Raw genomic sequence first — 72089 nt, 5'->3', positions numbered from 1 at the left:
TCGCTTCCCAGTAGTCTCAAATCCACACACCCTGCTAAGCCAACTTGGTCCAGAGAATCAATGGTATAGTGTAATAGATTTTAAGGATGCATTTTGGACATGCCCCCTTAAGGAAGAGTGTAGAGATTATTTTGCGTTTGAATGGGAGGACCCAGATACGTTTAGGAAGTAGCAATTGAGGTGGACTGTGCTCCCCCAGGGGTTCACAGAGTCTCCGAATTTATTCGGACAGGTTCTGGAACGAATCCTTCGAGAATATAATTTGCAGAATGGAGTAGTGTTGGTGCAGTATGTGGATGATTTGTTGTTGGCAGGGGAAAACCAAGAGGCAGTAAGAAAGGAAAGTATAAGGCTATTGAACTTTCTGAGTCTTCAAGGTCTTAAGGTGTCCAGATCAAAATTACAATTTGTAGAAGAAGAAGTGAAGTATCTCAGGACATTGGATAAACAAAGGGACTAAGAAACTAGATCCTGAAAGAATAAACGGGATTTTATCCCTAAAGACCTCAAAAAGAAAATGACAGGTCAGACAGTTACTGGGATTATTTGGATATTGTAGACAATGGATTGAAAATTTTAGTGCAAAGGTGCGATTTCTGTATCAAAAATTAACTATGGATGGGTTGCTTAAACGGACTCAGGAAGATGAAGAAAAACTGGACAGTCTTAAAGCTGATCTAGTAAATGCCCCTGTTTTAAGCTTGCCTGACATGAAGAGACCTTTTTATCTGTTTGTAGCAACTGAAGAAGGGACAGCTTATGGAGTCCTGACCCAGGAGCGGGCAGGGAAGAAGAAACCAGTAGGATATATTTCTAAGCTATTAGACCCAGTTAGCAGGGGATGGTCTACCTGTTTACAAGCAATTGTGGCTGTGGCTTTAATAGTAGAAGAAGTGAATAAGATAACATTCGGGAGTGAGTTAAAAGTATTTTCTTCCCACAACATTCGAGGAGTCCTCCATCAGAAAGCTGAGAAATGGATTACTGATGCTAGGCTCCTAAAGTATGAGGGGATATTAGTACACTCTCCTAAATTAGAAATTGAGACCACTGGGTTGCAAAATCCAGCACAATTTTTATATGGGAGTCTGGAGGCGGAATTAACCCATGATTGTCTCCAGGCGATTGAGATCCAGACGAAAATTAGACCAGACTTGGAAGAGGTAGAATTAGGGGAGGGAGAAAAACTGTTTGCTGATGGATCATCTCGAGTGGTGGAAGGGAAAAGGAAATCAGGATACACAATAGTAGATGGAAATAGTTTTAAGGTGAGAGAATCTGGACCACTTAGCCCCAGCTGGTCAGTGCAGGCTTGTGAGCTGTATGCGGTACTTAGGGCATTAGAGTTCTTAAAAGATAAAAAGGGCACAGTGTATACAGACTCAAAATATGCATATGGAGTGGTTCATACTTTCGGGAAAATTTGGGAGGAAAGAGGATTAATTAATTCCCAGGGAAAAGGCCTAATTCACAAAGAACTCATTGTAAGAACCTTACAAGCATTAAGGAGGCCTGACTGGATAGCAGTGGTACATGTCCGAGGTCATCAACGGGGAACAACCCCCGAAATTCGAGGAAACAACTTGGCAGATCAGGAAACTAAGGCAGCAGCCTTGCTACCCATGACTGTTGTTCCAACAACAACTGAAAAGACAACGAAATATTTATGTCCACAATTTAATAAGCAAGAGATGGAGAAATTAAGAGAGATGGGAGTTGTGGAGAAACAAGATAAGTGGGAATTGCCCGATGGGAGACAGGTACTACCGAAAGCCCTAGCATGGAGGATAATGAAAAGCATACATTCAAAAATGCATTGGGATGTCCAGGCATTAGTTGACCAGTTTGCAACCAAATATATGTGTATTGGAATTTATAATGTAGCCAAAGGGATTGTAAAAGGGTGTCTAATGTGTCAGAAGATTTACAAACAACACCTTAGGGAACAGGTACAGGGGGGACAAGAACTGGTGCATAGGCCCTTTACCAAGATACAAATAGACTTTACTGACCTTCCCAAGGTTGGACGCTATAAGCACCTCCTTGTATTAGTTGATCATCTTACCCATTACGTGGAGGTCTTCCCCACTGCCCGGGCGACAGCCAACACGGTGGTGAAGGTACTCCTGGAACATATCATTCCCCAGTATGGAAATGTTGAAACTATTGATTCAGATAGAGGCCCCACTTTGTATCCAAAATAGTGAAAGAGGCCCTGGTCCCTTTTGGAACAAAGTGGGAATATCACACCCCTTGGCATCCCCAGAGTTCTGGGAAAGTAGAGCGAATGAATGGAGAAATAAAGAAGTAGTTAACTAAACTAATAATTGAAACTAAAATGTCTTGGGTAAAATGCTTACCAATTGCCCTATTGAATATCCGGACTCAGCCCTGGACTGACATGGGAATCTCCCCGTTTGAAATGTTGTATGGTATGCCCTATGATATGGAATGTCTGGCAGACTATCCTACTTTAGACAAAGATAACGTTAACCCGTACATAGTTCAGTTAATGAGAAGAAGAGAGCAGTTGGGAAAGAAAGGAATGGTGGTGCAGAGACCCCCCCGGACATATCTATACATTCTGTGAAGCCAGGAGACATGGTATTAATTAAAGCCTAGAAGGAGTCTTCTCTTACCCCCAGGTGGGAAGGGCCTTTTCTTGTTTTACTTACTATGGAAACTGCTGTTCGAACTGCAGAACGGGGATGGACGCATGCCGCCCGAATCAAAGGACCTCTCCCAAGTGACCATTGGACTGCGGAGAGGACTACGGACAATCTGAAATTGATCTTGAAAAGGAAAAAGACTGGTGAATGAATAACGATTCATTCCAAATTTCTAGGGAAGCATTCCCCCGGCTGTACATGTGGTTCCAAATACCTCCTCCATATACTTTACAAATAACCCATTATATACCCTGGCATCCAAACAGAATTCCTCTCTATTCAGGGGCAATCTTTAAAATAGTAGGAACCCATATTTATCTGCCCCACTGTTGTGAATTAGAAACTGATATTCGTGTACCTCATAGAATACCTAGAGGCATACCCTGTTTAAAACATCCCCCTTTGGATCATGAGGGATGGGTAGTTTGTCAATGTACTAGATGTAATGAAAAGTGGTATTGCTCGTCTTACTACATACACCCCCATTGCCCAAGCTGTAGAAGAAAAATACAATACCCCCAAGGATTTGTACCTGAGCCAGAGTGTAACCACGTGAGAGACCCAGTGGAAACTTCACACACACCAATATGATGTTTTGGAAGCTTCATCTTTATTGGAAATTACACTTACTTTTATACAATTCAATAACTACCACATATTTGACTACTTAACCTATTATTGGTCACACACACAAAACATACACTGTTTACACGATTATTATCGGCTAGCTAACATATCTTATTTTCTAAATTCTTCTCCTTCTAAATCTAACCACAACACTTCTATTCACATGCCTCCCGGCAGGTTCAACTTAAACTCCCTTCTGCAGGTGCTGTTTTTCTTGTCCCTGCAGATGTCCAGTCTTTGTCATGTTCTCAAAACACTTAGTCCTTGAGACTCCTCAGATTCCCATCAGCTGGTTTACTCCTGCCTTAACCCAAAAGGTCTCTAATTCTCCTATACCAGAGGATATTGAAGAGCAACTGAACATTTACACAACACTTTGTGGGTGGGAACTGTTAGTCCCAAGGATATGGGAAGTGTCTGAAAAGAACTGGAAAGAAACAATAAGACACTGTGCTGTAAGGTTTGCGTGGAAAAAGGCAAAACGAGCCCTTAAATCAATACACCTGTAAGATTATTGGTGGAAGCACTTTATAAGGTGTCACCTAAGGAAAAAGATTTTATTCTACGCTTTAAGGTAGAGAGGAATAAATAATAACGATTGAAGTGCTTTGACTATAATACTTTGGGAGTGTGTTCTCATTCAGAACATCTTAACCTTGGAGGCCATATAAACCCCTGAAGAATACGACTGCTGCCGAGAAGATGGCAAAGTACCTCGCTGCTCCATGTAACGGAGTAGGCAAGGGAGGCAGAGGCGTACTAAAGTGAGTATATGGCAGGCCTCTCAGTAGGCCTGAACTGGAAGCTAACACTCCATAAAAAAAGACAAAACCAAACCAGAAAATCGGACTTTGGTTATGTTTCCTCAAGGTCTCCACCAATAATTTGGAAGTGGGCATTTCTGTATTGTTGTGTGCTCAGTATGCCAATAGCAGAAACAAACACAGGAATAGCTAATAATCATCAACCCTTTAAATGGTCACTAATACAGTTTGAGCACTCGACTGTAATACAGTCGTTACCCCTGGAGCACCCAGCTTTACAGCATCCTTGTGTAAACTAGCTCCCATCACCCTGTGTTTGAATTTACTAGGGTACTACTTCTGCCCTGGAGTAAACCAAGGGAAATCATACTATAACTACCCAGGACATTACTATTGTGCTTATTGGGGCTGTGAGACCATAGCATCAGACTGGACTCCAGGGTGAGGGAAAGATAAATTCTTAACTGTTGGGTGGGGACCAACCAGATGTCGTCCCCCGAAAAGAGATTGGATTGGGGGAATTGTAACCTCCAGGACCTGTACATATTTGTATTTAAATATTTCTCAGCCCCATGACTTGGGATGGACCCTAGGAAAGATGTGGGGTGTGAGATACTGGGAACCAGGTTCTCGTCCGGACAGAGGAGGACTGATCCTAATAAAGAAAGAGTCAGTACCCAATGAGCCTACAGTTGTTGAGCCAAATTAGGTCATAGCTGAAGAAATAGAGGAGGAGGGACATAACCTACCCATTCCCACAGGGATCACAAATAGTACTGGAAGCCACACCCAGGAAAGTCAAATGGAGCCAGAAACCTCAACCCCCTTACCAAGAGTAAGTCCTTTGTGGGACATGCTCCAAGCTAGTTATCGAGTATTAAATACCACCAACCCTAATATAACTGAGCATTGTTGGTTATGCTATGACATCCGGTCACCTTTTTATGAAGCCACTGGGGTAGAAGGTAGACTGTCCCAGTTTAAATGGGACAAGGGTCTTTTGCTGAGGATGAATTAGGAGGAAAAGACCCAAACTTCTTTTTCTAAGCAATTATAAATCCAAAATTAAGAGGCTCTGATTGAAGGAAAACAAGTTATGGAAAAGGGAAAACAAAAAAATAACAGCCCTTTATTAAAAGGTATGTGTGTATTAACAGGAACATGAAAAACTAAGTAAAACAACCAAGCAATACTCCTATACCCACCAATAATCCCCTTCAAGAACAAAACCGATGAACCGGCTGTTGTGGTTTTGTCCTGGCTCAATTTACTTTTATACCCCCCACACAATTACTATCAGTTGAGAGAAGGTTTATGCAGACAAAAAGAGACTGAATTAAAAAAAGTATGAGTATTTATTATTAAACTAAAACTAAAGAATTATATCTACAATAATTTTACTTAAGTAAAAGGTATTATGTATTTACAGAAGATACTTTTCCCCCCACCTCCCTTTATATTAGTCCAAGGAGGAGAAGCAGTCCTTTTCCATTCTCGGCATTCTGGTGCATCCACAAGCTCCTCTGTGAGCCGCATGGGGGTCTTTTCACCCCAACAAACTTCTACAGGTGGCAGGGTTTTATTTTTCAGTCTTTACCCTGCTGAAGGGAGGGAGAGCGAAAAGGAGAAAAAGCAGCTCTCCCCCCTTCGAACTTTTCTTCTCTCTCCTGCGACTGCAGCTTTGGCCTTGAAAATCCTGTTATCTCATGGCTGGAATTCTTCTGCAGCGGTTTCTCATCTAAGCAGTTCGTCTTTTAAACTTTTTTTTCTTCACTCTTTCACAAGAAAGAAGGGAGGCTTCAGTGCTGCACCTGCCCCCCCACCTCCGGCCCAAGCCGGGGAGGAAGGGGCCTGGGCCCTCCTCGGGCCCGCTACCCTTCTACATGGCTGCTGCTCCTAATTTCAACTGCGCCACAACCTTCTCTTCCGTTTTCTTAAAGATGTAATTAGCAAAGGCGTCACTGAACTTTTTGATTGGTTTTTTGTCCGGAAATCACCTGGACAAAACCATCCTCAACCCCAGGGATGGGCTGGTGGGCAAAACCACGACAGCGGCAAAAGGAAAAATTTAAATAGTTCAATTTTTTGCACCCTTTGGTGCAGTTCCAGCCACAGTCAGCAGGGGGTGCCGTCGGGTCACTGGAGATGCAAAATTTGTAATATCCTGTACCGTTCACCAGGTGGCACTGTTGGGTTACTGAAGGTGCAGAACTTGTAGTGTTCTATAGTAGTCACCAGGTGGCGCTGTTGGATCACTGGAGGAGTAGAACTTGTAATGTCCAGTGCCCGTCACCAGGTGGCGCTGTGAGATCCTTGGCTGCCACCAGGTTGGGGGAAGAAGGGGAGGGAAAAACAACAGCAATAAAACAGAAAGTTCTCCCAATGGAAGAAAACTCACAAACTTCAGCTGATTAGGGTCCGTTGTAAGCAGGGCCTGCAGCCAGCCACAGTTGAGCCGAGAGCAGCAGCAAAAACTCCCCTCCGACAGAAAAAACCCAAAGAAACCCGGTAGTGTCTGCAGCCCGCAGCAGCCTCCCCTCAGGGCAGAGAGACACTGAGCTCTCCCTCCAGCCTCCACTCCCTTCCAGTCACACACCAGCCAACTCCTCCCCCTTCGTTGTCAAGGAGACTAATCCCGGCCATTAGTGGACCAGGGTCGATTCTTTTGTTCAACTAATGGCCCATATACAGAGCACACACACACACACAGCAGGGGGAAGGGAAAGAAAAATTCCTTGCTAAAATCGGAACTATGACATAGACTCAGAAAAGCTAATGGGACAAATCCAGCTCAATGTTTATGGAGTGGAGAATCTGGATGTAAACAAGGAATGACAGTGTCTCAAATTTCAGGAAAAGGGAAATGTATAGGTAAGGCTCCTAAAGAGAAAGAGTACCTTTGTAATACAACTACCGCACAGTTAAAGGGGAAGACAGCTGATTGGCTAATTCCCGTGACAAATACTAAATGGATTTGTTCCCAAACTGGAGTTACACCTTGCATATCTCTAAAAATCTTTAATTGGACATCCGAATATTGCATACAAGTAGCTGTGATTCTGAGACTCATTTACCACCCTGAAAATTTTGTGTATGATTATCAAACAACTTAAGTCCACCATTTACAGAAACGAGAGCCCTTCACAGCCCTTACTGCAGTGACCCTCATGGCAATTGGGGCTGCTGGAGTTGGTACTGGAATAACTTCTTTGGTACAACAAAACCAACAATTCCAATCTTTGAGAGTGGCCGTAGACGAAGATTTAGCTCGGATAGAAAAAATCATGAAAACCCTAGAGCAGTCAGTCAGATCTTTATCGGAAGTGGTGCTACAAAACAGGAGAGGACTTGATTTAATGCTCTAACAGCAAGGGGGTTTATGCGCAGCTTTATGGGAAGAGTGCTGTGTATATGCGGATCATATGGGAGTAGTGGGAGACACAAAGTCTAAACTACAAGAAAGACTGGAAAAACGACAAAAGGAATGTGAAATGCAACAAAGTTGGTATGAGTCTATGTTCAATTACTCACCGTGGCTAACTACTCTATTGTCAACAATTGCAGGACCACTCATTTTATTAGTCTTAGGTTTAACCTTTGGTCCCAGTATTTTTAATAAGCTAATTGCCATTGCCAAGGGGCGATTAGAAGCTGCACACTTAATGCTACTCTGAAAAAAATATGAACAAATTGAAGATGAAGAGACTGCCCTTGTTCTCCAACGAGCAAGGGAAGTATTAAATCGATTTAACGAACAAAATCAGGATAAAATAGAAAAGGGGGGATTGTAATGAACAGGTTAACTTTGTTCATGAAATCTCATGTGGGAGTGGGGTTTAGTTTTTATCTAGTTGAAACAGGGAGTGGGGGCTTAGCTGTTATCTAGCTAAGACTGCCAGCATCTGCTTGCTGATGATTAACTATGTACTGAGATGCTTTGACAGCGCATAAGCAAACTACAGGTCACATAAGAGACACCTGAGAAAGATTCCAACCACCTTCATCCCAGTGACCACCAGAAAGCAAAATACGACCACCTAACAACTGATAACCAGGTGCAAACACAATGCAGAAGATAATAAGAAGTCACATATCCAGGAGCTAAAGACTGTATAAATAAAGGGATGTTTCCTCTTTTCGGTGCGAGCCATTGGTGGAGCGCTGACTTCCTGGGCCACCCAGCTCTGTTTTTGCTCATTTATTGCTTGCTAATAAATTTACTTATAATTAATATAGATTGACTTCTCTGATTTATTGTTACGAGCATTTATAACACTCCTACTCACTAGGAGGAGTTTCCAGAGGCTGAGAGGTTCTTGCATCTTTACAAACCCCTGGTCAATACCTGCATCTCAGGACAGAGATCCTTGGTGTCTTACTTCAGAACTGTCCAGGATGGTGCTGTCACCAGAGGTGTTCCAAATGCAGAGCAGCCAGGTCAACATGGGCTCATCTTGTCATCAAGTGAGGTCTTTTCACAGATTATGCAGCACATCTAAGGACAGGGACTCAGTGATGATTTCAGGTTCTGATTCCTCTCAGGCCCTGGTTCCCTGTCCTTGCTAACTGGGTGTACCAACTTAGTTTTAAACTTTTTCCTTTGCACGGGGGCAACTGCTGCTTGCTGTGGCTGCCCTTCTGGTTTGGCTGCATCCTGGGCAGTCATGATGTCCGTTGGTTTTCCTGCTGCACTCTTTTCCTTCCTTTCTGACTGTAGGTGGTGTTGTACAGTTAAGACCATGGTACAATAAGTATTGACCAGGGTCCAACACATTGAAATGAGTGGATCGTCTCTGGAATTGATAGAGCAATTTTCCCTCAAGTACTCTGCTATCTTACTAGGGGTCTGTGTTTGGTCAGGGGGGAGCTTCCAAAGTATTGGGGCAGAATATTCCTTTAAAACTATCTCTTCCCACCCTCCCATCCAATCAGGATGGTTCATGTCTGGAGCAGGCTGTTGGGTGGTGTCAGCAGCCCCCGGGACAGGTTTTTGGGTAGTGTCTCCAGCCCCTGGGGCAGACTTCTGGGCAGCGTCCCTAGTCTCTGGAGCAGATCTTGGGGTAGCTCTTGGGGTAGATCTTGGGATAGCTACCCAAGAAAAACTCAGTCTGTCTCTAAATACATAGTGGACCATAGTGAATAAACACGGTAGAAGCATCAGCAAGAATATGGTTCCTTCAACATCCAGAGGGAATTTAAACACTTCAAAAACTCTTGTGGTGGGCCTAAAGGTGAAATGGGTGAAGGATTGGGAAAAGCACTCCCCTGCATTTTTCCCCCCAAATAAGTGCCATTATAAGTAAACCCCCAAGGACTATAGCTTAGGTTATGATAGTATGTCATGGTTTGGTTAGTTCTGGGAGACCTTTCCAGGAATTTTTCCCCTTCCCCCCTGCCCCTGCTTCAGAGCTATCAAGTGAATACTTGAGAGATACAAAGGGCTAACCGACCTGGCTAATGGTTGAGAGATTAGTCTCCTAGGAAACGAGGCAGATGAAAAGCTAATGTTTACCTTTTTTCTCTCGTCTCCTGGGCAACAGGGGAGGAGGAGTTTTTTGGTGGACTGGAGTTGTGGGCTGTAGCACACCTGGGAGAGGCGGTGTGCTGCTCTCGGGCCCTCAGCCATTGGCCAGCTGGGAACCTGTTTGAATTCTTCATTGGATAGGAGCTGTTGTTTTTTCCCTGGGGGGTTCTCCCCTCTTTTCCTGTTCCCGTGTGGTTTTTTTCTCCTGGCACCTCGAGAGGGAGGACTGTGTCGCACGAATTACGACCAGCTGAAGATCGTGAGTTTCGTTTTTTTTCATTGGGAGAACTTTCTGTTTGTTACTGGTTTTTTTCCTTCCCCCTCTCCCTCTCCCCTTTCCTGGTGTGAGGGAAAGCCCAGTTTTTTTCTTGGTTGGATTGGTTTCTCCGGCATACCCTGGTGGCTGGTTACAAGACATTACAAGTTCTGCATCTCCAGTGATCCAACAGTGCCACCTGGTGGCTGGTACAGGACATTATAAACTCTGCATCTCCAGTGACCCAACGGTGCCCCCTATTGACTGTGGTTGGAATTGCACCAAAGGGCGCAAATTTGAACTGTTTACTTTTCCCTTTGCCTGTTTATCAGTTTGTTTTTGAAGGGGATTTTTTGTGGGTATAAGAGTATTTTTTGGTTGTTTTACTTGTTTTTTTTTTCATGTTTCTGTTAATACGCACATACCTTTTAATAAAGGGTTGTTATTTTTTCCTTTTCCATAATTTGTTTTTCCTTCAATCGGAGCCTCTTAATTTCAGATTTATAATTGCTTAGAGGGAGGAATTTGGGTCTTTTCTCCTAACTCATCCTCAGCAAAAGACCCTTGTCTCATTTAAACTGGGACATAGTAATACAGTCCTGAACACACATTCCAAAGGAGACTTATAGGCATTGAATTTACTACCCCATGGATCCAATTTATGAACTGAATAATAACCACAATTGCCAGGTAACAAGTGACAACAGGAAATTACCTCGAGTTGCACCAGGGGAGGTATAGATTAAATATTAGGAAACATTTCTTCACTGAAAGGGTTAACAGGCATTGGAACAGGTTGCCCAGGAAAGTGGTGGAGTCACCATCCCTGAAAGTGCTCAGGGGACATGGAGATGTGGCATTTGGAGATATGGTTTAGTGATAAACACAGCAGTGTTGGGTTAACAGTTGGACTTGATTGTGGGAATGCAAATTCTTCATGACACTGCAAAGATGAGATCTTAGCAAGAAGCCTTGGGACCTAAACAAAAGCAAGGAAGAACTGTTTACACTCACTCCCTGAAATTCTTGCATTATCTGTGATAAGCAAGACAAACAAAAGGACTTGTAAACTCATGTGATAAATCTCTTTATGGCTTTGCTTTGCCCCATAAATCATTGTAACTATAATGAAAAACTGATTGCTTTCCAGTTTGATGAAAAACACCTCTCTGTGTATCCCTGCCCCCTGGCCCTGGCTATGAACTAATGGAAAAGTACTAGGCATGCCTGCCCCTTCCCTAAAACCCTATATATACCAAAGGTTGTAATCAATAAACGATTCAGTTTGTCCATACAACCTGGGTCCATGAAATCAATTGCTACACTTGATGATCTTAGAGGTCCTTTCCAACCTTAACAATTCTATGGTTATATGTTTGCAGATGTGTCATCCTACTACATGCAAGGAAAGCAACAAGTAAAGCTTTCAATACTGTCTCTCACAGTATCTGAACAAAATGTCCAGCACACAGCTGGATAAGTACATCATAAGGCATTTTACCTGGATTATAGATGTCCTGGATTCAACTGCTACCTCTGCAAGGTTTTCATCATAACATAGAGCATCTCTCTTACGCTGCTCCTCTCTCTTCCCATATACACAATGAAATAATCATGCTTATTTTTAATTGCTTTTTATGGCATGAATTACAACATACGGTGTTCCTCAGGAAGGCAATAAAAATGCTCCCAAATTAGCTTGAGACAGGAGTCAACATGTAAGTAAATTCAGTAACCTGAAATGCTCAGATATTACAGAAATAGAAGTATCAAGCGACTGATGAAGATCTAAGAGGGTTTTTTTCATCTGTAATTGCCCAGGTGCCGCAACTACTTTGCTCTTACCACTACCTTTTTCCCTGACGTAGGAATTCCATCAATTCAACCACTTTGAATTTCCCATTCAGCATAACATTTTATTATAAAATGTGTAAAATTGCATGAAAAAAGCACTACCATCCAGTTTGAAAATAAACAAAGAGAAGGGAAACATCTGAGTCCAAATTTCCTGGAAAGTGAGATTTTAAATAATCTGGACAGCTCTTGAACGCTTTCATTTTTTCTAAGGCATGTGTGTTAGGATCCGATTATTAAAATATGCCTCTGCCTCAATTAAGGTGCAAATGAGACCATATGCCAAAGTCAATAGTATGGATTTTATTTAACGGTAAATATGAGGTAGAGAGAGAGGGAGAGAAATAGGAAGAATGAGACAGATGAGTAAAAAGATCACCACCACATGTATTCTGACAGCATCCTGCCAGTCCTTCTTCTGGTCCTCTCAGTGGTGAGGGTCCCAAAGTTGTGCTTCTTGGGTACCACTTTTATACAGTCCAAGTCCTGGATATTCATGGGGCATCCCAGATGTTCCCATAACTTGGGATGGCGTGGGTATAAGTAGTTATTTACTTTCCCACAGCTGACATTTTGTCCAGTATGCTAATTTCAAACCTTTACTTTCATTTAGGTCTGTAATTAACACTTTCCTTTCTCACAGTATTCCATGGTGGGAATCTTTGTTCAGGTAGGTTACCCAGATCTGCCTTATCAGGTCTGGTTCCTGTCGTTGCCATCTGCTCTTATCACAGGTTCCTGTTGTGGTGGCTTATCTCCTTCTTTGACAGTGTTTTGGGACAATTAACTACATTCTTTAAGTCCTGGTAGTGTGTCACCTTTGGCAAGATGCCAGGAGTGAACAACAGAGAAGCAAGGTCAACCATGAAATTGGTCAACAATTCAATGATGTGCAGCCCATGGTGCAGCTCCAGAAGCTCCGCATCCCCAAGATGTTTGCAGTGCTTGATAGCAAAGTTATATGGAGGGGTCCTGGAGGGATTTCCCTTCCCTTTTCCACATCTGCTCACCACTTCAGGACATGGGAACATCTCAGTTCTCCTTCCTGCACCTCCAGGACTTACTGATGACCCTTCTCTGTCCACCTGGAAGTTTTAAAGGGACTCAAAATCTTTGCTCTTCACTCTTTCTATAAGCATTTTATGGCTCACTTGATAATAAATAACTTAAAAGGAGAGGAAGGAAGGTGAGAAGTGACATATGGACACTCCAAGAATTGATATGCATGCAGGTAAACCCAGATACCAAACCACGGCTAAGGTATTAAGGATAAGTTTATTCCCAAGTTGGAAACCCTAATATGCTGCTAAAATCACACAGAAGGCAAAAGAGTAGCCCAGGAAACCCATTCTGGTGCTTTTACAACACCACCTTTCACATGTGCATAAGCATGTAAACATAAGAGAAGCAATGGATGATGGTCAACCATGACAGCTCTTCTGGGGAAGCCTGCCCTGATTTTACTTCTCCCCCAGCATTCTGGTTAAGGGTTGTTAGGACAGGTTTCACTCTGTTCTAGTGCACTGCAAGTTGTATAAATAATCCATGAAAGAACTTAAAAGGATCAGAGCAAAACAGAGATGAAATTTGGGAGCACAGGCTCAGGGGATTTTGGAAGGACTGGGAGGTGAGGTTGAATGCAAGCAACTTTCAAAATCCATTTTGTCAGTTCAAGTTTGGGGTATGGAAGGTTTTAAAAGCTAAAATATTCTTGTCTGTAACCTTAAATCTTTCAGTGCCAGAAACAGAGCAGGGCCCTGAAGGAGTTAACTCAGAATGCAAGCTCTGGGTAAAGAACTGAAGGAACCAGAATTCAAGGCTAGTGAAAGATGACACCTGGCCAAAGAATGCTAACACACTAACACAAAGAACATAAAGTAAGAACACAGAGAAATAAAGAACATCAAAAATGCTAACACGCATAAATAGACATGAGGAAGGGTTCCTTAAGAGATAAGGGGTGAAATAGGGGCATGAGTCCAAAATCTTGCAAAATTCACCATCAGGAAGACAGTCAACTAAGAAAGTTGAAAAGTTCAAAGCGAGGAAGACTTCTGGAATGAGACCCCCTGAGGATGAAGAAACAGGAACGACCCCTGAAACAGCACCCCAAAAGGACAACTCTGCCCAGACTCTGCCCAAACTCCGCCTGCTATGAATATTATAATGAAATGTCGCAATAATATGAATATGCATGTAAAAATTATGTAATCTCTCACAAAACTGTATAAATACTTGACTTTACACTGATAACTTTGGGTTAGTTTTGTCCATCTCAAGTTGGCTAGCCCCCAACGTTGCTCTCTAATAAATACCTTTTGCTGCTTAAAGACTCAAAACTGTCTCTGAGCAGTTTTCAATGCGCCTTTTTGGGCATCAATATACACAGTCCTTTAACACCTAAGCAAGACTGCAGTTCGATAATACTGATCACTCACATGCATAGTGCTCAGTCTCATTTTCTCCAGTCAATTTAACTTTTAAAGTGAACTTGAACTGTAACTCCAGGTAAAATCAATTTAATTGGTATACATTCCCAGTCAAGTTATAACAAAACTATTGTCCCAAAATGGGTTCTTTAACCTGGTGTGCAAGAGGCCAATCCCCACACAGAGTTGAGGTATTTGATTTATTTACAGTCTTGTGCAGAAAGGGGTGCTGGGTGGCAAATCCACAAAGCCAGCACAATGACTATCAAAACTTTACCATTTATACATTTTAGCAAACAAAGGCATTAATGTTCATTGGCTACAAGTTACATAGTTCTCTTAATAATTAGTATTCTATCTTCTATCGCTTAATGATTCTCTCATTTCTCATGCTAATTAGTCCACATGCTCAGTCTTTCTCTTCGAGTTGGTGGGTTTCTTGGGTCCGTGGTCTGTGAGTTGGTGGTTGCAGATCTCCCCCTGCCAGAATTATCTTTTACCCAGTCAGATCTGATTTCTGCAAAATTCCTGAGTAGACTTTATTAGCTTCTTCCTTATCTTGGGAGTTCTGCAAAATGTCCTTGTGGCCCATAAATTCTGCATTCTTTGTGCCCGCTATCAGTGGTACATCCTTCTTCCAAAGCTTTGTTAACCTCCCCTTAGGTCTGAGATCATTGAAACATGTCAATCCCTAAACCTTAACAAGGCCATTCTACCAACAAGTAATTTATCTTTCTAACACCTGGACATCAAAACCATTAACAACCTACTCAATTACAACTCTTCCTGTTTAAACATAGTTAGGGTAAGTTTTCAAGGGTTTACTCCCTAGGGTAGTTTAGCTGCCTCTTATTGACCTTGGTTACCAAAAGAGTATGGGAAATCTATTTTTCATTCCATTTCTTGTAGGCATGTTTTAATTTGCTGACAGAACATTCAGTGGATTTCATACCAAATCAATTAATAGAGTTAAATATGACCTATTAAAGGTGCGGTTTTGTACCCAGACTCTTTGGTATTCCAGTTTTAGAAGAAGAAGCCTTTTGCTTTGCTAAAGGACAAGGAAACGGTGGAAGAGCTCGCCAAGTCACTCTCCATCATTTACCAACAGTCCTGATTCACTGGGGAGGCCCCAGATGATTGGAAGTTGGCAAATGTCACGCTAATCCACAATAAGGGCCGGAAGGAGGACCTGGGAAACTACAGGCCTGTCAGCCTGACCTCAGTGCCTGGCAAGATTATGGAGTAGATCATCCTAAGTGCAATCACACAGCACCTACAGGATGGACAAGGGATCAGACATAGCCAGCAGAGGTTTAGGAAGGGCAGGTCCTGTCTGACCAACCTGATCTCCTTTTATGATCAGGTGACCTGCCTGGTAGATGAGGGGAAGGCTGTGGATGTGGTCTATTTGGACTTCAGCAAAGCCTTTGACACCGTCTCCCACAGCATACTCCTGGAAAAGCTGGTAGCCCATGGCTTTGACAGGGGCACTCTCTGCTGGGTTAAGAACTGGCTGGAGGGCTGGGCCCAGAGAGTGCTGGTGAACGGTGCTGCACCCAGTTGGTGGCCAGTCAATAGTGGTGTCCTCCAGGGATCAGTGCTGGGCCCAGTTCTGTTTAATATCTTTATTGATGATCTGGATGAGGGGATCGAGTGTACCATTAGCAAATTTGCAGATGTCACCAAGCTGGGGGGTGGTATTGATCTGCTGGAAGGCAGGAGGGCTCTGCAGAGGGACCTGGACAGACTGGAGAGTTGGGCTGATTCCAACGGGATGAGGTTCTACAAGGCCAAGTGCCAGTCCTACACTTTGGCCACATCAACCCCATGGAGCACTACAGGCTGGGGACAGAGTGGCTGGAGAGCAGCCAGGCGGAAAGGGATCTGGGGGTGCTGATTGACAGGAGTCTGAACATGAGCCAGCAGTGTGCCCAGATGGCCAAGAAGGCCAATGGCATCCTGGCCTGTATCAGAAACAGTATGGCCAACAGGACCAGGGAAGGTTGTAGCCAGGTGGGGGTTGGTCTCTTTTCCCAGGCAGCTATCAGTAAGACAAGAGGGAATGGTCTTAAGTTCTGCCAGGGGAGGTTTAGGTTAGATATTAGGAAGAAATTCTTTACAGAGAGGGTAATCAGGGATTGGAATGGGCTGCCCAGGGAAGTGGTGGATTCTCCGTCCCTGGAAGTTTTTAAGATGAGACGAGGTGGAACTTAGTGCCATAGTCTAGTAACTGTGGTGGTAGTGGATCAAGGGTTGGACTTGATGATCTCAGAGGTCCTTTCCAACCCAGATGATTCTATGATTCTATGAAACCAGGTAACAAGGTACTCCAGACCCTGTTCGTGCAAGAATTAGTCAGGTGCTCTCAGCTGTGCTTTCCCCACGAGCGATGGAACTATCTAACCCCCCTGCGTGTGGCGTCCGGGCCGTCGTGCTCGCTTCCTCTCTTATGCAGCCTCACTCTCGCAGGATCTGTAATCCAGTCCCCTGATAGCCTGGGGCGGGTAGCGCGTGTGTAAAGGGAGGCCGGGGGAGGTAGGGGCGCGGCCCCGCCCTGGTAACGACGGCCTGGCTGGCTCCTTGGAAAAGCGGAGGGAAGAGAAGGTTGGGTTTCTTTTCCCCTCCCCTCTTGCAGGGGGATCTGCAGAGTTCGGAGTCCCGTCGGCACGGAGGGAAAGCGCCCGCTCCTCCGTGAGCCCCAGTCGGCACGGGAAGAACGGCTGCCCGCCCAAAAACACCTCCAAGGAGCAGTCGAGTCCGCCGCTAGAGCGCCCGCATGCTAGGACGCTCTGGCAGGCGCCGCGCGCTTGCCTCTGTGGTCAGACCCGCCTCTCAAACTGTGTCTGGCACTGTCGTGAACGGAGCAGTCGTGCAGGCTCCGCCATGATGAGCAGCGGAGGGATCGGGGTGCCGCTAGGCTTCCCCTTGGGCCCCACGTCTGTCATCCAGGTCACGAACGTCTCCTCGACAGTGACCAGTGAGCAGATGCGGACTCTCTTCGGCTTCCTGGGAGATATCGAGGAGCTGCGCCTCTATCCCCCGGAGTAAGCAGGGTCTGCGTCGGCCTCCAGAGCAATAGAGACTTGGGATGAGGAAGAGGCTTGGAGGGGTCGAGAGGATGGAGGGAAGGAAAGAGGCAGAAGGTCCTATGTAACATTTTGAGTGTGGACACCGGTGTCCCGCAAGAGGGTGGGGGTATGTGTTTGTCACGTGGTCCCACCCCTTTGTATGGGGCAGGAGCGTAGGGGAAAGGGGCTCCGCCCGGACCTAAGATGGCGGCTCCGGTCCGGTGGAGGGGAGCAGTTGCGGTATCTCTGGAGTGGCCTGTAGAAACATGGCGAATTTTGTGTTCTCGTGGTGGCGGTCAGAGCCGCGGTTACCCGGTTGGGGCTGTCGGCACTGAGTCACAGCCTGACGAGAAGCGTGTTCGCAGGCTGCCCCGAAGTGCTTCCCAGGTGTAGGACTCGTTTCCCGTTTTCCTGAAAGCCTGTTTTCTGTGCCCTACCTTTTTATTCGCTCGGACTCATCCCAAGTGGAGGGGGGACGGGCGGGAGCGCCCCAGGCCTGACCCCTGCCCACTCGCCTACCTGTCTGGCAGCCCGCGCCACTCGGGAGATGCGTGCTGGCGAGACTAGCTCTTTTAGTTCGAACGTGAGAAGGGGCCACTCGAACAGAAGTCAGCACAGCTGTTAACAGAGGAACGGTACCAGCCCTGTGCTTAGAAATGCCTCCGATAGGACATTTGCAGTAAATCAAAGTTATTAACGAATATTACACGTTTCTCTAAATTGTAGCTGTCCTCATTATGCCAGCTGCGCGAGAGGGATCCGCTCAAATGGGAGAAAATGTTGTTATTTTGCAAACCTCAATGTTTCTTCCAAGCAGATGGAACAGGGGAGGAAAAATAATATTTTTTTTCTTACCACATCTGTTGTATTAGGAAGTGAATGACAGACATGCCCTTTCAAACCATCTTGGTTTTGGTTGGTTTTTCTTTAGTGAAAATTAAATAGGAATAGCAGGAATGACAGAAAGGGGCAGGGGAAGTCATTCACATTCAGACTTCAACTTTAATGCGAAGAAGATGGGAATAAAATTTCATTAAAAAACTTTAAAAGAAAGTATTTGGCCATTTTAATCTGTTACTGGATTATACTTGGCTAAGTTTGAATGAGGAACATTCAGAAAAATTAAGTGTTATACAATATGTATATAAAGTATGTGTAGTAGGCATCTGTTCATGTAAAGATAAAACAGCTTTACCAAGTTTTAAACACTCTTTAATAGACTTATGTATTTTTTGCACAGTTTTCTAGGTCTTTACTTTAGACTTGTTCCACAATACCCTTTATACACTTATAGAATGGCTTGGGTTGGAAGGGACCTTAAAGATCATCTAGTTCTGACCCTCCTGACATGGGCAGGGACACCTTCCACTAGACTAGGTTGCTCAAGGTGTAGTGGGTTGACCCTGGCCAGATGCCAGGTACCCACTTAAAGCCACTCTCTCACTCTTCCTCTGCAATTGGACAGAGGAGAGAGGAAAAAAAACAGCTAAGGATTCATGAGTTAACACCTGGGAGAGGTCACTCACTGATCATCACAGGCAATCAAAGTGGGCATATTAACTGAATTTATTACAAACAGGATCAGAGCAAGAGTGAGAAATAAAATAATCTTACAAACACCACAGGAGCCACAAGTCCTACCTGGGAAAAACCTACTCCAGCATGGGCTTCCCTCTCCATGGGCTGCAGGTCTCCGGCAGGACCCTGCTCCATCTTGGGCCTCCCACGGGGTCACAGCCCCCTTCGTGCATCCACCTGCTCCAGCATGGGCTCCTCCATGGGCTGCAGGTGGGTCTCTGCATCCCAACAGTCCTCCATGGGCTGCAGGAGGACAACCTGCTCCACCATGGTCTTCACCACGGGCTGCAGGGGCCTCAGCTCCAGCATCTGGAGCACTCCTCCCCCTCCTTCTGCACTGACCTTGGTGTCTACTTTGTTGTTCCCATGTTCTCACTTTGCTCTTCCCTGACTGGAATTCTTTCTGTGCAACAACTTTTCTGTTCTTAAATATGTTATCACAGAGGCTTTACTATTACTTCTGATTGGCTTGGCCTTGGCCAGTGGCAGGAAGCCCATCCTGGAGCTGGCTGGCATTGGCTCCACAGGACAGGGAAAGCTTCTAGCAACTTCTAACAGAAGCCACCCCTGTAGTGCCCCCCCGCTACCAAAACCCAGCCACAGAGACCCACTACACAGGGCCACATCCAACCGGGTCTTGAACACTTCCAGGGATGTTTCCCTTTTTCCAGTCACCTGGGACTTCCTCTGACTGCCACGACTTTTCAAATATCATGAAGACTGGCTTGACAACTACATCAGCCAATTCCCTCATGCCTCTGGGATGTATCTCATCAGGTCCCATAGACCTCCGGTGATCATGAACCTGAACTTTACTTAGACAGAATATATAGACATATATACATGTACATGTGTATATACACTTTATAAATCATAGAAAATCTCCTTTTTCTATTTCAGCATTATGATATTTTCAAATAAAAGTATAAATTTTCCTTCATCTCATCCAAATCAGTCATGTTTGTCAGCCTTATACTTTTTCCCTTAATCTGCTGAAGTCTAATCCATAAAATCTGATTTGTCAGAGCACTCCAAGAGATTTTTGGAAGTGGTGAATTTGATCAGGTGATCATTTCAACTTTATAGGAAGTTCATTTGATAACGCTGTTCCACTATAATTAATTGTGCAGCACCCTACTGCTGACTTGAATTAAAAAAAAAGGTTTATGACTTACTGGGGAGTGAGGATGATGTATCTGGCACCTATAGGCTCTTCAGTGATTGTAGAACAAAGTATAGGGCTGTGCTAGGAACTAACATTATGAGAGAGGAATTCTTTTTATATGATGGTAATTTAATATATTCCACCTATCTAATATATATTCAATGTTTACTACTCTGCTATTGGTTACTCATAAAAGGGCTGATTGCACGAGGTATTTTGTAATTCATTATTAGCTACTGCGCATACTCAGGGCTCTTTCATTTGATTCGGGGGTCAATTAGTGGTCATGATCTCCCCCTGACGGAATTACCTTTTACCCAGTCTGAGTTGATTTCAGTACAGCTGATGAGTTGGCTTTGTTAGTTTCTTCTTATCTTGGGCAAAGGTCCTTTTGGTCTCTAAATTTTGCATTCTTCAGTATCATTAACCTTCCCCTAGGTCTGCAACCCCCAAACCACGTCAAGCCCCAAACCCCAACAAGGCAATTCTACTGACAAGCAACTCATCCCAGACATCACTGTCATTAACATGTCCCTTGGTTTTATAAGGTGCAACAGAGAATTTCTTTAAAAAACTATCAGGAAGTCTCAATTGTTGAATATAATTACTTACAGTTTAAATTAAATAGAAAACATGTTAATGTTAGATTAGTTCACTTAAAGTTCTTGTAAGCATACACAATGAGGAGAGGGAGAGAAACCACCTCAGTTTTTTAATGCATTGAATAAAATGCAGGTTCTGTAAGATGACTCTTCAGTATTCCTAGTGAACTTCCTGAACCTGGTGACTTTTCCCAGCAATTAATATCTTAAGACTGTGGTTTTAAAGTAGCAGTCAAGGTCCTTTTGTTTTTATACTGAATTGATTTGGATAACTTTTAGGAATGTTGAGCTAAATCACACTATGCTCTTTGGTAGTTTGTCACTTCATGTTTTATCTTCATTCATCAAAGCCCTTCAGTTTCCTCAGTCACTGCTAATTAGACATCCCATTAAGAAGGATGGATGTCATATCTGTCATGTTCCTGAAAGCCTAGTTCTCCGTGAGGAAGTGTCTCTCTCGTGTATTAGAAGTTTTTAATCTTTATGCAGATGGCAGTAAATGCTACTTTATTATTATTGTCATTTTCTGAAGAGGCCTGTGTGAACTGTGAGTAGTCCGCTTTCAGATTCAACATTGAGGGCATTGGAAACTCTTGGTACTGAAGAAGTTGTTTCCATATGATCAACATCCTGATTTTAGCTATTTGTCAGTGAGGCTTCACTGACACTGAAAACAATATTTCTTTTTATTGATAAACTATTAATGTGTATCATATTTTAGTGGGTCATAATGCTTGTTACTGGTGGCTGTTTGTATTTACTTATTTTCCTACAAGAAAATTTTAAATTTGACTTACTTGTACAACTATATACTGTTCTGCTCTCTGGAAGACTTTCCACTGAAACTTTAATCTAAAAAATGAAAGCACCTATTTGATGAATAACATCAGTAAACAAGTTATGTGGAGGTGGGAAGAGGTTTGGGTATTTTTTAATGCACTCATTTTACTCTTAGTAATTTGTATTTGATTATCAAATCTTAAAGAGACTGAGTTTATATTTTATCATGCTGCAATTGTCTGCTGTATTGGTTTAAAATTGGTGTCAAAAACTTTCCCAAGGAACTTTGACTTCATGAGATTTTTAACCATTTCCTTGTAAGACTTGTCTCTTATAGATTGCTGTAAATAGCTTTCAGTGCTCAAAGACCCCTTTTATTCCATTTGATTACTATTGCCAAGCATTTTGGTCATCTCTTCTTCCCTGTCCCATAAACAGAGCTTTAGCCTTGAGAAGAAGGATGTTCAGAGAATTTGTGCTTTTTTTCTCTTTTCCTAACTGCTCAGAAATGAAAGTAACGGATGTTTGTAAAATCCTTTCAGAAAATAGGATTTCTATGTTGGGGCTTTTTTTAATTTACTTGTATATATAGTTTTTTTCCATTTTACATCTTTAGGAAAATAGGAGGACAGAATTGCAGGTTTCTAATTTTACCAAATGAGATCTGGTTTCTTTCTGAAGCTAAAAACGAAAATATCATAAAGAAAGCTTAAATATGCATATGAAAATTACTTGGAAAATTATTGTTAGATAGGGTGAAACAATTAACAAGAACAGAAGATAATATTACAGTCACAGCCTGTGTAAGAGAATTTATGTACTAAGAGTTGTTACTACATCAGGGCCTTGGTGTGGATTTGCCACCTGTGTGTAGAAGAGGGTGGCTTTAGTGGGGCTTCTCTGTCATCTTCGGTGTTATTTTGTCATCAAAGTCTGAGGAAAAACTAACGTTCTGAATATCTGTGTATGGTCCTGATTTAGGTAGAGATCTGAATTCTCATGTTGAGAATGGAGAATTGCTGTAATTGTTTAACAAGTGCTCCTCAGTTTGCCATTTGCAAAACCTTCAGTGCTTATAGATTTTTCTCAAGTAGGAATACACAGAGGCCATTAGGGAGGTAGGCATCCTGCAAGCCTGGGTGTGTAAAGATCTCTTAGAAGCCATGCTTGCATGGTGATGACAGGAGCATGAGAGGTGTCCTAGTTCCATCCAGGACAGGGTTAATTTTTGCAGTAGCCAGGAGGGGGCATGGCCAGGACCTCGATGTTATTCTATACCACCTCACCTCATTGCCGGTGTTGAGGGGAAGGGAGTCTCCTCTGGGGAGAAGGGGTTCTTTCTGGTCGAGTAAGCATGACAGAGGGAGCAATGGGATAATGCTGGTTCCAAGCTGGAGTGAGTGTGGGGGGGGCAATAATGTTTCTTTTCTTGTTCCCTCTGTCATTAGTATTGTTACTGTTACTTATCTCATTGCTGTTTCCAGTAAATTATTCTTATCTCAAATAAATTGTTCTTATCTTTACCTTTTGTGCCTCCAATTCTCCTCTCCAGCCAGCTTCATGGGAGGGGGAGGGAGAAAGGCGGAAGGGGGTAGCAAGTGAGTGGCAGCATGGTTTGGAGAGTCTCACTGGGAGCACTAAACTGGGGAGTACCCTTCCTAAACCATGACAAGAGGGTATATTATGTTCCCTGCTTTGTAGAATATTCTCTGAAACTTTGGTCTCTGCTGCATTTATGTGGGTTTTGTTTTTTTACCAGCCCAAAGCTACTGAAACTTACAAAATGTGTTGTCTGAGAAAGTATTAACTTGCTACCTTTCTGTTGGCTGTTTAAATAGACTTTTGTGTGAATATGAAAGCATGGCTTTATTTTCTCACAGTTCTGAACAAAGCCAAGACCAGTCTTTATAGATCACTTCCAGTTTGCAGTACAGTTGAGATCTGAAGCTGGTTAGCAGAGTGTGACAGGTCTTTTGCCTTGGGTATATACTTCCCTATGCCAACTATTTTAATAGCTTAGAATTGTTTTTCAGCACACTAGGAGACCAGTGACATCTGTAATCAGATTCTTAGTCCCAGTCATGCTTTTGTGTTAGGTTTGTCACCCAGTTGAAGTTTATGTTTCAGAGAAGCCTTCAAAATTACATTTGTAGCAATAAGCCTTCAAATGTGGCTGTAAGAGGATTTTTGATCAGTTAAATATTGAAAAGCTTTATAGAAATTGAATTTTTGCAGAATGAATTCTTTGAAAGCAGGGAGGCACAAAACACCATCAGGTTTTGGAAGCCCTGTTATAATGTTGTTCTAATGCTTCTGGATGTTCTGGAGTGGTCTTGGAAGCTAGTACACATAAGTGTTTCTTAGATATTGTTATATCCTGCAGCAACTTCAATATAGATAAGGCCTTTGATATAAAATGCACAGAGCCTTATTTAAATGTGATCTGCACAATTATTCCAGAACATCTTGTTTTGACAGGTTATTAATTTATGTTGTTGTCGTCTCCACCATCTCCACCCTGAGAAAATTTGGACCCTTTGTGATGGTTTTGGTCTAGGCCTTCCTGATAACCAGTTTGTAACCAAGGAAGTAGCCAAGTACCCAGTATTCCATACGATTTTTACATAAACCAGAGTATAAATAAGTTGGAGATTAGAGACCTCACTCTCTTCTCTTCCAGCGAGGGTCGGGAACTGTAGTTCCTTGCGTTGGTCTCGCTTATCTAAAGCTGAGGCCTGCAGCGACCGCTGGCCTGCCACATGGGGGGTTCGGAGAGTGCTGGCTGTGTCTGCCAATCCTGCTTATCTAAGGAAAGTGGTGAGATCTGTTTTGGTAGTTACTAGTATAATTCTTGAGTTTGATCAAGTATACCTGTTCGGTGTCCCTTTTGTTCCCTTTCGTCCCTTTTTTCCCCTTTCCCTATCCCTTCGGGGGTGGATCCCCTTTTACTGTGTATATAGCATCTTAACTGTATATAACTGTAATTTACGTAAATATATATATATATTTTTATATAAGTAGCTTGACTTTGGGTTCTTTAATTTTTTATAGTTTTTTTTTTCTTTGCCCCAAGAGGAGAAGGGAGGGGGGAAGGGGGCTGCTGTTGTGACTTTCGGGCATTTGGCAGGGAGCCAGGTCCAAACTATCACACCCTTTGAGGGATGTTTTGTAGCCTTTTATTTGACTTTTCACTGTAGCTTTCTGAATAGGTCATTCTTATGTTTTTGTTTTGTTGTTGTTCTATTGAGAGATGGATGTTAGTCTCCCTACAAAGGAAAACAAAAATTATAGAAACATCCGAATACTATTCAGATCTTTATTTCCTTTTTGAGTTTTCTTGCTTTCTTAAAGAAACTGTATTATAGTAACCTTAAATCATAGATGTAGGACCTGCTTTTTTGCATCGGTGCTTTGTAACCCTAGGAAGAAGACTGACTCTACCTCAATTCAGCCTTGAAAAGGATTGGCAGAAAAAAATTGAACAAAAGGAATTAAAACAGAATAGGACTTTTCTAAGAAAGGTTTCTTAAAAGGCCTATTGGGGAAGTTTAGGAGGCCCACTTAGTAAAATAAGAGGACTCAGAAACTTTTTAGAATTTTAGACCTTTTGGATTTTAATCATCTTCCTCAATGTAGATGCAGCACTGATGTGTTTATTAATTCCATACAACAACTTTGAGAGTACCTGCTTGGAATTTGAGAGACTGCAAGATGGATTGAGCTAAACTTGAACTCCTTCTGGTACTTCCAGAAATTTGACAAGTCTTATAATTGAGAGAGGGTAAGGATTAAACAGTTCATGCAGTGTATTTTCCATGATTTGCTACTTTGCTGGAAGATAGATATATTTTTTCAAATGGAACTTACTGATGTTCCAGCAATATCCTTTTGTATTCTGTCTTTGAAGGCTTCACCTGTATTTACTTCATATGAAGAAATAAACTAATTGTGTAAAGAGTATAAATTTTGACTAGGGAATACATTTTTTTAAAGCAAATTTTGTTTTTGATCAAGATTATAAAGTTTGCATATTGTGCTTTCTGATGTATCTGTTGGTGTACTTTCTAAGGGAAAAGCAAATTACCCAACATACATACTTTTAATTTCCTTCTTTATTCTAGTCTAATATTGAATTCCTCCTACCTCTTCCAGTGTTATCCTGTACCACACTATGCCAAAGTAAGGCAGATGATAAAAAGGATTTTTCTTACATTAGTGAACGAAGACCTAACAATTAAAAGAACTCTCAAGAACTGTTTTTATCTTAATATGATTTAACAAAATTTCTTTTGTGAAGGCCTAAGAAAGAGTATCAGTTAATATGGGCTAATATCCAAAAGACCCACTAAAAAATGCCTGGGCTTATTATCATAGAATACCCTGAGTTGGAAGGGACCCACAATGATCATCAAAGTCCAACTCCCGGCCCTACACAGGACACCCCAAGAATCATACCGTGTGCCTGAGAGCATTGTCCAAATGCTTCTTGAACTCAGACAGGCTTGGTGCTGTGACCACTTCCCTGGGGAGCCTGATCAATTGCCCGACCACCCTCTGGGTGAAGAACGTTTTTCTAATACCCAAACTAAACCTCCCCAGACACAGCTTCATGCTGTTCCCTCAGGTCCTGTCACTGGTCACCACAGAGAAGAGATCAGTGTCTGCCCCTCCTCTTCCCCTTGTGAGGAACTTGTAGACTGCAATGAGGTCTCCCCTCAGTCTCCTTCAGGCTGAACAGGCCAAGTGACCTCAGTCGCTCCTCATACGGCTTCCCCTCAAGGCCCTTCACCATCTTTGTAGCCCTCCATTGGACACTTTGACTTTCTTAAACAAGGTTTATTTGGAGGATAAAAGATAAACTATAAATTATTTACAAATATGTTGTGTAAAGGTGGTATTTACAATAGTAATTTTGTTTAGCAAGATTCGTAAGGAAACTCAGCCTTGGTAATTTGGGATTTTGGCTTCTGTAAGTTTCCATTAAAAAGGAGAAGGGGTTATACATAATAATAATAGTAATAATAATGGCCAGTCTTCGCGAGCAAAGATCCGGGGAAGGTCTTTACACCTTCCAGCCTGCGCATTGGATTTTTTAGGTGAGACACAGTGTGCGCGGAACTGAGCCCACCCTTTAATCCTAAGGTTCATCTGCCGGGGCCAAGCGAGCTTGGACGGTGGCAGCAAGGTCCTTAGGATGTAGATGGGTTGCCTTTAAGGCTAACGAGCTCCACCTGCCCGGGAGTGGCCCTGACCGGGAATCGAACCCGGGCCTCGGCGGTGATAGCGCCGCGCCCTTACCACTAGACCACCAGGGGCTCCAGGGGCTATACTATGCATTTTTAAGTGACAAGGTGTTACCACCCACCCCAGAAAGGGGGTGGAACCCAGGTTCTTATTAATAAATCCCTTGGGGTGGATTAGAGTGAAATGACACTGAATAATTGGTGTTTGAAAACATATATGTAGGGTTTATTTTAGAACAATTTTGTTTCAAAGGTAAACAGGTATGTTGCCATTTTGGGTGTTATCATCTATATCTATCATCTATAGCAATATGGTATAAAGAAAACCTTTAGGGAAAATGCATAAGGGAGAGAAAGGAAAAGACAGGATAAGGGTAAGGGAGAGTAAGGGAAAGATGAGAGAGGAAAAATGTATATAGTCAACATCCACAGGGTCCAGTGATGAAACTTGGTATTTGCAGCTTCCATGTCTGTCAGTTGAAGTGGTGGTCTTGTTCCATTGGGGATGAAGGAGGGAAGCCTACACACTCAAAGAAGTTATGAGTGATTATATCCATCGATAGTGTCACGGGCCATGCTGTGAGCCTCCAATGTCTCCTGGGCCTGCGCAGAGTTCCTGTGAGGGGCATGGTAAAAGGGTTTTTCCCACCTTTCAGGATTGGCAGGGGCATGGGCTTTGATGGGCCAATAGCCGCCTCTTCCCAGCCTGCAAAAGTCCCCTGGCAATCCTAGAATGCGTAAATCATTAACCATTTCAGTCTCTGACACAGGGTAATTTAGTAAATTTGTAAATTTCTAAAAAATTAGTAAATTTTTAAGTAGGCAAATTATTAAATTTCTGTACTTGTTTTTTGTGTAACTTTTCCAGGAAATCTAAAATTTTTTCAATTAAGAAATAATAGTTGAAAATATATGTATATATTTATTCAATATGGCTAATTGTTTTTTTTTCCTTTTATCTTGCAGCAATGCACCTCTTACTTTTTCCTCCAAAGTATGTTATATTAAGTTTCGTGAAGCATCAAGTGTTGGTGTGGCCCAGCATCTAACAAACACAGTTTTTATTGACAGAGCTTTGATAGTTGTACCCTGTGCAGAAGGTTGGTATTTTAGAAGTTCTTCTGTAATGTTGGTCTTTGTCCTGTCTGCTAATTGTTTTAAGCTTTTTATGTAAGGAGGCAGTGCTCTGTTGTTATTTTATTTTATTTCTGTAAAAAAAAGCCTTGAAACAAAATTGAAAATTGAACAAAGAAACACAATTGTATAGATTAAATTGAAATCCAGCATTAGAAAAAAAAGAGTTGATTTAAATTAGGATAATTCAATTTTCCACAGTTATTACATAGTTTTTGGAAAAAGAAGGTAAAATAATACCCTTCAATATGGTTTGTGTTGGCGAGCTTATTCCCACACAAAGTTCTATCTGAAGTCAATGGAGCACTGAAAAGATAAAACAGTTTCCTGGCACTGTGATAACACTGCAGTTTGGATCTTAATGTGTCGCCCTTGGTATGGTGTTTTGGGTTTTGTTTTTGTTTTTGTTTTTTTTTTAAATACTAATTATTTTTCAATTTTTTAAGACCAAATCCCAATTTTTTTTGTAGATATGTGATATATGCATTTGACCATTTTTTATTTATTTAATCTTAAATATTTTGCATTTGTGGTGATAATTGCTGTTTGCATATAAATATTTACTTGCTAATTTAATAAAAAAATATTTCAATTTTCCTTTCTTGTTCCTGTGGAAAATATTACTTTGTGTGCAATAAAAAAGGCTTTCTTATGCATACTGGTACTCTGATTTTAGATATCTTTAAAAATGCAGTCAACTGTACAGAATGGTTCTAGTGTAAAATATTTTTATAACTCTTAATAAAATAAAATACTTGGTGAATGCTAAATTTACAAGTGTTCCTTTAACTAGCTTTGCGGTCCTGCGTTTACATATGTTGAATACAAGGTATTTCTTGTTGTTAGTATACTATCCCACATTTGAATACAGTTCTATGAAGCATGGCTCTACTTACTGTAGGCAGGTCTCTGGAGTTAGGCAGAGCCCCATTGACTTCATTGTGATCATTGTGGGAATTAAGCATCTGCCCATTTGGATCTGGATTTTTTTACCTCTTTGAAGTGGAGGCATTCCAGCTGGTGGAGTGAAGGTAACTTCACGTGGTAGCTGTTTTAAAACAAACAACAATATTTAGAATGATTGTTCCATAAACTGCAGCAAGTCCAGAAATACCTCCTATTAACAGGACTTTTATAAGTGCAAGAGTCAAGTTTTGGTTCAAAAAATACTGTTGACTCCTTGGAGTTTAACAGTGGTCCCAGAGTGCCATTTTTTGTCATGTTTGCCACATCATGATCTGGATAGTATGAGATTAGTGCTGTTGTAATGATAGTCTGGGGTGTTCCTAGCAAACTCTGACAAGTCTCCAAAATTTCATAGACTTTAGGATGACCTACAATATACTGTCTATTCTTGTAGCCTTGTTACCATGGGCATATTAACAAGTCTTTTTGAAACCTAGAGTTCTAGTTGCTTTTATGCTTTGTTTTGGAGGGGGTTTGGTTTTATTTTGGGACTTGTTCTTAAGGATATTGCTGTATCCACTTGAAGCTTTGTAGAGGCTTTGGGTAGGCAAAATGTATCAGGACAGAGTCCTGGTAACAGGCAGGTAAAGCTACATTTTCCTGTGTCTCTGTGTCTCTTGATGGTAGACAATGAGTGGAAGGAGGATAAAATCTAAGTTCTGAGAAATCTTGTTCCAGACCTGTTTGTAGCTGACTTATTAGGCATTTCTCAGAAAATGTATTACATAAAAATTGTCACTGTTCTAGACCATTCTGGACCCCACAGAGATTTATACATAATTACGTGAACAAGTGATTGGGTTGTGAGGTCAAATTTTTTTTCAAGTCAGAATGCAGTCTCCATGTAACTTTCTAACAGAATCACTACTTTTAATTTGTAAAGATATGAATTCATATAGGTTTAACTTTCTGAAAACTTTATTCTCTGGGATAAGCATGGCTTTCAAGACCATAGTGCAACATTTTTTATTCACTATGTGTAGTTGTTAACGGAGTCAGTAGAGTGTATCATGGGCTTTAAAAGTAACAATGGCTATATATTCTACTGGAAGATTAAATTATATCCGTGGCCGACAGTGCCAGCACCTTTCATGTGCTGAATCAAACATATAGGAGGGGAAAAATGCAACTATGAAAACTTGGTTTTAAAAACCAATAAAATCTGAAATTTGGAGTGTATTTAAACAGTGTTAAATTCAAAGTATGAGAAAGGAATCACTACACAATGAAAACAATGTTAATCTTGTGACATTTAATAAACAATTTAACAAAAATATAATTGTAAATGCATTAACATTATCATGTTGTCAAAATATAAATTTTTTTTGTGTGTATCATTAGGTTTTTCCTTAAACAGTATACTTAGAGAACACAAAGGTTGAAAGATAAACAAAGATACCACCCTAATAATTCTAAATTTTATGTCCACATTGTCTAGTAGATGGATTTTGACTATTAATTTGGTTTTGTATGTTTTCTCTGTGTGATATTTGTGCATTATTAGATGACTAGACTGGCCAAGGCAGACCTGTTACACTTGCCTGAGTTAGGCATTGTTTGCCATGCCACTAAACCTGACGCCAAGTGAAATCTTCATGGGGGAAATGAGATCGAAGTCTGACCTGCTGAAGATGGACGCCCTGTGTCTGTTTTTATTTTATTTTGCTTTCTTTCCTTTGTTTATTTTATTTTCATTTTTTCCCTTTTGTTTTGTTCTGTTAAATCTCTTGTACTTGTGAACTGGTAATTCAGTTCTGAAAAAATTATGTTTTGTAAAGGGTTCACAGTTTCATTTTGAAGTTGACCTGAAGCTGCTTGTGGATGGTATACACAGAATTTAGGATATGATTAAGTTTTATGCTGTGAATTATGGATAAATTTGGCTAACATCTAAATTCAACAGATGAGCACATTGTTTCAGACTGGAATAGGGAAAAATATATCAGTTTTAAGATGCGTTCTTTCATATGTTATGCTTTGTGAGCTTATCTTGGAAGAGGAAAGTTGAAACTTTCTGGAGAAATTAACCTTACAAAGTAAAATCTTGATTTTTCTCTGCTATTTTTCTTCTCAGCGGAGTACTTTTAGGTTGCATGATCTGTTTAAAAGAAGGCCTTCTATTTATATCTAATATGAAGAGTTTAAAATAATTATTTATGATATTGAACTTTCATGAGTACTGAATGTTATGAAATATTTGTCTGCTTCTGATGAAACCTTCCTCCAGTGAGGTCAGTGGCAGTAAGATTTCATCCTTTTGTTTTTGTAATTTTTATAAAAAACTGTTTACCACTCATAAGTACAAATGCAGCCTGAGATTTTGGTTGGAATGTGTTGTGAGGCACATTGTCATTCAACACTGTTATTCATGGGAAGATTGAAAAGTTGTGTGTGTGTGTATGTATGTGTGTACTGCACTTTTACACGCTCATTATTTCAGTGGTCATTATTTCAAGAAGAGTTTAAAAAAAAGTATCATCTCACAATCTCAGAAGGCCTGGCAGTCCATGCTGGAGTGGTTGCGAAGGTTCTCATCCCTAAATGATGTTTGTTTTTGTGAAATGGAAACCCTGAAACAAAAGTGCTGGACCAGGTGGTGTGTCTGGTCTTCAGGTGTTGCTCTTCCCAGCCAGCTGCATTGGGACCAATTGGTTTCACTCTTGTAATGCGCCAGGCTGTGAAATGCAGCTGGGAAGAGCTTCGTGATCTCTGTTGGATTTAGCTGTGCCAGTTGAGGTAATTACCAGTAATCTCTTTAATCTCTGCTGCTAAATCCAATAAGAATCATGAATTGAATCACACATTTTATTTGTAAGTGTGCATTTTTCATTGATTTAAAATAATAGAAAAATAACGATTCCTTTTCTTTCAAGTAGATGTGAGAAGAAAGTATTTTAAAAAGAAACATACTTTGGTATTTTCAAAGCAGTTTTGAGGGGAAGGGAGGATTAACCATGTAGTTTCAGTATAAAGAGTAAGAAATTAATTTCTGAGCACATGGAGAATGATAAAAATACTGTGATTAGTACCTGCTTAACACAGGTAGTTCTGTTCAGCATTTAGCAAAATGGATTCTAGTATGAATTAGGTTGACTAGGACTCTTAAACACTTAGGAAATTTGTATATTTCTGAAGAAGCCTAAGGTATCTCTAGTTAATACAGAGCTAATCTACATTTGCTTCCAGATTCCATTGCATAAGTGAAGAATAAATAAATAAATAAATAAATAATGAACATAGAATCTGTAATTTACTAAACACTCATAAGCTTCAAAGAAATATTCCTAAGGATGTGGTATAGATGTGGCATATTTATTTTGTCTGTTTCCCTTATTAGAAAATAAATATCTTTGCCTCATTTCCATTCAGCTTTTAAATACCATGAGTTTAAAAACCAAAACAGTTATGCTTAAACTAATGTGTCCTAATTTGTTATGTCATTACCCTCATATTTTTTTGTATTTTGTGGGCTTGTATCCCTTTTATAAATAAATAAATGGAGATAACACTCCAAAACTTAAAGGCTATAACTCGTGAGGTTATTTGGCCTTACATATTAATTTGTTTTTCAAAACTGTCTAAAGAACAGGGAAGTAAATTTGCAAGATATTTCAGGTTTTCTTTTTTTTTTCCCACAACAGTTTAGTTTCTATAGAATTGTTAAAAAGTATGACCTGATCTTAAAACCTTAAAATCTAGAAGGGGGATCTTTTGAAAAGACAGCATCTCTGAAAATTCAGGCCAATTTTCAGAGCTTTGTCTGTAGAAATAGACTTTTCTTCATTTTTGAATAAAATAAATAAACAGATCTTTGTGTCATGGAACTGACCAAATAGATTTTGTATTTAAAATTAAACATTACATTCTTGAGGGACCAAAGTATTCTGGAAATAATGCTGCTAACTTCATAATTTATATATGTATGTTATTGCTTTTCTGAACTATAATAGTTTATTTAACTGAAATTGTTCAATTGATTCCTTCAGAAATGTTTGAGCAAATGAATAACTCAAATTATTTCAGTAAGATGAGCCATATACTTAGAGTTGTATTTAAGTACCTTTCTGAACTTGACTCCCTGTCTGTTTAGTTATATGCATAACTCAGTTCCTATTTAAAAGGTCTAAATGTCTTAAGCATCTCTTAGGTTTATCTGGTTAAGTGTGTATTGAATTGGCTGTTTGTAAGTGCATACTTGAATTAGGCATATGTACACTATTGATCAAGGATCTAAATTAGGATGCAGATGTACTACTTTAGGTGCCATTTCTGCCATTGAATTTATTTGAGCCATGTCTTGATCCTGTAGAAACCTATATGAGTATCCAGTTAATTGCAAGATACTGGCTCAGCAATCATTTGGAAATACTTCAGTATTTTGTTTTTCAGAAGAACTGGTATATAATTGTATGCCTAATTTGCACGTACAGTTGTTGGAACTGTATATTTGGAAGCCTGTTAGTTAGCTTCATAGTAGACAGGATACGAGGCAAGGTACCTGATTCTCATGAGCAGTCTGGCAAATCAGATACACCTCTCATTGCATGTCTGACTTCAAAATGAGACCTGTAAAGAGTACTCAACATTATGACAATGATTCAAATTTATGCATGTTTTTATAAAAGCCCTGGAAGACATAATTGCACAGTTAATTCTTAAATGTTAATAATTTTCCTATTTTTCTCCTTTATATAGCAAAACAAAGTGGTTTGTTACATCTTAAGGAGCAAGGTGCCTCAAAACTTGAATAAAATAAATCTAAATAGAAGGTGTGAGGAAAAAAAAGAAGAGTATTGTTATTTTATCTTTTCTATTCCATTCATGCTACATATAAATTAATTTTCATTTATATTTGTTTTGTCCTTTGGTCATCTCCAAATCTAACCTAGTCCTTGCTGCAGATCTATAGAACAGGTTTTCAACTTTTGTCTTTTTATTTTTTTTTCAAGTAGTATCATTCCCATGGGGTTTATTTTCACTCATATAGCTAAAATTGCAATGTTTGGAAAATATTATGTTTTGGTTTTTTATAACAACATTTATATTAATTTTTAAATCCTGAAGTTAGGGGTTTTATAGTTAAAACATATACAGTTTGAACCAAAGCAGTAAAAACCACTGGCACGGTATTTGTATATACCTTGACTTTTAAAACATTGTTTAAATAAAAGCATTTACCTTATTAAAGTACATGGGGTAATAACCAAAGGGCTCAGTTGGATAGCATATATACAGTTACTCCAGTAATTTTGAATAAATCATAGATACCTAGTATAATTAGAACTTCCTTTCTGTACTTTTTCAGTTCAATATTTAATGTTTGTACCAGTTTAAATCCCTTTGCATTTCAAATTTAAAACATACCTTTAATTGCATTTGTAATCAACTGTTACATCTTTTGATTTTTGAAGATTTTTTTATTATTTATTTAGCAGTCTAATTGTAACTAACTGAATGAAACCTGTATTTAGTACAGATTAGATATTACTTAAACTTTAGCATGACAGGGAAAATATAATATGGTTGACAAAGTAGGAAATACATATTATAGGAAAATATAGCTTACTTAACTGATCAGTTATGATTTTCTTCAATTTCAGTAAATTTAAAGCTAATTTATCAAAGTTTCAGATAAACTGAGGAGACCTAGAATGTAAGACAGTACAAATCTGAATTTTTCTGCCCTCCCTTTCTCCATTCCCAACTTCACTTGTAGTATGTCTTGTGTGGAGTCACAGTAATTTTTATTTTATTTTTATTTATTTTAACATCAAAAATAGGTAACACTAGAGGGTGAAAAAGCTCACTAATTTCAGTTAGCACATACTTTGTTCCTTTTTTTTTTTTTAAACTGATTTGGTTATTTGCCATTTTTGGGGATTAAACTTTAAAAAATGTTCTTCTTTTCTGTATCTGATGTTCTGTGTGCTATTAGTGATGCAGCCAACACGAACAGTTGTCATGTGTAAAACAACTTTCGATCACCGTGAAAACACCGCCCTGGGAAAGCGTCCATGTTTGATATCGTATGGTTCATGAACATTAAGTTTCCAGTACAGGTGACCCATAGCTCCAAGTGTTAAATAATTGTGTACATTATTCAGTTTTAAAAATAATCCATTAATAAGATTGCTAGTCTTTGAAGTTTTGCTCACTTTTGTTTTTCCTAGTAGAGCAGGGTAAAAGGAAAAACTTAAGTTTGTATTTGTTTCTTTGTAAGGATCTGGTACATAGATTCATTCTTATTTATTATTTTTTTTAATGCAAGGGTAATTGTAAAATCATAGAAAGACTAACATCTATGTAGTGTTCCAACTTTGCGTAATGCTTTCATTTGCTTCTTCAGGTAAAATTCCAGATGAAGCCAAAGCCCTTTCTCTATTGGCGCCTGCTCCTACTATGGCAAGCCTGATGCCTGGTGCAGGGTTGCTTCCTATACCTACACCAACCCCTTTGACTACAGTAAGTAAAATTCAGTCCCTATTTGATTTCTGGTTTTACTTTATGCTCGGTAGCCTTTCTGTGTTCAGAGAACAAGAACTATCTGATCTGTGGACATTGTCCTCTTATATGCTCAGTGAGGATTTAGCTGTGGTGCCTCTTTTGAGGGTAGATCACAAGATGTCCATGCACTACCTATCCTGGGTGTTTCTTTCAGATTCTTGTTTTGCAAAATAGTGGATAAATACTGGATTTGGTTGTGTTCATTTTAGTTGTTGTCCCTTCCCTACACCTATTAATTTGTTCCACTGGCAATGCTATCCACCTCCTAATAAACTGTTAAAACATCATAGTTAAATTGACAGAATTCTTCATAATATTAAAATGCTGCAATAGGATGCTTTCCTTGATATCTCTATGATGTGTTTTTTTACTGTTAGCCTATGTTTTCAGTACAAAAAACATAGGAGCTAGCTGCTGCTGCTTCTGCTCAATTCTCTTTTGTCTCTGTAAGCCTTTCTTGACATCAGCAAGCTGCTGTGCCCTAATCCGTGAGAATTCTGGAAATAGTAAATCCTACGTCAAAAAATTGGGCTTAATGTCACTAACCCCATGTTATTTGAAGATGAAAGTCCTCAGTCTTCCAAACATATTGCAGTATTGATGTTACTGGTACCATCCTGGATTTTTGACTCAAGTTAAGGGTGTCCTGCAGATTCTCAAACCTATCTGTACTTCAATGATTCCTCATCTGTCTCCATGACCAGAAACATTACTCCCACTCTCATATTCTTAGCTGATACTGATCAGCATCCTAAAAGAAATTAATATATTAGTGTCTTCCTTATTTCCTTCCTTCCATAAAAACATTGCTTTAATCAAGTTTGATTTCTTCTGCATTATTTTAAAAACCTGCACAAACATCAGTATCCCTTTTGACGCTTGTGCTCCAAGAGCTGATTTAAAGTGTGCAATTTTTATAATGAAACAGTGTACCCAAAATCACCAGTTAGAGGTTTAGACTAATTCTGTTTATGGTTCATAACCATCATTGTATGAGAGACATTGGATGACTTTAAAAATAATTTTTAGTTTATAAGAATGTTGGCCTTTTTTTGTCTTAAAATATATGATACTACTTTCATTGAGATGTGAAGTAATAGTTCAGGCATTTCATTGAAAAAATGTGCTTACTCATGTTTCCACTGCATAATTGCTGCTAATGAACCATAAATAATCAAGGAATAATTTAGGTTAGAAAAGACCTTTAAGATCATTGAGTTCAACCGTAATCCTAACACTGCCAAGTCCAGCACTAAACCACGTCCCTAAGTGCCATATCTACACGTCTTTTAAATACCTCCATGGATGGTGACTCAACCACTTCCCTGGGCAGTCTGTTCCAATGCTTGGCAACCATTTGGTGAAGAAACTTTTCCTAATATCCAGTCTAAACCTCCACTGGTGAAACTTGAGGCCATTTCCTCTCATTTTATCACTTGTTACTTGAGAGAAGGGACTGACACCCACCTGGCTACAACCTCCTTTCAGGTAGTTGTAGAGAAAGATAAGGGCTCCCCTGAACCTCCTTTTCTCCAGGCTAAACAAACCCAGCTCCCTCAGCCACTCTTCATAAGACTTGTGCTCCAGACCCTTCACCAGCTTTATTGCTCTATGGATGTACTCCAGCATCTCAGTGTCTTGTAGTGAGGGACCCAAAACTGAACACAGTATTTGAAGTGTGGCCTCACCAGTGCCGAGTACAGGGGGACAATCACTTCCCTAGTCCTATTGGCCACACTATTTCTGATACAAACCAGGATGCCATTGGCCTTCTTGGCCACCTGGGCACATTGCTGACTCAAGTTCAGCTGTCTGTCGACCAGCACACCCAGGTTCTTTCCTGCCAGGCAGCTTTCCAGCCACTCTGTGCCCAACCTGTAATGTTGCATGGGGTTGTTCTGACACGATTATAGGACCTGGTACTTAGCCTTGTTGAATCTCATACAATTGGCCTTGGCCCATTGATCCAGCCTGTCCAGATCCCTCTGTAGAGCCTTCTTGCCCTCAAACAGATCAACACTCCCACCCATCTTGGTGTTGTCTGCAAACTTGCTGAGGGTGCTATCGATCCCCTCATCCAGGGCATTGATAAAGATATTAAACAGGACTGATGTATGTATTAGGTCTGGCTGAGCTGGAGTTCATTTCTCCATAGCAGCCCTCACAGTGCTGTGCTTTGCTTTGGTAGCTAGAAGGGTGTTGATAACAGACCAGTGTTTTGGCTACTGCTGAGCATAGCATCAGCACTGTAACATTCCTTCCTCAATCAAGGGCAAGATCCTGGGAGGGGATGCAAGTAGGCCTGCTGACCCAAACTGACCAAAGGGATATTCCATACCATATGATGTCAGCTCAGAGATAAAAGCTAAGGCAAGGAGCAGGAAGGCAGGCATTCATTGTATCCAATGGCTGCTTGTTACATGTGCTGAAGCCCTGCTTCTTGTAAGTGACCAACCATCGCTTCTGATGGGAAGTAGAGAATAAACTGTGTTATCTTTTCACTTTGCTTTTGCTTTAATAAACTGCCTTATCCCAACCCACGAGTTGTTTTCCATCTTACTCTCTCCTGTCCAACTGGGAAGGGGAGTAATAGAGTGGCTGGGTGGGCACCTGGCACCCAGCCAAGGTCAACCCACCACAGTGTAATAGTGGTGTTTAGAGACCTTTGTTTCTAAATTAACCATCTAAGGTGAATTCACTTTGTTTTTATATACATATTTAATAAATATTCTGTGAATTTTAGAATATCAAAGAGGAATTCAAGCTATATAACCCTATGTTCAATAACAAAAAGATGTTTTCAAGTAAAGAGAGTAGTTTTGTTACATAAAAAAAACTATTGCTGGAAAGGCAGTTGCTTTTTTGGGTGGAGAAAATAAAATTCAAACCAGGAACTCAGAAGACCAATTTAGTAGTCATTTTTAAGTGACTTTTTATAATAGTCCCCAGGAGAAATTTCAGTTCTTCATTCTGGGACCTTACAGTTTATAATCTTACCTATATTAATTAGATTTATTTTTACAGAAATGCACAAGGTAGGCAAGTATTTAAAAGGTGAAGTGTCTCCTTCCAGTGCTTGGTTGCAAAACACATCCTATTTTTATATTTCCCAGCTTGGCGTTTCACTTGGCACTTTGGGGGCTATACCAGCAGCAGCATTGGACCCTAACATTACAACACTGGGAGAAATACCACAGCCACCTATTATGGGGAATGTGGACCCATCCAAAATTGATGAAATTAGAAGAACAGTCTATGTTGGAAACTTGAATTCACAGGTAGCTTTTTTGGGTTTTGTTGGCAATAATAATGGAAGATGCAAAATTGGAATTTGTGAATTAAAATCTTGCATTTTAAGAGTTTTCATTAGTTGATGCCAATAGAAATTTAAACAAAAATACTCTTTTTGGTTACTAGAGATATTTCAAATTCTTCAATGTCCCTTTGCCAATCATATAAGACCAGACTGTGGAATTCATTCTAGCAGGAAACCAGAGAAATCACGCTGTAGCTGCATTCAAGAAACATACTTATGATTGTGTGTGTTGATCAAATGTCCAGCTGGGTTACATTAGCTGAACAATGCCCCAGAATTTGTGAGAGCATGTCCCCCACAACACTGTGCAGTTGTTAAAGTACAGTAAGAAGAAATGATTTGACCTAGTTGAAGTTGCAAAATCAGCATAAGTACATTAAAGTTGGTCTGACAGGAAAGTTAGGTCTGTCAGAAATATGTTTTTTTCAGCAATTGATTGAATGAATTGAAAAACAGTTTGCTTTTGACTGATGGAAATAGAACTATTTAATTTTCGGGTTTTTCGACTGCCAAAGTAGCTACTAGAGTATATAAGTACACAATGAAATAAAACAAGCTTGAAACTAGTATAAAAACAGATAAAAGTGAAGTCTTGTAATACTGTTTGGATTTTTTTCAATTGATCAGTTATTATAAGTTGTCTGAAAAGTGCAAAATCCTGTGCAAGTGCTTTTTTAACCTAGATATAGGACTTCAGGGCTCATGGTTGCACTATTTTAAATTGTAGTATATTTTTTAGATTAATGGAAATAAAAAATACCTTTCTTAAAGTGTAACATTACCGAATTCATGTCACCTGTGTAATAATGATGAGATGTCTTTCCAAAATTTGTAGCGCTTAGATCATCTGATATGTTGGATAAGTGGTTTTCATTATATATTTTACTTCAACTGAGTTCTTTGACTCTTTCTAGACTACAACAGCAGATCAACTGCTTGAATTTTTTAAGCAAGTTGGAGAAGTCAAATTTGTGCGAATGGCAGGTGATGAGACACAACCAACTCGATTTGCTTTTGTGGAATTTGCAGACCAAAATTCTGTACCTCGAGCTCTTGCCTTTAATGGAGTTATGTTTGGAGACAGGCCACTGAAGTAAGAAATTAATTATCCATATGAATATCGAATGAGAGATTTCTTAGTATCCTTATACATTTATGACTCTGATGTGAAGGAAACTGCTGTGATTAATATATTTTCAATATAAACCTATTGTTAGTAAACTGGAACACTTTTATGAACTCAAATTTCAAGATTGGGCATAACTTTTTCCAAGAAGAATATGGATGGCATTGAGTAAAATCTAATCTTGAATTAGTGAAAGCCACAACAGTGAAAGAATATGCAAAGTCCTTTGTACTAATTAAACTTTATATATGATGTGTATGTAATTAGTAGGCATTAATGTAGAAATTTGATCTGAAATAGATTTCTAGACTTCTACTAAAAATAACACAGAAATATTGTACTGCAATTATTTAAAAGTCATACTATTTGAAAACAATAAAAGAGACATTTCAGATACTTAATAAAGATGAGTGTTAGGAAAAATCTGTAGTTTTGCTGAACTTTGACTTTTCTAGTCATACATGGAAGTTGAGGTGTTTTCTTATTTGTTTTTAATTTTTCCTTTTCAAGAGTTTGGAAGTTCAAGGTTTTATTTTTTCTTAATTTAGAATAAATCACTCCAATAATGCAATAGTGAAGCCTCCTGAAATGACACCACAAGCTGCTGCCAAGGAACTGGAAGAAGTGATGAAGAGAGTAAGGGAAGCCCAGTCTTTCATATCTGCTGCTATTGAGCCAGGTAGGTATATTATGTTCATTACCTAACAGACATGTTCTGTATGTACCTTGACAGATGCTTTTAAGAGCGCTTTAAAACATGAGAAAAGGGTACTCAAAGGTGAGCAACGTGTGTGTGGGAAAACAAAAGAAAATAATGTTGGTGCTTTTAAAGTTCAAAGTACTTACAAACTTAAAAAAATGCATTATATTTTGGGTTTTTTCTCTTCTAGCACCCATTAATGCCAAAGTTTCATGATCAGAGGGAGCTAGTGTGCTGCTGAAAGCAGCAGTATTATGCTTTTTTCCGACAGGTTAATTTTGCCACTGTGCTATGCTTTTTTTCATACTGCCTCAAGACTATGTGCATCCTCATAGCAAATGGGATCAGAGAATGAATCTGTGATAAAACTTAACATATTGTAACAGACTTTTTTCATTCAGATTGGTTCCTTTATCCCTCTTAACACTGAAATGTCAGGTCAAGGAGGAAGGTGTCAGTGGTTTGAGTGGTTAGACAGACATTTAAATGCTGATTTATACTGACCTTAACTGATTGCAAACCCACAATATAAAAAATTCTCAACTTGTTAAACTTGCAGTTGAAATCCTCCTTTTTCTTTTCATCCGCAAGATTTTGTCATTCTTCTTACTAAGAAACCCAGACATTGACTTACGTAGGTGAGATAATAGAGGGTCTTGAGCTTTTATTTTTTTTTTAGCGGGGAGGGGATGGAGTATTTTCTATCTTTTTTGAGGGTTGGGAGAAAAATAGTTCTAACATTTCCTCAGTGTTAAGCAGCAGAATAATAATCTTTTAGAGTCTGAACCATAGCCTGCAGAGATTGCTGGTAAGTTTTCTGTTGGCCTTTGGATCAAACTTTTTACTCCCTGCTCTCCTTTCTTTCCTCCCCCAAAACAGAGTTTGAGGAATAGAACTTCAGTATTTTTACAGTCATTGGAATATTTAAAAGTATAAAAAGTACTAATTATTATTTACCTTTTACACTTGTTTTGAAAACTCTGCCCTCTAAATTTACTCTGCTTTTCTGAGGTTATTAAAAAAAAAAGCAGTTATATTTAATAATATACCAGAGGAGAACATGTTGTAATATTGTGCATTGTGGCAGCAACATAAATCCCATTCCTAAAAGAGCTAGCTGCTGTTTAGAGTTATCTGGTTTATGTGTACTGCTGCAGGATGGCTGCACTCAATGAGTATGTGCAATGACTTTCTTGGATGTTTCTCAAGGATATTTGCAAAGAAGGATGTGCAAAGCATAGGCCCTTTGCACTATATGTGTGTGTCTCAGTTTAATGAGACACAAGTGTTTTACTGAGGATGAGTTATGAGGAAGACTCAAACTCCTCCCTCTAAGCAATTGTAAATCTGAAATTAAGAGGCTTCAATTGAGAAAGTGTGGAAAAAGGAAAAAAAATAACAGCCCTTTATTGAAAGACATATGTGTATTGGCAGAACAACGAAAGGACACAAATAAAACAGCCAAACAATAATCCTATACCCAAAAATAATCCCCTTCAAAACAAACAAACAAACAAAAAAGTTAACAGTTCACTTTGCACCCTTTGGTGCAATTCTAACCACAGTCAGCAGGGGGCGCTGTTGGATCACTGATGGTCACCACATGGGGGGGCCCCTGGGTGTGCTGGAGAAGCTGGAGGTCTTCCCTCCCCTCACCAGGAAAGGGGAGAAAGGAGGGAAAGAAAAAAAGTTCTTGCCAACAGGAACTCACTCTGTCCTGCTGGCTGAACCGTGTGATGTAGCTTCCCCTATCCATTGATGTGCACAAGAACTGCTGCCAAAAAAAACCCATGGGAACGGAAGAGGGGAAGAAGGCAACCCCCCTCCTGAACAGTTCCTCTCTGATGAAAATCCAAACAGGTCCCGGACTGGGTAGAAAAACAGGTTGCAGGTAAAACCAGGGCCAGGAGAGGAGGAAAAAAACCAAACAACAAAAAGCAAAACCAGTCGGACTGAGAACAAAGTGACCTCAGAGCTTCTACCACCCAGACGTTGTCCCAGCTCAGACAACAATGAAGTCTCCACCGTTTCCCAGGAGAGGAGAAGAAAAAGTAAAAAGTAACTCCTCACCCCTCCCCACAGACAAGATCTTCAGGGGCAACAACTTGTGTTAGTCCATTGCCCAAGGCACAGCCAACCTGCCTATTCAACATCCCATGCACACAGTGGGCAGGGGAAAGGGAAAATTCCTGCTTAGTTTCCCAGAACAAGCAAAGTCATGACATTATCCACCCCTAACTTTTTCTTTCCCATGCCACCACACTCTATCAAATTAAAATTTGTGAACTCCATACATACCTGCATTATTCTAAACTATATACACATTCACAAATATATAAGTACAGATAAAGATACAGATACAGAGTTGTGGCCTGTTCACCTGAAGATAATATCCCCTTGAGGTATGCACCATATTTCTCCATCTTCCTGCATCACCCACCATGTGCAACCGGGTCCTTGAGCAAAAACAATCCCACAAATGGATTTGCCTTTGCTTGAGGCAGGGTTAACCCAAACTGTTTTACCTAACATACCCCTCATGTGAATCACTGGGACTTTCTCTCCATCTACAGTGTGAAGGGTCTCTGTTCACGACCAGCTCGATTGATGGAGCCTCTAGTGTTGACTAACCATGTAACCTTTGCTAGGTGCTGATCCCAGTGTTTGAAAGTCCCTCCACCCAATGCCTTCAGGGTGGTTTTCAACAGTCCATTACACCATTCAACCTTCCCTGCGGCTGCAGCATGGTATGGGATGTGATACACCCACTCAATGCCATGCTCCTTTGCCCAGGTGATAACTAAACTGTTCTTGAAATGGGTCCCATTATCTGACTCAATCCGCTCTGGGGTGCCCTGTCGCCACAGGACTTGCTTTTCAAGGCCCAATATGGTATTTCTGGCAGTGGCATGGGGCACTGGATGCGTCTCCAGCCATCCAGTGGTGGCTTCCACCATGGTGAGCACATAGCGCTTACCTTGATGGGTCTGTGACAGTGTGATATAATCAACCTTCCAAGCCTCCCGGTACCTGTATTTACTCCATGGTCCACCATACCACAGGGGCTTCAGTCTCTTAACCTGTTTAATGGCAGCGCATGTCTCACAGTCATGGATAACCTGAGAGATAACGTCCATGGTTAGATCCACCCCTCGGTCTCGTGCCCATCCGTAGGTGGCATCTCTGCCCTGATGGTCAGAGGCATCATGGGTCCATCGTGCTAAGAACAACTCTCCTTTGTGCTGCCAGTCTAGGTCCATCTGGGACACCTCAACTTGTGCAGCTCGGTCTGCCTGTTCATTGTTGCGATGCTCCTCATTGGCTCGATTTTTGGGCATGTGGGCATCTAGGTGGTGGACCCTCACAGTCAGCTTCTCTACTCAGGTAGTAATGTCTTACCATATATCAGTGGCCCAGATGGGTTTTCCCCTACATTTCCAATTGGCATTCTTCCATCTGTCCAACCACCCCCACAGGGCATGGGTCACCATCCACGAATCTGTGTAGAGGTAAAGTTTTAACCACTTCTCTTGTTCAGCAATGTCCAATGCCAACTGGACAACTTTGAGCTCTGCGAATTGGCTCGATTCACCTTCTCCTTCCGTAGCTTCTGCAACTTGTCATGTGGGACTCCATACAACTGCTTTCCCTTTACGTTTCATCCCTACAGTGCGGTAGGAACCATCAGTGACGAATGCATAGCGTATTTCTTCTTCTGGTAGTTGATTGCATGCTGGGGTTTCCTCCGCCCGTACGACCTGCTCCCCTTCTTCTTCATCTGCTAGGCTAAAATTCGCACCTTCTGGCCAGTTTGTGATGATTTCTAGGATCCCAGGGTGATTTGGATTTCCAATGTAGGTGCACTGTGTGATCAGGGCAATCCACTTACTCCATGTAGCTTCACTGACATGATGCGTAGAGGGCGTCTTCCCTTTGAACATCCAACTCAACACCGATAGTTGAGGTGCCAGGAGGAGCTGTTCTTCTGTGCCAATTACCTCTGAGGCAGCTCAAGGCACAGCCAATCTGCCTATTCAACATCCCATTCACACAGTGGGCAGGGGGAAGGGAAAATTCCTGCTTAGTTTCCCAGAACAAGCAAAACCATGACAGTGTGGTACATTCCACTTGTGCCAGATTGTTAGCTGGGATCTTTAAATGTTCTGAGCTTACATTGTAATGTTGTTTTTTTCTCTCAGAGTCTAGAAAGAGCAGTGAAAGAAAAGGTGGTCGATCTCGTTCCCATTCTCGTTCAGAATCCAGGTCTAGCTCAAAATCCCAATCTAGAAGGAAAAGATCACACTCAAAACACAGGTAGGTATATTTATTTTTTTGGACTAAGAATTCATACTGGGGGTTTTTTGAGGGGTGGTGGTTACTGAGATTTCTTACTGTTTTATGAGACAAGTGTCCCTGTAGAGAAATTAGTAACTTAAACTGACCAGATCAGAGTAACTAGGAACTTTGTCTCTGAACAGATACTCTTTCCCTCTAAATGCTTCATGTTTTCAGTATTGCTTTCAGGTAAAACACACTAGAAGGTACTTTTTGTGTCATGTAGCATAATAATTTTTATGGTTTCATGGTACATTTTGTGCCATGTAGCATAATTTTATTCTGTAACCTTTGCATTTTAAAAAGAAATAGCTATCTGTGTTTTGTGGATGGAAAATTTACTGTTAATACCCTAAACAGACAGGCTGCCTGGTTTTGCTAGTAGAAAGCTGCCCTGAACTTCTAAATATCTAGTTAACAAATGCTGTATTTTTATTTACTGTACTGTAAATATAAAGCTGTATTTTTAAAAAGCCAGAAGAAAAAGGCTTTGGAGGCAGTTTTTAATTCTTCAGAGATTGCTTGTTTTGCTAATTTGTTGTGAAACAGGCTTTTGAAATATAGGAGAAATAAAATTACTATATCATCCTTAAAGTTTACCCATTAAGAAATGGTACAATGACAGGAATGTCTTTTGATCATTTACATAATCAATCTAAAGATATTTGACTCCATTAAGTATCAAGAAAAAAACAAAAAAAACCAAAAAAGAAACTTAGTGTATTTTATAGTTTACACGTTAAAAAGGTGAGTGTTTTCAGTGTTGTGGCAACAGCACTATTGCATTCTTTCATCCATTGTTTTTTAACACAGCAACTAGAATTCTTTTACATACAGAAAAGCTGTCCAGAGGGAATACACCACATCAGTTATACTACCAAACATGATCTAAGTGTGCAGGCTTCAGTTTTCATAGAATCATAGAACGGTTTGGGTTGGAAGGGACCTTAAAGATCGTTTAGTTCTAACCCACCTGCCATGGGCAGGGACACCTTCCATTAAACCAAGTTGCTCAGAGCCCCATCCAGCCTGGCCTTGAACATTTCCAGGGATGTGGCATACATAACTTCTCTAGGCAACCTGTTCCAGTGCCTCACTACCCTCACAGTAAAGAATTTCTCCCTAATACCTAATCCGAATCTACCCTCTTTCATCTTGAAGCCATTCCCCCTTGTCCTATTACTGCATACCCTTGTAAAAAATACCTCTCCAGCCTTCTTGTAGGCCCCTTTTAGGTACTGGAAGGCTGCAATAAGGTCACCCTGGAGCCTTCTCTTCTTCAGGCTGAACAGCCCTGCCCCAACTCGCTCATCCTGTTTTCATATGAGAGGTGCTCCAGCCCTCTGTTCACCTTCATGGCCCTCCTCTGGACTTGCTCCAACACGTCTATGTCTTTCTTATGTTGAGGACCCCAGAACTTTACGCAGTACTCCAGGTGGGGTCTCACAAGAGCAGAGTGGAGGGGGAGAATCACCTCCCTCCACCTGCTGGTCACGCTTCTTTTGATGTAGCCTTTGATGCAGATTATTTTTTATATGGTTGGCTTTCTGGGCTGCAAGTACACATTGCCAAGATGTGAAGCTTCTTGTCCACCAACACCTCCAAGTCCTTTTCTACAGGGCTACTCTCAATCCATTCTCCACTCAACCTGTACTTGTGCTCTGGATTGCTCCAAGCCAGGTGCAGGACCTTGCATTTAGCCTTGTTAAGCTTCATGTGGTTTGCACAGACCCACCTCTCAAGCTGTCAAGATCCCTCTGGATGGCATCCCTTCCCTCCAGCATGTTAACTGCACCACATGGCTCGGTGATGTCATCAGACTTGCTGAGGGTGCACTCAATCCCACTGTCCATGTCACCAACAAAGATATTAAACAGTACTACTCCCAATACCAACCCCTGAGGAACACCACTCATCACTACTCTCCACCTGGACATCGAGCTGTTGACTGCAACTCTTTGAATGCAATCATCCAGCCAATTCCTTATCCACCAAGTAGTCTATCTGTCTGTTGCAGGTGGAGTGGGAGCTTCAGACAAAGTTTATTAGAGAAACCCTCCTGTTGAGTCGTGAGGTGCAGAAACAACCCCCTTGCTTTCTGAACTCCTTCTCAGAGAGGAGTCTGGGTGTGGCTGTATCCGATCTTAGCCCTAGACTTTGTCAACAGTTTAAGCCTAAGGGATTATAGAGGTGCGATTGAGCCTTTGTACAACTTGACCTACAGGATTAAGGATGGCAAACCAGATATATTTAAATAAAAATGAATGATTTATTATGACAAATGATTTATTATGATAAATGATTAGACAAAAATATCCTAATCAGAATTATTTACTACAGAGTATAGAAACTAAAACTACTAGTATAGTATAGTGTACTATATCAAAGCAATTATATTAAAGCTAACAAAAAACCCCAATTATTAGGTAGAGATTGATGTTACTCACCCATACCAATGACTAGGCAAATCTCTTTCACTCAACCTCAAGGAGTAACCTTGAGGGGTGTCCCCACCCAAGGAAGGAATCTCCACACACACTCCAACAAGGGGTATGTTAGAAGAACATGCCATTTAAAAGTGGGACTGGACTTGTATAGTATAAAGTGATTGACTGTCAGTCATGTGTCCCCAGGCCAGCTGTGTCAGCTTCACATTTTTAGATAAGGATACTTTACCATATCTGCCACACCTTTACCTCACTATCAGGATGTTTAACTTTGGGGTTGATGAGTCAGACTGGTTTTAGCATAATTCAACACCAAAAGCAGCATGACACACCCTCTCAGTCCACCACAGATAGCTTTGCAAAATAGGCAGAGCAGCCTGCTACATTATCAAATCCTACTTTCCATTTTAGAGACAGGGATGTCATGCAGGACAGTGTCAAGGGACAGTGTCAAATGCTTTGTACAAGTCCAGGTAGATGACATCAATCCCTCTTCCTTCATCCACCACTGCCATAACTCCATCAATAAAAGGCCACCAAATTTGTCAGGCACAATCTGCTCTTACTGAAGCCATGTTGTCTGTCAGCAATCACCTTATTTTCTACGTGCCCGTGTTTTGTAATAGTGTTACACAGTATATGTTGTATAATGACATCAAAACATTGGGTACCTTTTTAATGCAAGAAGAATCATTTGTTCAATTCTTTATTGCTTGTTTCCCTTCTCTGAGGACATAACTGAAAAACAGTCTTTGTTTTGTGTAACACCGCAGTAATCAGTGCTATTTTGTACTGATGTGAATCAAATTGATTTTCAGAAGATAAATTTGGACTTTTTTTCTTGCAGAAAACCTGTGCTTTAAACAATTGTTGACAGTTATATATATATTTTTATTATATATAAATATTTAAATGATTTTACCACTGTTACTGTCAGTTTTGAGAACATGCTGTCTTGTGGTTTAACCCCAGCCAGGAACTAAGTACCATGCAGTCACTCACTCACTTCCCCTTGCTCCTCCCTGGTGGGATGGGGAGGAGAATCAGAAAAAGATAAAGCTCATGGACTGAGATAAAAACAGTTCAGAAATAGAAAAAAAAGTAAAATGTAATAATAATAATAACAAAACCAAAAATAATTAAAAAATGCAATGACAAGGAAAGGGACAGAAAGGAATTGAACCCAAGAAAAACAAGTGATGCATAATAAAATTGCTCACCTGTTGACCAATGCCCAGCCTGTTCCTAAGCAGTGATTGGTGGCTCATGGCCAACTCCCCCCAGTTTATATACTGAGCATGATGTTCTATGGTATTATGGAATACCCCTTTGGCCAGTTCGGGGCAGCTGTCCTGGTTATGCTCCCCCACAGTTTATTGTACACCTCCTCACTAGCAGAGCATGACACTGAGAAGGCCTTGACTTAGCAACAACCAAAACATCAGTGGGTTATCAACATTAGTCTCATACTGAATCCAAAACACAGCACTGTACCAACTACTAAGAAGAAAATTAACTATTAACTTTGTCCCACCTGAAACCAGGACTGTATCCAGCCCTTATTCCACACCATTTATATCATGCCAGGTCCCACACTTTCTAACATACCATCACCTTTCCTGCCTTTTGAGAGATATACACACACAGATATTGTTCCCTTAGTCTGTGGACCATCTCTATAAAAGTCCATCGAGTTAATTTTGTCCATGTCCTTGGGTTCCGTCTGTCATGACAGTCTTTCAGGGCAGAAAGATGGTGTGTGGTGTTGTCGCATGTAAAAGCCAGTTCAGATTCCATCACTGCTACACTTGTCCAGTTTCATCACAGTTCATTCTTCATTAATGTGGTGATCAAAGGGGAGTCAGATTCACATCCCCAAATCTGGAGTGGTGGAGACGAGCATTGAGAGATGCGTAGTGTGGTGATGAGCATATACCCATCATGGAAGTGATAATACACAGTATTATATAGCAATTAGCATAAGACAATTTTATTGATCAGTTTTTCTCACCCAAAATCAAATCCCCTTGAGGCACACACTGGACTTCCTCATCCTCCTGCATTACCCAACAAGTGCACCCGGGTCCCTGAGCAAAAGCAATCCCATGACTAGGATTACCTTTACCTGAGGAGGGAATAGCCCAGACTATTTTCCCCAGCATGTTTTTGATGTGCACTACAGAAATGTTTTCCTGTTTTACAGTATATCAAGGTTTTGATAGGGCAGAGCCAGCTCGATTGGCAGATCCCCCAGTGTTAACTAACCAGGTGGCTTATGCTAAATATATATCCCAATGTTTGAAGGTCTCACCACCCATTGCTCTCAGTGTAGTCCTTAACAGTCCATTGTATCATTTAATTTTTTGTAGGCTGGTGCATGATTGGGAATGTGATATACCTGCTTAATGCCATGTTCTTTGGCCCAAGTGTTTATGAGATTGTTCCAGAAATGAGTCCCATTGTCTACCTCAATTATTCCTGGAGTGCAAGTCTCCATAAGAGTTGCTTTTCAAGGCCCAGGATAGTATTCTGAGCAGTGGCAAGGAGCATGAAATATGTTTCTAGCCATTAGGTGGTTTCTTCAACCATTGTAATCTCATGGTTCTTGTTTTGGTGGGTTTGGGGGAATGAGATATACTCAATCTGCCAGGCCTCCCCATATTTCAGCCATGGTCCTCCATACCAGAGAGGCTTTAACCACTTGACTTGCTTAAATACAAAGTATGTTTCACATTCATGGATAACCTGGGTGATAGTGTCCATGGTTAGGCCCACTCCTCAGTCATGAGCCTCTCTATCTGTTGCATCTTTTCCTCGATGGCCTGAGGTGTCGTGGGCCCACAAAGTTACTTCACTTTTAGCAGCCTGATTCACCTGTTGGTTGTTCTGAGTTCCTTCATTGGTCTTACTCTTGGGTACATGACCATCTACATGATGTACCTTCACAACCAGGTTCTCCACCTGGACAGCAATATCTTGCCACAATAAAGCAGCCCAGATGGGATTATCTCTGCACTGCCATTTACTCTGCTTCCATTACTGCAACCACCCCCACAGAACATTTGCCACCATCCATGAGTCAGTGTAAAGTATTGGCCATTTCTTGCATTCAGCAATGTCTAAGGCCAACTGGATGGCTTTCACCTTTGCAAAGTGACTTGATTCATCTTCTTCAGCAGTTTCTGTGACTTATCATAGGGGACTCCATGCAGCCGCTTTCCATCTCCAATGCTTTCCTATAATACGACAGGACCCATCAGTAAACAAGGCATATTGTTTGTCACTTTGTGGTAATTTATTATACAGCAGGGCCTCCTCCTCTGGTGACATTCCAAAATCTTTGCCTTCTGGCCAGTCCATGATTACTTCCAAGATTCCTGTACAACTGGAGTTTCCTGTTTGAGCTCATTGTCTGATCAGTGCAACCCACTTATTCCATGTAGCATCAGTTGCATGATATATAGAAGAGACCCTCCCTTTGAACATCCAGCCCAACATGGGTAACTGGGGTGCCAGGAGGAGTTGTGCTTCAGTACCTATCACCTCCAAATCAGCTTGAACCCTTCATAAATGTCCAGTATCTCCTTTTCAGTTGGAGTATAGCAGGCTTCAGATCCTCTGTATCCCCAATTCCAAAACCCTAGGGTTTGACCTCGAGTCTCCCCTGGTGCTTTCTGCCAGAGGCTCCAGGTAGGACCATTCTCCAGTCTTTCCTTAAACACCTCCAGGGACGGTGACTCCACCACCTCCCTTGGCAGGCCATTCCAATGTTTAATCACCCTTTCTGTGAAGAAATTCTTCCTAATATCCAATCTAAACCTCCCCTGGCACAGCTAGAGACTATGTCCTCTCGTCCTGTCACTGGTTGCCTGGGAGAAGAGGCTGACTCCCACCTGGCTACAATCTCCTTTCAGGTAGTTGTAGAGAGTGATAAGGTCACCCCTGAGCCTCCTACTATCCAGGCTAAACAACCTCAGTTGGTCCTTTTCTGCTGGGCCACTTTCCAGACACTCTGCTCCCAACCTGTAGTGCTGCATGGGGTTATTGTGACCAAAGTAAGACCTGACACTTGGTTTTGTTGAACCTCAAACCATTGGTCTCAGCCCATCTATCCAGCCTCTCCAGGTCCCTCTGCAGAGCCTTCCTAACGTCTAGCAGGTCGACACTCCCACCTGAATTGGTCAGACAGGACCTGCCTTTCCTAAACCCATGCTGGCTGGGTCTGATCCCTTTGTTATCCTGTATGTGCCATGTGATCACACTCAAGATGATCTGCTCCATAACCTTGCCAGGCACCGAGGTCAGGCTGACAGGCCTGTAGTTCCCCAGATCCTCCTTCTGGCTGTTCTTGTGGATGACCTTCACATTGGTCAACTTCCAGTCATTCGGAACCTCCCTGATTAGCCAGGACTGATGATAAGTGATGGAAAGCAACTTAGGAAGCTCTTCTGCCAGCTTGTGAGTATCAAGTATCACAGCAGGTCACTAACTGCTTCCTCCTGGATTTCAGGCAGTCTCTTCTGCTCCCTATCCTTGTCTACCAGCTGAGGGGGCTGGTTGCCCTGAGGATTACTGGTCTTACTGTTGAAGACTGAGGCAAAGATGGTGTTAATTACCTCAGACTTTTCTTCATCTTTATTGCCCTCCCATGTTAAATAAAAAAATGGAGGTTTTCCTTGTTCCTCCTTTTGTTGTTAATGTTAACTTTTCATTATCCTTTACAGAAGTGGCCAGATTCAGTTCTAACTGAGCTTTCACCTCCCTAATTTTTTATTTTTTTTTTGCATGGCCTAATGACATCTTTAAACACTTCCTGAGTTGCCTCCCCCTTTTTCCAAAGGTGATACATCCTCTTTTTTTCCCCTAAATTCCTGCAAAAGCTCCTTGCTTAGGCAGGCTGGTGATGCCTAAAATCAGGTCTTTAGACAAAACCCCTAAGACTCAATTTGTGAGTTTCAGAAGGCAGCATTCCCTTTTATTACGATGTTGGATGCACAAGAATCTAATTTTTTCAGAAACATGCATGCCTGAGTTACAAAAGCCTCTTGTTTTTATTTAGTTACCTAATAACAATTCAAAGCTTTGCCTAATACTGCTACACCCAGTTCCAAAACCATCCTTCCCACAGTACAGCCCTCACCACACCCCTGACATGCCTGCTGAATTTGAGTCAGAGGTCCCAGAAGACCCCTATCTTCATCTCTTCTTCCTCTTCCTCATCTCCGTTGACACAGTATGACACCTTCTGGAAGGTTTCAAGGCTCCTGAGTAGCTTTGACTGGTTAATAAGGTGTTATGTCTCTTTCTCAGTACATTTTCACAGATAAAGAAACCCTTTACCTCATTCTGTTGAAGCTCTTAACAAAGAATTATAAACATAATTTTAGGAATTTTGTACAAAGGTACTAACAAGTTACATGAGAAACCCATACAATATAGGTTTTATGGCTACACCAGTCTTCTTCCCTGACAGTTAATCTTTCAGCACATAGGGACAGCCTGCTCCTGTGCCTTTAAGATTTCTTTCTTAAAGTATGTCCAGCATTCTTGGACCCCTTTGTTTTTAATGGCTGCTTCCCAAGGGACTTCCCGAATCAGTGTCCTGAATAGGCCAAAGTCTGCTCTCTGGTAGTCCAAGATAGAGGTTTTGTTGATCCCCTTCCTTCACCAAGAATCAAAACCTCTATCATTTAGTGGTTGCTATGCCCAAGACGGCCTTTGACCACCACATCTCCTACCACCTGTAAACAGCAGGTCTAGTGGGGCCCCACCCCTAGTAGGCTCACTTAACTTCCTGTCGTAGTTGATTTTTTCTGCACACTCCAAGAACCTCCTAGACTGCCTCCTCTCCGCTGTGTTGAGTTTCCAGCAGACATCCATCAGGTTAAATTCTCCCACAAGAACAAGGACTGACAATCATGAAACATCAGCCAGCCACTTATAGAATAGTTTTTCTACCTCTTCATCCTCATTGGGTGGTCTATAACAGACTCCCACCAGGATATCTGTCTTGTTGACCTTCGCCCTGATTCTCACCTTTAGGCACTCAACCTTATCATCACTATCCTCAAGCTCTATACAGGCAAAACACTCCCTAATATACAGAGCCACCCCACCTTCCTTGCCTGTCCCTTCTGAAGAGCTTGTAGCCATCCATTGCAACACTACAGTCCGGTGAGTCATCCCACCACGATTCCATGATGGTGACTACATCATAACTTTCCTGCTATCATTTCTTCTTGTGTATGAGTGACTGATACTGGCAAAGGTTGGTTCTCTGTTTTTGCTGCAGTGCCTGTTGCCAGGGTTGGAGTGTCTGCAGTGCCTGTTGCTGGAGTTAGAATAGCTAGTGTCATGTCATGGAGTTTGGAATATCCATACTGCCTGTCATTTTCTCATCAGATCTAGAGACCTTCTTTTCCCCCCGAGAGGACTGAATAGTTGTGGCAGAGTAGTACAGAGAAGATCCTTGGTCAGGCATGAGAAGTATGACACTGATTACATGGATGATTAGATTTAGTGCTAATACAAATACAGTATCTAAATATTGCCAATGCAGTATATCATATAAGCAGGTCTAAAGGGTTATAATATAAGCAAGTTTGGCTAGAAACATGCAGGTTTACAGTCTTTGGCCTCGGAGAATACACAATTACAAAGCAACAAAGCACCTATGGAGCTACTTTAGGATTTTATCTCCATATGTGACCAGATCTTAATGCTTTTACACTGATAGGAGAAATAGAAACATTACTCACAGCATTTCGATATGGCCAAATAAGGAACAATATAATCTTAGAGAAGTCCCTGAGAATTAGATAAGGGATGTAACTCAAGCAAACAAGATGTAAGCTGAACTCTGTGTACCTAGATAAAATAAAAAACAAACATTACAATTTTTGTGGTAAAACACATTGACACTGTGCTTGCTCAAGAACCAAAGAAGAAGAACCGGAAGGACCAAATAAGGACTTCCTATAAGGGTACAACTATGTAAAGCCAAGTAATGAATATGTATTGAGTGAGAATATCTAATGAATATATAAATAGTATGTGTAATAAAACGCCCTGTCTTTCTGTCATTTAGCATGTTCGATTAGAGGAGCTGTCTCCAAACATCCAGTGTGCTGAATAAAGAATGCCCTTTTTAACACCTACAAATTGGTGTTAAGGAGTTTGTTTCTCCTGCTTTTTTGGTATCAACACACCTGTCCAAAAGTGAGTGTTCCCTGTCTTTGGTCTGGACATACCTTGCAGGCATCCCTGCCCAGTGAGGGGGAGAGAGTATCCATCTGGAACCTGCCTGCAACTGTGGAAGACCAATTTACCCAGTTGACTCAGTCTCCAACAGCATTTTATACCCTTTTGCAGGCCAGTATGTACCAAAGTCAATCACATTCATCACAGCTCCCCCATTTCTGGAATGCATTCATTATGTAACCATCCAGAGAGTTCATCCTACCCTAATTCCTACCTGGTGTTTTTATCTTAGGATAAATCATATTGCCTATCAGGGATGGCAAGGGAGAGGAGGTGTGTGTGTGTGTGTGGAGGATGCACACGAAGACCCGACTATCTATCTTGACTATCTTTCATTGCCATCAGATTCCACCCCATATCTTTTGGTCACATTTGGCCATTTCTCATGGAGTGTCAATGTCAATGCCTCTTGCCTCCATGTGTGTAGAAAATGGCTTCCCAAAGGTGATAACAAATGCTAAAATCAAGTCAATTCTACTGCACACGATTAATATATTGACAATTTAGACTAATACTAACACAGCAATACTGAAATACCTGTGGCCTAACACTTAGCCCTTGCAATTTTATATGCACCTTTTTTCATCATACTTATTTTAGTAAAACATAAAGAGTGACATTGGATTACAACAAACACACAAACAAATGTTAATACAATTGCAAAAATCAATCCTATTATTTTCCTGAACCAACTCCCCAGGTCTGGTAACCAGGATGTAAGCCACTTCCATGCTGCAGCAAAACCCAAGGATCCATTTGTACTCCATGCAATATTTGTACTTGTTTCCAGATCTCATTTAAATAATGTGACACTCTTACACCTTGATCTACATACATACAGGTGGTGTTTATTACTGTGCACACTCCCTCTTGTAAAGCTAGTATTGTGTCCAATGGCATTCTATCTTGGATAGCAATTTTAGCCAATTGTGAAACTTCCTCTTGCAGTGCTATTATGGCATCGGCTGTTTTATTTCCCATTATTTCTATTGTTGCTGAAACATTGATTAATACCTTCTCTATTTCATTAACACCTAACCAAAGGACTGGAATGAAGTTGGTTTGTTTATCAGTGGATTGTGTGTTCTCTTTGTCCTCTTCATAAAGGTTCGGAGAAATACTCCTTCTTTATTGCTTAAGTTTTTTACCATAGTCATGTTAGGGACTACAATTACCAGAGTACAAATTCCAGACCAGTCCTGTGGTAGAACCTTTTGAGCTTTCATTCCACATATCCAATACTATCCTTTTTCTGCAGGAGCTAGCCAATGCTTAATGAAACTTTGGGAACCAATTCTCACTGTATTTGTACATCCTGAATACTTCTCTACAAATGTGTTAGTTTTGTAATCTATTTTTCCTCAACCCTTTGGAGGATTGCATCTTTGTATACATTTGATGTAAGGTGGGGTGATGTGGGAACCAATTAAGCCAGCAGCACCAGCATTCAGTTAATTAGGATCAAAAAGGAGTGTTTTGGCCTTGACTGGTGTTTTTGATAAAGAGAGTGCTGTGTTCTCAAAGCAAAAACCACTTTGAGTGGTCTGCATCATAGCATGTGTTTTTCTCTCATGGTTGATCCCAGCCACCACGTGATGCGAGGTGAATGTGTGGGATCAAGGCACTCATTTAGAACGATCCTGGGAATTCCAGTTAACTAAAAGACAAACACTAGGTGCTGTTTACAAAGGAACCATAATAAAAGGGGAACGCCAGAAAGATTGGCGGACAAATCCTGAAATCAAACTCTGTGTGGTGGCAGCCTCATTTCTTTCAGCATCCATAGGGTGGGTATAGGGGTTACAAATTCCCATTCCTGAATGTTTTTTGTGTGATAATCAAAAGAAGTGTTTACCCATAAATTTCTCCACGAGATGTTTTGTGGGACTGGGATTCCTATTAATGGAACTTCCTTTGTAAAATGCTCTGGGAAATGGGTGTAGATCCAGCAGTCTGTCCTATTGATCATCCATATTACTCTTTGAACTAAGGTTTGATGCAGATTCTCGTCCCATGGTGAGATCTGTGGTAACATCATGTTTTTCTTATTTCTGTGTCCTTTTGTTCTTGTGATGGGATCCATCACTGTCAGTTGCAGTCCAGTGACTCCTAGTTGGGTGATGACTGTAGAAATGAACATCAGGATTTTCCACTTCATTCTGCTGTTTGCCACTCTATGGGTACTGCAAAGGAAAACGGGAAAACTACTTGTGCCATGGTAAGTGACCCAGCACAGTCAGGTTAATGGATGGGATAAATCCACCTGTAACTGATGTGATGTAGGGGTTAACAGCGGGTCTGTTAGCTCCCTGGAAGAAGAGATTGACTTGGCAAACTTTCAAGTGTATTCTTGAAGATAAGTAAGTCTTATACACAACCTAATTAAAGAACAAAGACAGACTGTAAGTTCTGGGTGTGAGAATTGCAAGCTTAACCTTGAACATCTCCAAGTATCTCATGATTACTGCCAAATGTATAAAATAATGAATAGCCAATTAAAACATTGTTGCTTGCTTACTGTTTGCTTACTGCTTGCTTGCTGCTTTGAGAAAGATATAAAAAGGAGCTGAGAATAATAAAGATGAGAGCTTTCTTATGTTGCCCTGAATCAGCCTTCATAGCTTTTTACTGACAGTCATGATATAACAGTGACAATGTGATGAATTGCCCCTGAGGAATCCAGGGCCTTCCAGGCCATAGGACCTCACTGATGTTCTAATATCATGGGTACCTGGCCTATTTTTGGAAGGTCTGCCATTACAGACTGCCCCAGACTTATATCACAGAGAATTGCTTTCCAGCTTCATTTTATTGGGGTGACTTTGTCACTTGGATTTGGGAAAAAAGCCCTAGTTTTGGGGGTTCTCCATTCTCCCTATCCATTGTTTAGGCGATAAACTGCCTGAGACAGGTCAGACAACCAGTGTGCCTGTTTCAAGGGCAGTCGTTTTTTAAGCAGGCCATTGGCTCTTTCCACAATCACATTGGCTCATGGGAAATATGGTGCATGAAAGGTCCACCGTATTCCTTCTTTTCTTGTGCAATTTTGTATGTCTTCTTATGTAAAATGGCTACCATTGTGACTTTGAATTTCTTTTGGAGTAAGAAGATGATCGAATCAATTGTTTAACACTCCCACAGTATTAAAACCAGTAACTTTGCTTACAGCTGTTGCCATGACTAATCCTGATACTACCTCAGCTCCCACCAAAGTATATTTCTTCCCCATACCGGGTCTCAGTGGTCCTATGTAATCAATTTGCCATGTTTTCCACAGAAGTCTGTCAGTTTTAATATGCAGTAGGTCTGCTTGAGCCCGATGATTTCTCATCAGCCTGAGTTGGCATTCTAGGCACTTGCTAATGAGTCATTTGCACATTCTCTAGGACACCAGCCACCCATGAACCCTACGTTCATGGTAAAGTATGTCTCGCCCTTGATGCCCTCCTCTGATATGGGCCCATTCAGCTAGCCTTTCCCATCCATCATCAACTATTTTCCCTGTTTCATCTGACTCTGCTATATCTATTTTATTTACGTGGGCTAGTTGGTCAGCGTATGCATTCCCTTTACTGGCTGGATCATTTCCCTTTCTATGTGCCTTTACCCATCTTAGGGTGTGGTGGGTTGACCTTGGCTGGATGCCAGGTGCCCACCCAACCACTCTATCACTTCCCAGTGGGACAGGGGAGAGAGTAAGGTGGAAAAAACAACTTGTGGGTTGGGATAAGGCAGTTTATTTAAAGAAAAACCAAGCAAAAGTTTGCATGCACAAAAGTGAAGCGAAACATAGAAGGGTTTATTCTCTATTTCCCATCAGAAGCAATGGTCAGCCACTTAAAAGAAGCAGGGCTTCAGCATGCATAACAGTTCCTCAGCAGGCAGCCATTGGAGACAATGAATGCCTGCCTTCCTGCTCCTTGCTTTAGTTTTCATATCTGAGCTTACATAATATGGTAGGGAATATCTCTTTGGTCAGTTCGGGTCAGCTGGCCTACTTGTGTCCCCTCCCAGAATCTTGCCCTCGATTGGGGAAGGAATGTTACAGTACTGATTCTGTGCTCAGCAGTAGCCAAAACACTGGTGTGTTATCAACACCCTTCTAACTACCAATGCAAAGCACAGCACTGTGAGGGCTGCTATGGGGAAATGAACTCCAGCTCAGCCAGACCCAATACACAGGGCTAAAGGCCTTTTCCATCCAATTTCTAATAACTCTTGCCAATCCTCTTTCTGCCATACACTTATGTTACTCACTTTCCAATTGTTTCTTTCCCAGAACATTATCCAATCAGTGGCTCCCTTATACACTGCCTGTATCTGTGCTTAATTAGACACGGCTACTGTTGGTCTGTGTTTGACCCAGACACCTGTGAGAGTTTGTTTTTTTCCTGCCAAGTTATGAGAAAACAGGCACTGATAAAGGAGAACTTCATCCTTGAAGGCAGCACTTTGCATAAACTAAAATTAATTGGTATCTCGCTATTGGCTGATGGCCCACCAAGGGCATTTGAAGGAGAAAATGAAGAGGAGGGTGATGAAGTAAGCCCCCAGACTCATTTAGGGAAGAGCCACCAAGGTGTATCATGCAGTCGCAGGGAAGTTCCATTGTACACACGCATGTGCAGAAAGGGTACCACTTACATAATGGGGGGAGGGACCTAAGGCCTCTAGCTGGGCAGTCATGGCCACACCGGCCCAGGAAGACATCACCAACAAATTGGATAAAAAACACAGGTGACTTGTGCTCGGGGACTCAAGCTTCATATGAAGGAGAACGTTGCCTTTTGTGGGAACGCCCACTATCTTGTGAGCCTGCTGACCCTCTGAGGATGAAGCCTCTGCTATGGGGAATTCTACTCATTCTGGGTCAGTAAGACAACCTCATAAAACACACCTGCGTGAGTGGTGGTTTCACTGAGGGCTTATTTCCCTCCTCTCCTTTCCTGTCTCTCAGCTTCTCGTTTTGTTGGCCACTTCTTTGTAATAAATATTGTGGGGTTTTTTGAGCTTTCAACGGTGTTTTGGTTTCCATTTCAGCATCCCTCCAAATCCTCCCTGGAACACTGCCCATGAATCGCAATAAATAGCCTCTGCTACTTTATCTCTGTCTTCCCCTGCAATCATTATGTCATCTATAGACAGTTATTTCTGGGGGTACTATAATACTTTCCATCTCTGTAGCTAAAGCACAATGAGCCAATGTGGGTGAATGCTTGTATTCTTGGGGGAGTCTATTGAAGGTATACTGTTGCCCATTCCAAGTAAATGCAAATTGATTCTGTTCTTCCTCATGTAAAGGAACCATAAAGAACACGGCTTTAACATCCAGTACAGCCATCCATTTGTGACCCTTGCTTTGTATCTCATTATTCAGTGTGGCTATATTCTGAACTGCAGCTGCTAGCAGTGCTGTATTGGCATTTAATTTTCGATAGTCTACTCTTAGTCTCCAGGTGCCATTTGGTTTCTGACAGGCCACAAAGGCAGGTTATAAGGCAAATGTGTTTTGTGCACAATTCCCCTGGGTTCCAAATTCCTGATTACCTCTGACGTGCCTGACTTTGCAGCATTAGAGATGGGGTATTGTCTATGGTTTACTACAGCAGAGACTGGTAATTTAATTAATTTCTTCAGAAAATAGACTTCCGCCAGATTGATATCCCTGGTTTTGTGAGGCTGGTAATCATTAATATCATAGCCAGAACTCCACATTTTTCCTTGATGTCACCACTGTTTTCCTTTTAGAATGTCTAACCCCAATATACTCTGACCAAAAGGCCCTGTCACTGCAGTTATTTTAGTTGATCGCTTTTCTCCTGGTAAGTGGATCATAGTTTTAACAATGTGACATTTAATGGGATTATTCCCTAAGCCCACTGTTGTTTATGGTTCTCTCATTGCAGGTCAGGCTTAAGGTCCTGACATAAGGTCTAAGAGATACCTCAGCTCCTGTATCTAGTAGGAAAAGAAGGTTCTGTCTTTGGGATCCTACATGTAAGTAGATAACTGTTTTTTTTCTTTACTGAGTTCTAAACTATTTCTAACTATGCAACACAGTGAACCCATTCCAGTCGTTACCTTCAGTTTTTTAGCATTGACAATTCCTTTTGCAGAGGTGAATGGGGACCCTGAGGATTGGGCAATTTGAGGCTCAGGGGGGGCCTTTTATTGTGCTGAATCTATCAACCATTGCAAGTTCTCATTACTTTGCCCATGCATTAAGTCTTAGGGAATGCTTAAAGCTCTTCCTTCTCTCCATAAACGATTTTGTTCTTCATTGAACCTTGGTGTTCTAGTAAGTGACCCATATTTAACTGGGAGAGGGGCTGGTCTTTCTAGCCTTGCAGCTTGTACAGCCTTAGTATTTCTGGATTCAAACACTAAGCTGTATATGCTGATGGGGTCATAAGTGAAATTAATTCCTTTTCAAACTTAATTGTATTATCCCAGGTTGCTTTTTTTCAATTTCAGTGCTCAAATGGCCCTCATCTCCTTCCTTTACAATTGATTCCAAAGTAAATTGCATCCACAACTGAGAAGCATGTTAAGTGCAGAATGTACTATAGTTACCATATTGATTAGCATAAATAGAAGAAGTGTGTCGGGGCCTTAGCAATTCTGCATGATTATTCTGAGTTCTGAAAAGGTCAGGAGGTAACGGTAAGATAAATAAGAAACGGCTTGCTGCTGCAGGAATGCAGGAGTCAGCAGAAACAGGATGGGAAAAACAGTGATAACGGAAACGGTATGCAAATGTGGGCTTCAAAACCACAAATCGGTGGGTTACCTAGGGCGCGTGGACAGTGCGTGTTGACCAATCGCAATGGCGTGCTGTGCTCGTGTTCGCATGGACAGGACTCAGAATAATATAAATTGTACAGCTTAACAATAATAAAACTGGATTTGAACTTGCATCTTGTGGATGTGTGTGTGCTTCTCTCCCGCTCGCTTGCCTGCCTGCAGCATCTGGTGAACCCCGACATACGTGCTTGGGGACGATCGAACATCGGACTGCAGAGCCTGCGAGGATCCTGCTGCCAGCGAAGTTATAGCTGGGCGTCAGGAGAAAGGCAGATCGTGCACGGACTGACTGGTGAGTCAGGAAGATAAGCAGGATGAGATTAACTGCGTTAGCAGTGGAAAAGGTGGTTGTTGATAGCCTAATGAAATTGGCTGATAAGACTGACACTCAGTTGCCGCGTTCGGCGCTGATAGATTTACTATGTTGGTGTCACCGCCGTGGATTTTTCTCCTCCACGCAAGATATATATAAGACTGAGACGTGGCAAAAGGTGGGGGAGGACTTGTGGGAATCGGTACAACTTGGAACGAAAGGGGCAAAGACATTAGCAAAACTTACCATACTCTGCGAATACTGATTGAACGGCTACATGGCGAGGCGTAAGTCGCCGTGGCTGTTAAAGCTGCAGTGCGGCCTCCCGATAGCTCTCAAACAAAGGTAGAACGCGCGGCTGAAATGCAGGGTGTCTGGCCCCCTCTTGGAGACTCCCCTAATTATCCTCTGTTGACATGTCCTGTCATGACTAAGGCAGAACAAATAGCGTGGGGTTTAGATGACGAATTACCACCATGGAACCCCAGTAATGAAAAGCAATTGCCTGAAGTACAAATCGAAACTAAAATACCGGGGTCGCCTCAGATCGCGATCGAACAGCCCCCACCCCCTCCCACCTCAAGCAGTGTGCCCTAAGGACGGACCGAGACGGGAGGGCGAGGCAAGATAAAGGGCTGCTGGAAGACACGGGAAGGCAGAGGCGCCCGGAGCACTCCCCCCCTCCCCGCACCGCTCCGCTTTACAAAGGACGGCAACTATGGAATTCCGTAAAGCCCGCCCACGACATTCTTTGAACTTTTAAAAATGTTTTAACTTGAACAAGAGGCAAAAACTATGTTTGCTTTGCAAGTTATAGCTTCACTACAGCAGTCACAGATAGAAGACACGGAGTTAAGCATTGCTACTCTAAGACTGAAAAACAAATGCTTGTGAAAGTGGTGTCTAAAACCTTTCGAACGCAGGAGCTTCCTAGGGCTGTTGCTGCTGTGTTAGTTCAAGAGAGCCTGAGTAGCTTGAAGGGAGCGCAGCTATTCCCAAAGCAGCTCGGATAGCTCACTCACTAAAGCACAGGACTGTGAATCCCTGGGTCATAGGTTCAAGACCCACCGTGGAGCGAGGGGCCGGCTGCGGCTCTGAAGTGTCCTTTTTTCTCCATGCAGGCCCTCGGTAAAATTGTCTGACTGCTCTCATTTGTTTCTGCACAGTAACTACTTAGAACTGATGGAACTTTTAAGAGCAACGGTTTGTTAAGCTTTTGTTAACAGTGAAAACAACTGGAAGAGGCAGATGGACAGAAACTGAGACCTGAATACACCCCAGACTGCGGAGATAGCAACATCCAGAGAGCACAGAGACAACATCGGCGGAGGAGAGCCAGCACAGAGCAGGACGCCTAGGCAGAACGATGCTGGGAGCAGAGTGAAGGCGGGGCTCCTGTTGATGCGGCTGCGCCGGGCTGCGGAGCCGGGACACTGCGAGCTCTGAACCAGAGCGGGGCACGCTGCTGCCTACGCTGAGGGAAGTCCCGGAGGACCCAAACCTGCAGGGCTTAGCACTTGTGGTGTTAAGACAAAGCTGCTGAAACTGCAGCTGATTAAAAAAAACAAAAAAAAAAAAGGGAAAAAGGGAGACCTTTCATGTGCATGGTGGTGTTTTTCGCAGAGTTTGTCACAGATGACAGAGAAGTGGAACTTACTGGGGAATAGTTAAAGGTTTACGAGGTCTATAATTGATCCTGGTTACTTGGTTAAAGTGATTTTGTAATTGCAGATTATACCTTCTTTTCTTTTCCCCCTTTCTAGCATTAGGTTAAGATACATTTCAGGTGGGAATTTAAAATGTACACAGATGATTCTTTGTCCTTTTTTTCAGTTCACCTGACGTTATTTCTGTTATACTGCATAGCTTTTGGTATTCTAAAGCAAGGCTAACTCACTCAGAGATCAAATTATTGTCAAAAAGCATTTTACACACCAAGCATATTTTCAAAACAAAAGAGGGGAGGAGAATATGCATGTACATAAACAGGTCCTGGATCAGTAATGGATCTCATTTAGGTTTGTTAGGCCTTTTTGTTTCCTTGTATTGATTCCTTTTCAGGACAGGTGGAATTGCTGAACATGACCACCAGAGATGGCAGACTGAGAAACACTGAGAAGCCAACAATACTTAGGAATCTGAGATGTGTGGTTGAAATGAAAAATATAATAAAAATCCCAGCTATGTGTGAATGAAGGATGATTGAGGTGGCCACCTTCTGAATGACTGGGAAAAAAGCTGTATGAGGGAAAAAAGCTGTATGAGTGAAAAAAGCTACGCAGATATCTGTGTGTGTGAACTTAAATACTTAATGAATATTAAGATTTTAAGAGAATGTGTTATATAGATTTAATTATGGTAAGTTGATGCTGCTAGCCTTCGGAGATTGGAAGCAGATATTGAAGATATTGCAAGTTAATGCTGGTCAAAATTGACTAAATGGTCTGTTGGTAAATATCAGGATGGCTTTTACCTATAATCAAGACAAGTGTGCTTGTGTTGTTTTAACCTCTCTGATCATAGTAGGCCAAGCCAGGAACAAAGGTGGATAGTGGAACAGAGGTGGAGTACACAACATGAATATGACCGAATCATGGCTCAAAATGACACCAAGATCCTTGATTGGTTCTGTAACGAAAACTTGTGTATCCCTAGGGGGTGGATGGTCCCTCCCCAAAAATATGGATCGGGTTTGTTTTGCGTTTTGTTGCCTAAATGGCTGTGGGGAAAAAAAGACTCCAAGCCAAATTAGGTAGGAGATAAGATAAGGATACAAAAGTTTTAATGAGCCCCCAGGCTTTCTGGAATACCCTCAGCACGCGCGCTCCCGAAATACAGATGTCCACAGTTTTTATAATGATTTTTGCCCAATCCAGTCCAGCCACCACCCAGGTTCTGCCCCCGCCACGCCTCTTGGGAATTGGGTCTGGGGGCGTTTTGGGACCCCCTCTTCTTCATCTTCATCTTCCTCAGAGCACGTAATGTCCTTGGAGGCCTTCCAGAATTCTAGGCCTGAAGGTTGTTGGGTCTATGGCTGTATCTTGTTCCGTAGGGTTAGGGTGTTCTTCTACAATTCTACCTTGAAAAAGAGACTAAACAGGCTATGGAATTTAGGGAATTGATATGGGAATGGGTAACAGGGGTTTGAGCTGGTGTGTTAAGGGTAAAGGGATAATATGCTGCTACTCTAAAATCTACATTTACTACATAACTACTTCTAAGGTCTACAAAAATAAAAAAAATTAAAACATCAGAACTCCAAGGTATCAGTCCCCCCTTTAGAGACTGGACAAAACTCAAAAATTTTGTCCAATCTCTACTACTTACTTTTAATCACTTTCCAAAAAGATGACCAACATCTACAACATTGGTTCATGCAATAAGCTATTACACAAACACTAAGTATGTACATTACCAATAGAAACAGTTGTTTAATCCACGTCCAGTTCGGTAACCATGAAGTAAGTTTGTGGAGAGTGCCTCCCAAACCCAGTGAGACATTGTCCAGAGATACCTGATGTAGAATTTTAGTTTGATTCCGAATTGCAGCCAAATTCATAGTGCAAATTCAGTACTTACTTTCACAAATAATATCAGGTGCATTTTACTAAAGCTAAATGTAAATTAGGCTCCAAACTTAATTCATAGTTTTTGACTGTACAGATAACATGTACAGCAGAAACAGTTTATGCCACATCTTCTTCTTCTGAGTCGGGTTTTGCTTTGCTGTTAGTTCTAGGAATTGAAGTTTTTTTCACTCTGGAGTAATGAAACTAGGGTCCTTTGTCAGTAACTTTGACAGCAGTGAGGGAAGTCAGTAGGACTTGGAAAGGTAGAGCCGGTGTTGTTTCTGGCTTGAGCATGATGCTTACGGGTTCTGCTCGCTTGGACTTCCCAGGATATTTGTTAGTCCACATTAAAGGGGTCACAGCATTCTCAACCTCTGCGGGGATCTCTCCGTGGTTCTCCTGTATGAAAAAGGTAGCTACCTCGATATATTTAGTGTTAGGGGTGATAAGTTTTATTCTCCCCCCTTTAAGGAATTTAATTAAGAACATATCGTTAGAAACTTCTGTGCCTGTATCAGTAAACTTTAATCTGTTCCTCTTCCGATGCTGTAATTCTAAACCTTGGTCCCCCCCTTTCCCCGTAGGATAGGGCGGTGCCGAAGGGATGGGGGTGGGTTCGTCCCCGCCCCTCATGGCAGAGCTGGAGGGTCCCTTGTCAACCGGGGCAGGGACCCCGGCTGCAGACACTGCCCCCGCTCCTCCTCCCGCAGCCTTGAGGTCTGAGCCTTCTGTTCCCACAGCACCTGAGCCCGCGCTGTCTGTAGCAGCCCCGGCGGGGGCCGCCGCCCCCCCACCGGTACCGGCAGAGCCCGCGGCTCCAGCCAGGACTGGCCCCACAGCCCAGGGAGGCGCTACCGCCCCCCCGTAACCAAAAGGGCCTGCATCCCCTGCCAGGAACGGCCCCGCAGTCCAGGGGGGGACTATCGCCCCCACCCCGACACTGGCAGAGCCCGCAGCTCCAGGCGGGATCAGCCCCACAGCCTCGGGAGGGACCATCGCTCCTCGATCACCGACACCCAGGGAGCTCGCAGCTTCAGACAGGACCGGCCCTGCGGCCTCGACAAGGGCTGGCTCCGCAGCTCTGGGAGGGGCTACCGCCGGTTCAGCCGGTGCTAGAATTCCCGGCACAGCCGGGGCAGAGGCTGCCCCGGCTCCCGCCGCTCCCGTGCCGGTTGGAACAGCCGGCTCCGGCCCCTCGGGTCCCGGAGCACCAACAGCAGTTCCCAGGACCCCCGCTCCTCCCGGAGCAGTCCCAACCTGTCCCCCCGTTGCCCCCGGGGCCCCCGAAGCAACTGGACCCAGCACTGCAGATCCAGCCGTCCCTGCCGAGCTGGCAGGACCTGCCCCGAGGCTACCCCCGCTCTGATGGACCGACGCCCCACTACGGCCGGACCCAGGAAGGGTCCTGGAAGCTATTATTCTCATATCTGGGGAATTAAAGCTCCAGATCTTCATTTCCAGGGCTTTCAGTATTAATTTCACTGTTAGGATCATGTTTAGCTGATTTTCTTTTTCTCCTCTAATGCCATTTCTGTGAGTTCTGCTTCTGTTTTAACTTTGTCCTTTTTATATACCTTTCTCAATTTCGGACGGGTTAAAGAAAAGGTAGAATAATTCTGCATAATGCAATTCTGACCACTTTTCCTCCTTATGAAGAGATTTGTCATAAGATGAAACACTGTGTTTGCCTCATAAAGAGCCAAATTTCGGCCAGGCTATTCCTCCTAAATTTTCCCGGTATAGGGCCAAACATCCATAGAGAGTCTAACTTTACCTCCCGCCTTTTAAAAAGATGTCTCAGGGCCAGTTAAATCATCCCAATACCGTAAAACCAAAGCAAGAGGGGTTCCCTCTGGAATCTCCTCTTTAGCTTGTGTACATCCCATGTTAACAAACAACACACGAGGCAAACGACAGATCTAACCTGAGAACTCACAGCCACACACACACACTGCAGACCTTGTGTCACAATCCAGACACTACCAGGTTCAGGCAGAAACACAGAGTTTCAAGCGGGAGGCGTCCCCCCCTCTCCGGCCACACCTGGCCAACAAGAGACCCGAAATCCTCCTGCCTGCCCTAACTTAAACTTTCCGGAGCAGTTCCACTGCCCACTCCGGCAAAAAATCCCTTTGCTCAGCCAGACTGGGAAAGCACTGACTTTGGGCCCAAGTCCAAGTTTCCCTTCCCCAGCCTCACACACGTATTCCCTAGCCCTGGGGAAACTCCTTCCCGCAGCTGCTAATTAAAATTCTCTAGGAGTTTTGTTCTTTATCTTACCGCCTCCACATGCGGTTCCGAGAAGCTGGGCTCCCCAAGATCAGAGCAGGAATTCTTCAAGATATGCCAACCGAAGAAGAAATCCCTGCAAAATGGAATACCAATCCAGAGGAGTCACAGGTCTCGATTCCCCGTACGGAGTCACCAAAACTGTTGCCTAAATGGCTGTGGGGGAAAAAAGACTCCAAGCCAAATTAGGTAGGAGATAAGATAAGGATACAAAAGTTTTAATGAGCCCCCAGGCTTTCTGGAATACCCTCAGCGCGCGCTCCCGAAATACAGATGTCCACAGTTTTTATAATGATTTTTGCCCAATCCAGTCCAGCCACCACCCAGGTTCTGTCCCCGCCACGCCTCTTGGGAATTGGGTCTGGGGGCGTTTTGGGACCCTCTCTTCTTCATCTTCATCTTCCTCAGAGCATGTAATGTCCTTGGAGGCCTTCCAGAATTCTAGGCCTGAAGGTTGTTGGGTCTATGGCTGTATCTTGTTCCGTAGGGTTAGGGTGTTCTTCTACAATTCTACCTTGAAAAAGAGACTAAACAGGCTATGGAATTTAGGGAATTGATATGGGAATGGGTAACAGGGGTTTGAGCTGGTGTGTTAAGGGTAAAGGGATAATATGCTGCTACTCTAAAATCTACATTTACTACATAACTACTTCTAAGGTCTACAAAAATAAAAAAAATTAAAACATCAAAACTCCAAGGTATCAGTTTCATAAATTACGGATTAGCAAACGCAAGGAAAAACGGCAACATAAACAACAAAACTAAGGCTATCTGGTATTACCACCTAATTCTATCCAGCATCATCCCTGTCGCAGCCATCCACAACATTGACCCAAGACAAAATATGTGGGTTACTTGGGCCAATGTGTCTGGGGTTACAGAATTTTGTCTATCCCTCCAAAAAGCCAGTGATCCTTTTCGAACTTGTCTAGTTGGTTATCCATACATACATTGGCCAGACTTTAGCCATTTGGAAGTGAACTACACTGCTATTAATAACTCTTATTGGCAGTGGAGAGACAACAACTCACGGGGAGAATGTACAAAATCGTGGAATTGGTCTATTGTAAAAGAAGCACGTTTTTTACAACAGTTGATATATCAACTCAACGAGTCGGCACCTTTACCCTTATAAGAATTGGATTTGTGGGGATCATTTCCTCCTGTCATAAGTTTGAGCGATGTTTCTAACCAAACAAATTGTACCAATATATACCCAAAGATTTTGCCGATCAATGGATCCGGAGTCGTCCATTTTGGAGACTCATGGAAACGTCTCATGCATGCTGACGGCGTAATGCAATATTATTTGGGCTACCAAAATGTGACCGGGCAATCTAGTCATTGGAATACCTCCAAACATGCCGGGGAGTTAAATGTAGAAAACATGTCTGCCAAAATACTACCTGAGGGTTATTTTCTGATATGTGGTGATAGAGCTTGGCCTGGTATTCCTTTTAGTCCCGTGGGAGGACCATGTTCCATTGGGAAGTTAACCATGTTTGCACCCTCCATGCGTGACCTGGTAAGACAAACAAATCACATTCGGACCAAGAGAGATCTCAAAGACTTAACACCTGATTGTGATGACAATGTGAAACTTGGAACAGGTGAAGCCGTTGCTTTGTCACTTTTCCTCCCAGGGGGCATGGCGGCAGCAAACTGGAAGAAAATTAAAAACTTTGGCATGCTGGGCTGTAAAACAATTTAACTCTACTTCTGAAATCTTACCAGGTTTAGCTAGCGATGTAAATAGCTTGAGACATGGGGTTTTACAAAATAGAGCAGCGATTGATTTTTTGCTTTTAGCACATGGGCATGGGTGTCAGGATTTTGAGGGAATGTGTTGTATGAATTTATCTGATCATTCACAAAGCATACACAAACAGCTACAAGAACTTAAGGAACGCATGCATCATGTAAAAGAAGGATCTGTGGGATTGGATGCCTGGCTGGCATCATGGGGAATAGGAGGTGGCTGAAAGATGTACTGAAACAAGGGTTGTCTATACTCATTTTTATTCTGGTTTTATTGTTTGTTGTTCCATGTATCTTTAGGTGTCTTCAATATTGTATCATTCACAGCTTTGATTCTATGCTTAAGCGAAAGGGGGGAAATGTCGGGGCCTTAGCAATTCTGCATGATTATTCTGAGTTCTGAAAAGGTCAGGAGGTAACAGTAAGATAAATAAGAAACGGCTTGCTGCTGCAGGAATGCAGGAGTCAGCAGAAACAGGATGGGAAAAACAGTGATAACGGAAACGGTATGCAAATGTGGGCTTCAAAACCACAAATTGGTGGGTTACCTAGGGCGCGTGGACAGTGCGTGCTGACCAATCGCGATGGCGTGCTGTGCTCGTGTTCGCGTGGACAGGACTCAGAATAATATAAATTGTACAGCTTAACAATAATAAAACTGGATTTGAACTTGCATCTTGTGGATGTGTGTGTGGTTCTCTCCCGCTCGCTTGCCTGCCTGCAGCAGAAGTGAAGTAAAAATACCTCTTAGGACACATTGTAGGAAACTCAATAGTACATCAGAGTCCATGGTTGACCCTCTGTATCAGGATGTTCTGCCTGGAATGAAGTAAAACAATTTTGCAAAGCTATCTGTGGTGGACTGAGAGGGTGTGTCATGTTGCTTTTGGTGTTGAATTATGCTAAAACCAGTCTGACTCATCAACCCCAAAGTTAAACATCCTGATAGTGAGGTAAAGGTGTGGCAGATATGGTAAAGTATCCTTATCTAAAAATGTGAAGCTGACACAGCTGGCCTGGGGACACATGACTGACAGTCAATCACTTTATACTATACAAGTCCACTCCCACTTTTAAATGGCATGTTCTTCTAACATACCCCTTGTTGGAGTGTGTGTGGAGATTCCTTCCTTGGGTGGGGACACCCCTCAAGGTTACTCCTTGAGGCTGAGTGAAAGAGATTTGCCTAGTCATTGGTATGGGTGAATAACATCAATCTCTACTTAAAAATTGGGGGTTTTTGCTAGTTTCATATAATTGCTTTAACACAATTGCTCTGATGTAGTACATTATACTATACTAGTATTTTTAACTTCAATAATCTGTAGTAAATAATTCTGATTAGGATATTTTTGTCTAATCATTTATCATAATAAATCATTCGTCATAATAAATCATTCATTTTTATTTAAATATATCTGGTTTGCCATCCTTAATCCTGTGGGTCCAGAAAATTTACCAAAATCATCATAAATCTAAACCCTTCCAAGGTAGAACTGTGAAGGTTAATACATATTCCTTGATTCATATGATTCCAACTATGCATAAACCCTTGTACCAGCTCCCAGGCTAAATTTGGTTGAATTCCCTGATTCTCAATTGTCTGTCTCAGTTTAACAAGACCGAAGTGTTTGCTAAGGAGGGAGAGTTATGAGGAAGACCAAACTCCTCCCTCTAAGCAATTATAAATCTGAAATTAAGAGGCTCCAGTCGAGGAAATGTGGAAAAAGAAAAAAAATAGCAGCCCTTTATTAAAGAATATATGTATATAGGTAACACAAAAACCCCAAACAATAATCCTGCACCCAAATTCCCACCAAAAACAATTAAGTACTTTTCGCCTTTTGGTGCACGACCAGCAGGGGGCGCTGTTGGATCTCTGGTGGAGAAGAGGCTGCAGTTGCAAGTCTCAGGGTTGGTCCAGACAGGTTACCCCTTAGTGGCTCAAGTTGTTTAACAGCTTGGACTTGATATTTCTCAGGTGGAATCTCAACTTCTATTTCATGAAGTGCTTGCTGCACTGCTGTTGTTGCTTCTCCTACCTTTTCAGGGGGGTCTCCTCTGATTAATTTCATGTTTGAAGGGAGTAAGACTGCTTGTAAAAGTTGGACAAGCACAGCATGTGCAATCATGGGTGAACGTTTATACCCCTGTCGGAGTCTGTTAAAGGTGTATTGCCCTCCCTTCCAGGTAAGTGCCAATTGAGCCTTGTCGTGTTTCCACATGGAATCATAAAAGACATATCTTTTACATTCATGATTGCCATCCATGAATGGGACAATCACTGAATTTGAGTTACCAGTTCCACAGAATTTAGCACAGCAGTGGTTAAAGGCGCAGTATTGACATTCAATTGCCTATAATAAACTGTAAGCCACAACTGTCTGTTCAGCTCTTTCACGGGTCAGACAGGAGAATTAGAAGGGGAATGTGAAACCACCCTGTCAATGCCCAAGCACACAGGTGCTTGTATTGTGGCTGTTAGGTTTGCAATGTTGGGTACAGCTGCTGTTAGTGGAGCCAAATCAGCTATAACTTCAGAAATTCCATTTTGTACTGCAGCTGTGATACACCAGCAATACTTGAATCAGGGAGTGCAGGTACTGCATGGAGCGAGCATACTGCAGGCTCTGGATTTCTTTTAGGCTTAGGATCAATGTTCAAACCAAAGGACCATGTGCTACGATCCAGCAGATGCCAGGTTCAGTAGTTCAGAACATCGAAACCCAAAATGTTTTCATTGTGATCTTTAATTGCAAAGCGAGTAACTGATGTCCACTTCTCACTCAGGAGCCATAAATTATTCTTAGCAGCTTGGCAGATAACACTTGCTCCATTTACTCCAGTGATTTTAAATCTTTGCCATCCAGGTTGTACACCCAGCTTCTCAGCATCCTTCTGCATTAATACTGAATGTTGTGCTCCAGTATCTATTAGAAATGTTATTGTTAACAAGAACCTAGTGGAATCTGAATGTATGGGCCATTATTATGTATGCATTGATAG

The 72089-nt window shown here is 41.7% G+C and overlaps 1 protein-coding gene and 1 non-coding gene across 2 annotated transcripts; one reads left to right on the top strand and one right to left on the bottom strand.

The window, feature by feature from the left end:
- Positions 1–16988: 16988 nt before the first annotated feature.
- On the top strand, positions 16989–62222 carry LOC126652258 (serine/arginine-rich splicing factor 11-like). Its single transcript, XM_050338936.1, has 10 exons — positions 16989–17170; positions 27529–27662; positions 35009–35124; positions 38280–38444; positions 39397–39575; positions 40157–40287; positions 44508–44622; positions 57737–57773; positions 61317–61446; positions 62014–62222. The coding sequence occupies exons 1-10, from the start codon at positions 17010–17012 to the stop codon at positions 62220–62222; spliced, it is 1377 nt and encodes a 458-aa protein (XP_050194893.1). The 5' UTR covers positions 16989–17009.
- On the bottom strand, positions 26563–26635 carry TRNAD-AUC (transfer RNA aspartic acid (anticodon AUC)). Its single transcript has one exon. It is a non-coding gene; the product is annotated as a tRNA-Asp (tRNA).
- Positions 62223–72089: the final 9867 nt, after the last annotated feature.

This window comes from Myiozetetes cayanensis, unplaced genomic scaffold, assembly GCF_022539395.1.
Source record: "Myiozetetes cayanensis isolate MyiCay16 unplaced genomic scaffold, myiCay2020 scf73, whole genome shotgun sequence".
Classification (NCBI taxonomy): Eukaryota; Metazoa; Chordata; class Aves; order Passeriformes; family Tyrannidae; genus Myiozetetes; species Myiozetetes cayanensis.
Note: the sequence above shows the minus strand (reverse complement) of the source record. Positions and strands in the feature narration are given on the sequence as shown.

Bases quoted from the DNA above. Each gene is read 5' to 3' on its own strand.
- LOC126652258 (XM_050338936.1), top strand. From the start codon at position 17,010: ATGATGAGCAGCGGAGGGATCGGGGTGCCGCTAGGCTTCCCCTTGGGC. The intron at 17,171-27,528 runs GTAAGCAGGGTC...TTTATCTTGCAG, and splicing joins CTGCGCCTCTATCCCCCGGA to CAATGCACCTCTTACTTTTT. The intron at 57,774-61,316 runs GTATGTCTCGCC...GCCTGCCTGCAG, and splicing joins AACCCTACGTTCATGGTAAA to CATCTGGTGAACCCCGACAT.